The following is a 72089-nucleotide window of genomic DNA, read 5'->3' on the forward strand; positions in this document are numbered from 1 at the left end:
CTCTTTTCTTCAAGATCCCACTATAACAATTTTGAAGAATGTGGGAGTTATCTGTATTAATTTTGTGAATGTTATATATAAAACCTGTGCATTTGGTGCGTATTGTGTTGCTGTCTAACAGTAACCAAGGAGTTAAATCAGTCTGATCTAGCTTAGGGGACTAGGGTGACCAGGTAGCAGGGATGAAAAATTGTGACGGGGGTGGGGAGGGTTATAGGTGCCTACATAAGACAAAGCCCCAAATATTGGGACTGTCCCTATAAAATTGGAACATCTGGTCCCCTATGGGGGACTGAAGGAACCAGAAGCTACTGGCTGTAGACAGCCCCAATGGCGAATACTCAGACACACAATGGAGGTGATAATTCTTTTGAAAGTTACCTCCATGAATGTGGAATCAGGGTGTGGCTAGTCCTACGAGGAGGCAGGGAGGAAAGCCTCCAACTTTAAATCTCAGGAGCTTTTAGGTGGGACCTCTCAAACAAGGAATTTCAAAGCAGTTGGTGAGTCAGGAGAGACAAAGGGTCTGCATAGACACAGGCTACACTTTGGTCCCCTGGAGAACAAGGCTGGGGGGCAGTTACCAAAATTAAGTGGGATCAACTTCAACTGGCATGGAAAAGCTAAATCTATGCTTGTGTTATGTATTAGATCAAACCAGGTGATCATAACCGTCTTCTCTGGCATTAAAGAGAATATTGAAGATGAGATCTGAAAAGAAAATCCACCATGTGGATCTGAAAGGAAAATTTTATTGTATATCTTTATTTATTTTTTTCAAATGATTACTATTTTGAATATAATGTATAAAATGACACAAACTCCAGGGTCTACGTCATCTCTCACTCCAGCTATACACTGATATAATCCCATATATCGGAGGGGAATTACTCCTGCTTTATGTTTGGTACAAAGGAAGAATCAGGCCTACCAAGTTTGTATACAATTTAAAATATTCCTTTCTTTTTTAAAAAAAGTGTAAAAGAAAGAATAACTTATGCACATCACCAGAGAGCCATCAGAAGTAGACAGAACTGAATTACTGTATTACAGAGATCCAGTGGATTAAATGTATTAAATTTCTTGTAATGGTCAATATACTTATATCCTCACTGATGGTATGAAGTTAAATATAAAAGTTATTCACATAAAAACACAGAAGAGATTGATACTAATTGCTCAGACACTGATCCTAATTTGTTCCTGGAATGATAATGAAAGAAGCATGGTATGTTAACGATTTTGAGTGACATCTTTTTAGGTATGATTGTATTGGAGGATTTACAAAAAAAATAATTTCTTGCTTTAGTTATTTGTGAAAATTCACTAAAATCGACTGATTATTTGGCCATATTACATAGTCAATGGCGATAGCAAATGAGGTAGATAAAGTATAGTGAGAGTTCACTGTAGAATTTAATTCAGCACCTCGCAGAAACTTCAGTAATTTATTCAAATTTTCAGTCCTAGCCTGCAAACCCTTTGTCACATAAATACTTCTTACTTGTGCAAATTCTCAAGGAGACTACTTGTGTGAGTAAGGGCTACTCGTGTGAGTAAAGCTGTGCAGAACTCTGCTCTTAGTTGGATATCACCACTTCCCCCAGACTGAAATCTAGATTCCAAAGAGATTGTTGCTGTCCCTGCATTTACTAAACAGCTTCATTAATTATCTTCAAAAAGAACAGGAGGACTTGTGGCACCTTAGAGACTAACCAATTTATTTGAGCCTACACATTCGTGAGCTACAGCTCACTTCATCGGATGCATCCTGTATGCATAGCTGTAGCTCACGAAAGCTTATGCTCAAATAATTTGGCTAGTCTCTAAGGTGCCACAAGTACTCCTTTTCTTTTTGTGGATACAGACTAACACGGCTGCTCCTCTGAAACCCATTAATTATCTTGAAACTGAAGTAAACACCTTAGAAAATGATCAAATGAAACTAAACCCCAAGCTGTGCAGGGATATAATAAACGAAGGGATCTAGAGAGAAGAGAAAAAAATTTGCAGCAGATAAAATGAGATTCATCCCGGACAAATGCTGCAGTCTAACATATCTGGGAGTAAAGTGTTCATACCACATGTATTTTAAAGGAGGTACTTGAAAAAAAGCTAAAGAGGCAGTGACAGCCAACAGATTAGATATAAGCTTGAATGCAATATGGTACTACAACAGCTTTTGCCAAAGACTGCATAATCAGAGGTAGTACATCCAGGAGGTGTTTCTACTACGTTATGCGGCACAGGGGAGACTGCATCTATAATGCTGCATAGAATTCTACACACTTACATACCATAAATGTCGAGAAAGTTGAGGTCTTATAAGAAAAGATCAAAAGAACTAAATATGTATAGTATGTCGGGTAGCTTTCCAGCCAGTTCTGCCCAATTCTAAAATTGATGGGAGAAGTTTTGCATATGACTTTATAGAAGATTAGGGTTGGAAGAGACCTCAGGAGGTTATCTAGTTCAACCCCTGCTCAGACCAGGACCAACCCCCAACTAAATCATCCCAGCCAGGTCTTTGTCAAGCCAGGCCTTAAAAACCACAAAGGATGGAGATTCTACCACCTCCCTAGGCAACCCATTCCAGTGCTTCACCATCCTCCTAGTGAAACAGTGTTTCCTAATATCCAACCTAGATCTCCCCCACTGCAACTTGAGACCATTGCTCCTTGTTTTGTCATCTGCCACCAGTGAGAACAGCCAAGTTCCATCCTCTTTGGAACCCCCCTTCAGGTAGTGGAAGGCTGCTATCAAATCCTCCCTCACTCTTCTTTTCTGCAGACTAAATAAGCTTTGGATCCATACTCCTCCTGGATAATAAAATCAATTTGGAAAGTACTGGGTTCATTGCTCATTGATATAGCTAACCTACAGATGGGCAAATTACCACCTTTCCACAATCAAGCAAAAGATGGGACAAAGCTCAGTTGGCTGTCTTTTGATGTTGACATTCTGTCCACTTCTTACCATATTTCTGACACTTTTATTATTAGCTGTTATCTCTAACACATATGTATATATGCAAAGTACCTTGAAGACACAATCTCTGCTCCCAAGGGCTAACAGTCTTTGCCATTTGTCATTAGATTGACTAGGCTGTGGCAATGGTACAGTGGTGTCAGCTGGAAGCCTCAGATTCCTTTGTTCTCTCCTTAAATATCAGTATATTATAGAGAGTGCATTCATTGCACTGCATGATGATCTCTAAGGCAAAATTGTGAAGCCTTACTCCCACTGGTGAGAAGTTATTCACCTGCATAGTCCCACTGAATTCAAGAACAAAAGGGAACATGATAAAGGTATACAATATAAAGAATGGTACAAAGAAGGTGAAGAGTGTGCCCCTATTGATCCTCTCATAGTGCAAGAACAAGGGGATATTCACTGAATTTCAAAGGCAACAAATTTGAAGGTGATAAAATTATTTTTTTATGCAGCATATAATTATCTTGTGAAACTCATTGTCACAAGATATCATTGAGGCCAAGAACTTTGCAGCATATAATAACGGAGTATTATAATAATAGACATCATTATGAATAATGAGAACATCCACAGATATATTTGAAAGGGTAAAAAATGGTTTCCCTCTGTATTAAGATTACATTTATAAATAATTTATAAAGGGCTAATAAATAATTAACAGATGTTTTAATAAATGGTTATAATCAATTGTTAAGAGTCCAATAGGTTTCTTATAACCCACTAGAACACCTTGTACGGATGGGTTTATAACAATCTGTGATACATGCTACTGAATTCTATGGCATGCATATAACATCTATAAACTATCTGTACTTTCATCTTTAACAAAAACAAAAATAAGGGATGCTCCTCCTTCAACACATAAGGCTACCATTGACTGTTGGGGGGTTATTAAGAAGCTTCCCCTATAGGTAAGTCATTCCAAGGTTGCCTTCAGTGGGTTTTAACCTGGGCAACGCAGGAAAAAAGACATGATACAAAGGTACATAGTTAACAGAAGGATGCACATTTTATTAATCATAACCTGGTCAGAACTGGGAGGCACTGCAAAGGAGCTCTTTCTACCTCCACCCTACTCCCCACCTCTTCCCAATATCTGTCAGGGCAAATCCAAGAAGCCTGCAGCTAACCTCCTTTTCCTAAATCAACCTGGGATTGGGACAGGACAGCCCTTATTTCCCCCTTTATCTTTTCCTCATGCGAGGGATGACAGCTAGGAGGAGAGTTGCCACTTTCTGCACCAGACTTTGAAGACTTCCTCATCTTTCAGTGCATTGGCATCGACTTCCTCTCTACCCAGGGGGTGCTCGATCCCAACTCCAGCCCAGGCCCACCCTAACTCCACCCCTTCCTCCAAGCCCTCTCCCCCACCCCGCCTCTTCCCACCCCTTCCCTGAAGGCTCCACCCTTGCCCTGCATCTTCACACCCCCGCTCTACCCCCACCCAGCCCCCTCCCCTGAGCGCTCCTGTCAAGGCTGATTCCCCACTCTGGCACTTTGAGTGCAGAAGATGGGGGCCTGCAAGGATTCTAAAAATTAATACTGGCCACTCCAGGCTTGTATTAAACTCCCAAGTTTACAGCTTTTCTCTGACCTTGGATAGGTAGATGCTGCCACCACCCAAATGCAAAAACCCCTTTGAGAACCCAGGAAGGCGCACTTGGGAATTCCTCCCTGTGGGGTACCATCCAGCTCTTTCACTACCCCCTCCGGGGAAGAGCTGAGAAAGAAAACAAAGGAAATCTGCTGTTGCCATGAGCTGATTAAACAACATGTGCACAAAGCTCTTAAGACACAAAACTCCAATCCTGTTCTTAAGAAAGGTACATTTTATTTTTTAAAAAAAGAAAAAAGATACATCTGAAAACTCAGGCTATTGCTAGATTTAAAAAGAGCAAATACAAAAATTAAGAATCAAGAATAGCTTTCTTGAGGTCCAGCTTAAAGTTTACAAGCAAAACAAAAGCACCTGTGTTTAGCACAGAGGAGTCCACAAGCCCTAAAGAAATAAAAGAGAGAAACGCAATCACGTCTTCCTAGACATTTCCTGATCTACTTACATATCTGGGGTTTCAAATGAGTAGTTTCAAATGAGTATGATCTGATGATTTTTATACCTGGCCAAGCTCTTACAGCATAGTTCCAGCCCTGTCTCTGCTCTCTAGGAGAACAACACAGAGAGACAAAGGGGAAGTTTTTTTCCCAATTTTGAAAAGTTCTAGGTTCTTCTGGTCAGGTGCCCACTCCCTTCCTTTTACCTATGGACTTTTTAACCCTTTACAGGTAAAGCAAGTAGAGAACAGCTACTAACAGGGATTTTATAGTTAACTGTCTGCCTGGGTGTCCACAAAAGGGAGCTACTCCCCCTTCATTTATCACAGTGCCCCATCCACTCTCTTCCCCCTCCCGCCCAGTGCCTCCTGCATGCCATGGAACAGATGACTGCGATGGGTAGGAGGCACTGGGAGAGAGGAGCTGATCAGTGGGGCCACCAGCAGGCAGGAGGTGCTGGGGGGGAAAGGGGAAACTTGGCTGCCAGTGAGTGCTAAGCACCCACTATTTTTTTTCCATGGGTGCTCCAGGGCTGGAGCACCTATGTAGTTGGCGCCTATGCTTCAGTGCCAGGCAACACCCCCAACCAGCTGCTATCCAGCTAGTGCCTAGGACTGCAGTGCCACTCTGAACCTGCCACTCCCTCATTCAACTCACAATGGACATTTAAAAAATTGAGACAATTAATAAGCAACAAAGACTCTCCACTGTCCCCATGCCAGACTTCTTGTGTACTCCAAGGAAAGTGAACAGCCCACAATCCTCAGCATCAACTTTGTGATGAGGGAAAAATCCTTGCTAGCCATGGAAATGGGGGCAACAGACCAAAACAACAAATTGTAGACATTATCTAAGTCCCCTAAGGTGGTGGTGGTGACTCCAGCAGGTGCCAGGTGAGTATCCCATTCTCAGGAATAGCTTTTAAAGATAATCCCACCCCAAGCCCTGTGACGGAAAGGGAGTTAGCTAATAGAAAATGCTTTGGCCTTCAGGGAGGTGGGGCAAACCCAATCTCCACAGCCAAGGGGCACTACTTCCTCTTAAGCATCTCATACTGACTGTTATCAGAGACAGGGTATGGGGCTAGATGAACCAATATGGCAGTATGGCAATTACTATGTTCCAAAAGTCTTATGCCCCAGGGAATCTGATAACTATCTTTAGATATTTTAAAGGGAGACATACAGTAGGAAAGAATAAGGACTGTTCGGAGAGTTCAAAATAATTAGGATTAATGAGAAAACATAAGTAAATGAAAAGTCAGGCTGAATATCGGGGTAGGGAGTATGTCTTTACTATGAGGTTTACCAGACTGCAGAATAGTCTCCCAGCAGAAGTGGTGAAGTTCCATAATTTGAGTCAATTAAAACTAGACTGGACAAAATGCACAAGAATAGTCTATAGGGAATGATCCTATATTGCAGGTGTGGCCAACCTGAGCCTGACAAGAAGGTAGAATTTACCAATGTACATTTGCCAAAGAGCCACAGTAATACGTCAGCAACCCCTCATCAGTTCCGCCCCCACTCCCAGCGCCTCCCACCCACAGGCAGCCCCTCTGATCAGTGCCTCGCTCTCCCTCTCCATACTTCCCGATCAACTGTTTCCTGGCATGCAGGAGGCTCTGGCAGGGAGGGGGAGGAGTGAGGGCATGGTAGGCTGAGGGGAGGGGGTTGGAAGGGGGGGAGTGGGGACAGGGTCTGTGGCAGAGCCAGGGGTTGAGCAGTGAGCACCCCCCGGCACATTGGAAAGTTGGCACCTGTAGCTCCAGCCCCGATTTTGGTGCCTATGCAAGGAGCCGCATATTAACTTCTGAAGAGCTGCATGTGGCTCTGGAGCCACAAGTTAGCCTCCCCTGCTATATTGGCAGAAGGGAATAGATAAGATAACCAAATAGGTATTTTCATCTGTAATTTCTATGATTGTTTGTTTACAAATCTAGCAGAGCGTGTGGCATATTTCTTTCTTTAAATTGTGAACTCTGCATTTTGTCTTGGGATTCAGAATCAGAACGTGGATTCTCCAGTGTGAATAATTGATACGTGGCTGCAGAATGTTGCCACACACAAAAACTAGGGATGGTTCTGAAAGCAATGAAAACTATTTGTGATAAAGATCATTAGTTAAAGTTTCAATCTTATGCCATAAAAAGTTGTGTTGCAAAAAGAGTATATGAACAGGCTAGTCACATACTGGTTGACTTACTAAAACCTGTGCAAGTTATTTTATGTAACCTTCTTTAAAGTATTGTTGATTGAGTTAAAATTGGCTTTCTGCTCAGATTGATTATCTAATGTGATAGAAAAATATACAGTCCAGGAACAATTTTACATTTCTGTGGAAAATTAAACTGTTATATGGAGCTACTCACTGAAGCATTAAATACGTTCTATATATAATTGTATCTGTAGATGTCAGCTGTGATATCACTGTCACTTCAACTGCTTTCCTGGGAGGACTTACAACAAACATGTACACAAATGACTGATATTTCCTTTGAAAGCATTCAAATAGATTTGAAGAGGCTAATTGATTTCCACAATGTCCTTTTCATTAAAATCTGTTTTACATGGGATTACAGAACAAATATCTTCAATCTGAAAGCCCATAGCACTGAGTCATAGAGACACAGAACCAAATTCGCCCCTTGTAGGACTGCATTTTTAGGAAAATGGCCACACAGCACATTTAGCTGGGGGGAGGGAAGAAGGGGGAGGCACTGAATAGCTTGTTGGAGAAAGGTGTGTACCCTTTTTAAGGGGTTAGAGAGGCATGAAATGACTTTTAGGGCAGCTGCAGCTCAGGTCAGTGTGGGGATGCTGACCCATCCCTCCTGCAGGTGATTAGGAGAGAGGGAGTACTATATAGGTCTATGCAGTGCAGGAAAAGCCCTCTTTTACCTGAACCAGGCAAAGGAGCACCCACCCTCCCACTCCTGGTTGTCAGGATCCGTTGTTGGCATTGTGTTAACCACTCCTTTCCTCAGGAGCCTGGAAGGGAATTTTTCTCTCAGTGCGAGATTGGCCACGGCGAAGTGGGGGTCTTTTCACCTTCTGCACAGTGCGTTTGGAGGTGGGGTGTGGCTTAATTGGGGCAAACATAGAAAGGAAGTTAAGCTATGATATCACAACTCATTATGTAAATGTGGGCCGGATGTCCAGTGCAGGTACTCTGTAGGGACGGTATACCATGATGAAAAGGAGTACTTGTGGCACCTTAGAGACTAACCAATTTATTTGAGCATGAGCTTTCGTGAGCTACAGCTCACTTCACGAAAGCTCATGCTCAAATAAATTGGTTAGTCTCTAAGGTGCCACAAGTACTCCTTTTCTTTTTGCGAATACAGACTAACACGGCTGTTCCTCTGAAAAATATACCATGATGATGAGTGATCAGATAAAATGGATTGGGAAAGGATTTAAAGGAGGCCTCTGTTAAAGGAGTGGAAATGGGGAATTCAGGGCTCCTATGACTGGCAAGGCAGGGAACCAACCCCTCTCCCCTTTATAGCCTCCCCAAACCGGGTGCAGGGGGAGATGGTGAGGTCCCAGCAGCTGGTTGGCTGAGGTCCAGGATGATTATAGGAGAGGGCTGACAGTGCACTCTGCACTTTTACCGGCCAGTCACTTAGTTTAGAATAAAGTTGCAGCCTAATAACCCTCATCCAGTGCCTCCTGCCTTTCATCCGGCATAGCTGGACAAGGAAAAATTTACCAGACTGGTAGGAATTTGAGTACTTTAAACAGGTAGTAGGGAATCGAGCATTAAGGGATTTTTTGTTGCTGCTGTTTTAACATGCAACCCTGATAACATGAAAACGGTTTTAAAAGGATTAATTAAACTCTAAAATTTGCTTTCAAGCCAGTACCTTCTATTAACAACCAAATGTTTCTTACCATAACGATTACAAATTTGGTAATTAGCAAATTATCTGACTTATGAGAAATGGGTATTTTTAAGCAGCATGAATTATGCAGCTTGGCAACTACTGGAACAATAATATGGGTTGTTCATGCAATGATTAAGTGTGTTTTATTAGATAAAATAAGTGGTTGGACCATTTTCTGTGAAAAAAAAATTCTTTTTCAGTACAAGAAAAGTTCATGAAAAATTAGACTCTGTTTTCCATCATTTTTTAAAATAACAGCTCTACTCTGAATTTAAAAGGGGGAAGGAGAAACTTAGTAGGTGTTGAGATTTATAAAAAATTTAAAAAGCAATGTTCCATTTATAACTTCAATTGCACTTTCTAAAGAAAGGTTGTGGCCAATGACTACTTTAAACTGTAAGGGCATGGCTACACTTCCAGCTGTAGAGCGCTTTGAGTTAAACCAGCCTTCAGAGAGTGCAGTAGGGAAAGCGCTGCAGTCTGTCCACACTGACAGCTTCAAGCGCACTGGCATCAGTAGCGTAGCTAGGGGAGGAGTGGGGGGAGCGGCCGCTCCCCCACTGAGCACAAGTGGCGCCTTTTAAAATTTTTGGCTCCTTTTTAAATTTTTACTCACCTGGTGGTGCTCCGGGTCTTTGCTGGTGGGTCTGGCACTTCGCTGGTGGGGGGCCTTCACTCGCTCTGGGTCCTTGGCGGCATTTCAGCGACGGGGGCCTTAAGTGCTGCCGAGGACCCAGAGTGCCACCCAGCGAGTACAAGCGGGTGGCACCTTTCTTTTTGTCCGCTCCCCCTGGTCGCACCACCTAGCTACGCCATTGACTGGCGTGGCCACATTTGCGGCACATGCAGCAGCACTAGGAGTGGTGCATTGTGGGCAGCTATCCCAGCATGCAAGTGACTGCGATGTGATTTTTAAATGGGGGAGGGGTGGGGTGGAGTGTGACAGGGGTATGTTGTGAGTATGTAGGGGGAGGAAGAGTGGGTTTTTGGGGGGCTGAGAGCATGTCAGCATGCTGTCTTTTAAGTTCAGACAGCAGCAGACCCCCCCTTCCCCTTGCTGCTCTCTCTCATACACAGCATTCCACAGTAATGGTTACTTTGTCTCGGAGCAGATTAGCAGCCGGCTGTCAGAAACGGAGCTTTCAAAGTGCATATCCGCATTCCTGCAGTGATTCAAAAACAATGACAAGAGTGGCCGCTTGACTTAAGGGGATTATGCGATGTTTCTGGAGGGTGATCAGAGCGCAGTAATGCCACACCTCGTTCACACTGGCGCCGTGGCGCTCCAGCGGGGGCGCAGCAAACATTATTCCACTCGCTGAGGTGGCCACAGAGCTGTAGCCACAGAGCTGGTGTAGACAGATAGTGAGCTAGAGCCCCCGGGGCTTCTTTATTGCACTGGGACTCACAAGTGAAGCCAAGCCCTAAATGTAAATAGCTAGTCAGTCAAAAATATGACTGGTTTCAGAGTAACAGCCGTGTTAGTCTGTAAATATGACTGACATTTTGCTACTCACTATTCAGCATAGCTGACTAGGACCTCAACTTTTGTTACCCCAATAAGGATAAAAAAAACGTTGGAATCAGTGGGAGTTATGCACCTAAGTACCTTTGAAGTTCTGGGCCTCAGATATTATGCTGAAGAGGATCATAAAAGTACTTAAACTTTCATTGAAGTGAAATATTCTCTAATGTTGTAGTCTAAAAGTAAGGTAAAAGGAAAATCCCCAATGGAGACATCTGAACTGTTATTAAAAGTAAGAAGGATCATGATTTTGCTGGCTGTATTTTCTGAGCTTGTATTCTTCCTGCAGTAAAGGAAAATGGAAGTTATTATAATATTATATATATATATATATATAATGGAACACATCTTAACAATGGCTAGAGACTTGGTATGCTGTGACTGTCACACTGTCTGGAGTGGCTCACAACTGTGAGTGCCTGCTTTAGGGCAGACAGTCAGAAAAACAGGGCATACACCCCTAACTAGTGGTGTGTTCTATAATTAGATTTCACCAAGTCAGTGACAAATACGAACTCCTGGATCTTACCATGGAGTCACAGATAGACTGGAGAATCTGAGGGGACTATCTTGCCACCCAGACAAAATGCACTTTATGGTAAAAGGTCACTTAAACCACAAATCACACCACATCAGGTAGCTCCCAGTCCCAAGAGACCAGTCACTTATCCCTGATCAGTCTTTTCAGGGTACCCAGATTGTCTTTGGGATCTCCACTTTGCATTTGGTACACTTCCCTGTAAGAGTCCAAACAGTCTAGAGATCCAGAATCTTTCCTTCAATCCATATTTATAGCTTCTTCTCACAGAAAACAAACTGACAGTGTCACTATCCACATGAGCTTTTCCTTTGATGATGGCGAGTGAGGAATGCATTGTGAATCTTTGACCTCTGATCATCACACACAATGTCCACTTGCTTTGAAATTAGCTTTTTTCTAAGATAGTTCTTCATTTGCAAGGCTTCTTTATCATTTGATGGGTTATTTATTTTCAGTGGTATATACAACGTAAATGTTTGCTACTACATTATAATGGGATACAGAAAAGTAAAAACAATGCAAGTAACATCCCATTAGTTTTCACGAAGTTTAAACACCAAATACACTCTTATACAAATATAGGGGCTTGGGATATCCACTCACCTATGCCAAGCAGGAAGGTTTCTCAGGCATATGCTATCAAGTTCCACAGAATTTAAGCTTTAATATTTTTTTTAAATGTTTCTGGTCCATAGGGATGGGAAACCTTCCAAATCTGAACTGAATGATACAATGCTACCTTCCTAAAACTGTTATTATATATTGAAAAATTACTAGCTGTTACTTTAAATCCTATGGGATTTCCTGGTCCTGCTTGCAGATTAGAGGGCTCTGTAGGGAAGCACACAATCTGTTCAGCAGTCAGTCTACGGAAAGCCTGTCCAAAGCAAGGTGGGGTGAGCTGTACCTCTGCATTAGGGAACAGCCTACTTTGTTTCTCTCTGTTTTGAGGGCTTTGGGGGTTACTGTTCTGAATTTTAACAAATAAAGTAGTGTTACATTGCAACCTTCTAGAAAGAGTATTTCATGTTATCTAACTTTTCCGTTTATCTGCTGTGAACATAATAGCTGTATACAGACATTTACAGTGACCCTGTGGTGCTCAGAGCTTTGCCAATCTATAGATTCACTTCACCAATTCAGAACCCTTTGGGGATCTGTGAAACTGACAAGAATCAGGTTAGTTTCACTCTGCTTCTCTTTGACAATGCCCTCAGCAACAGCAGAGGCAGATACTCTAGCTCAAGGATCGGCAACATTTGGCATGGAGCCCATCAGGGAAATCTGCTGGCGGGCCGGGACAGTTTGTTTACCTGCAGCATCCACAGGTTTGGCCGATCACAGCTCCCTCTGGTTGCGGTTTGCCGTTCCAGGCCAATGGAGGCTGCGGGAAGCAGCGGCCAGCACATCCCTCATCCCACGACGCTTCTCGCAGCCCCCATTGGCCTGGAATGGTGAACCACGGCCAGTGGAAGCTGCGATCGGCCGAACCTGCAGACGCTGCAGGTAAACAAACCGTCCTGGCCCACCAGCGGATTTCCCTGATGGGCCATGTGCCAAAGGTTGCCAATCCCTGCTCTAGCTATTCACTGGAGTGGATGACTGTAAAATGGAGGCTGGTGAGTAGGACATGGAAGTTAGTGCAGGGAAAGGAGATAGAAAAGTAGAGCCCTCCCCACTCACATCTACACAACTGCAGCAGCCAAGAGGCAGGTGGAGAGGTAAAATGATCACCTCCGAAACAGCCAGGAAGCTTCATTGTGAAGGAGGACCAGAGAAACCGAATGCTCCTTTCACTGTCCTGCAGCCAGCGGGCACTTGGAGACTTCAGATTTGTCAGACAACTGCCAGCTGAGGTTGCATATGAAATGTGGAGCCCTAGAAGCAGGGTTCTTCTTCAAGTAGTGTCCCTCTGGGTGCTCCACGTTAAGTGTGCATGTGCCCCAGGCAACTTCAATTGGATATTTTAGATAACAATGCATATTCAGCCTATTCATGTGCTCTATTCCATCTTGTGCTCTGCACTGGGGCTATATGGAGCTGCATAAGTGAACCACCCTCAGTTCCTTCTCAGCCACCTCAGCCTGAGACAGAGCCTCAGCTGTGTCCGAGCTGAGCTTACCTCAACTGTAGGGTTTTCCTAGTTTTACTTAGCTTAGGTAGGGATAGTAGTTGTAAATAATAATAGTAGTAGTAAGGACTACTGTCCTTTCCATTTCTTTTGCCTGGAGGGAACTTTAGATTGCTGGGAGGGTATGCCTGGCTTTCTGGGTTTTAAAAATTACCTGTGGTGTTGGGAAGCTATCCCAGTGAGCAATAGGCACTCCCAATGTGTCCTTTGCCTTGGGAAGTCACATGTCTCCCCAAAGTGTAATTTTTGCCTGGCATTAAAATCAAGAGCCAGAAAGGACTGGTAGATTAAATTGTATCTCCTCATGATGGAGACCTTCCTCTGTCTGGTTTCTGACCCAGGCCAGGGGACCTCCTGTGTGAACACAGATCTCCGAGCAAATCGAGCATATCAAGCTTCTACAAGGAAATCTCAGTAAACCTCTCAAAAAGAATCTAGGAAATGCAGCTTAGGTTCCCCAGGAAGCAAACCTGTCTCAAAGAAACCCTGGTCACCAATCAAGGCAACTACTTTGGCACCTGCCAGTTCCTAACTCGGTACCTATGATACCACAGGTTTATCAGGTACTGTGAGCACCACTAAACCTGAAGAATCTAAAGCTTCAAGCTCTGGAAGATCATTGGTACCATCAGGGGGTTGAGGTGGCAAGGAGAAGAAGACTACTTCTTCTAAGGCTGTACCAATAGAATCAGCCAGGCTCTTTGTCCTTATCATTTTGGTATTGCAGAAGACTAGGCTATCATCTAACAGACACACCTCCAAAAGCATAAAGCCTACAGTACTGTCCATTCCCTCTGCCATAATCACTTCTGCTTAGGATGCCACCTTAATACCCACCACCACATCAATACCACAGATGTTTAGATTTTCTTGAGACCTCATGAGGACAGAGGCCTGACTCCCCTTTGTTCAGTCCTGGGACCTTTATGTCTGCAGACATTCACCCGGTACCGACAGAGTCACTATCTTTTTCTATTGGCTCTCCACCTCTACAAAGTGATGTTGATAATTGGAGTTTCTCATTGATTTCTCAAATTTCAGTTCAGGGCTCCCCTCCTCACTGTCAGAGGAGTATTTTTCCAGAAACTTCTAGGGAGATGGAACATATTGGAGAAAGACACTCTCAAGCTCCATCCTGGTGGAATGAGCACTCTTGGATGCCCCTACCTATACTTCAATGGCTGTACTGGGATCCATGGATGGCATACCACAAACAATTCTCCAGGACTCCTAGCATCCCTTGTTGCCATGACAGGGCTAGACTGTCCCCTCCCACTATCCTCTCTCTCTAAAAGGCCTGAACTGCAAGTAGAGACTTTTGAAGAAAAGGAGGTGAAAGTGGACAAAGAGATCACCCCACTAACCAACATCTCTTTTTTTATCCCCAGACGAAGCATGTATGCCTCTTCCACTATCCCCGGCAGATGACTTCAAATAGTTCCAAGACCTCATTAGAAGGATGAAGGACTCATTAGCAATACCACTTGAGGAGGTCAAGTAGTCACAACATAAACTGCTAGATATTCTGCATCATCTGCCCCAATTGTGCTACCTGTTAATGAGGCTCTGCTGAATCCTGCAAAAGTAATCTGGCATACCCCACTGACAATACTGCCCACCTGTAAAAGGGTTTATAAGAAATACATTTCTTCTAAAGATTCAGAGTTTCTCTTTTCTCATCCCTCTCCTATCTCCTAAGTTGTCAAGGATGTAAATGAACATGGAAGGCAGCACCATGCTAAATCAACACCATACAAAAAATATCAGAAGTGTATCAGTTTATTTGGTCATAAATCATATTTGTCTGCAACTCTGCAGTTTAGGATTGCCAATTATCAAGTGTTGATGGGGCGAAATATAATCACATTGGCTACTCAAAGTTCAATTTGAATATTGAGCATTTACCACCAGAACAGAGGGACCAATTTCAGGCAATCATTATAGAGGGTCAGCTTCTCACCAGGTCTCTATAGGCCTCTCTGGATGGCGCTGAAATGGTTGTTTGCTCTATTTCTATGGCTGTAGTCATGAGAATGGCCTCCTGGCTTCAGCTCTTAGGATTTCAAAGGGAGTTCCAGAATATGCCAAACATCTTCCCTTCAACAGCTTGAAATTGTTTTAGAAGAATAACAATGAGTCTGTGCATATATTAAAAGATCCCAGGCCATTCTGTGTTCACTGCACATAAAAGGAATACAGTAAGCCCCAGAAAGTGCAGAGATCTCATCCTGTTCAATTCTCTGGCTTCCAGAGACCTTAGGAACCCCAGTGAAAGAATAAGATAATCCAGTCAAACACAGTTTGAGTAAACTACTCTCATTCCTACTGTCGTGAAGAAGTCCCTCAACTGGTGGAAAGATCCTAAAATGTTCATGCAGGAGTCCTCTTTGCTCAACCATCTCCAATGGTTGTAATAATGACAGATGCATCCCTATTGGGTTTTGGAGCACATCTTGACACTCACACTGCTCAGGGCAGGTAGTCATCTCATGAGATCACTCTACACATCACCTTGCTGGAACTCAGGGCAGTCAGGAATGCCTGTCTCCATTGTATGCCATTGATTGGGGCAAGTAAATGAAGATCGTATCAGACAATATGTCATGTATGTTTTATATCAACCATCAAAAGGGAGCAAGATCACCCTTCCTCTGCTCCAAAAGTAGTGATTGGTTGACAAGCAGCCAACTGGATCAGGTAAGGAAACCATGTCCGTCTTGGCCATGTCAGAATCACCAGAATAACTCTGGACTTTTCTTTCTTTATCTTGGTCAACACCTTGGATGTTCGAGGAGTTGGGGGAAATGCATGAAACAGACCTGATGTCCAACAAAGGAGAAAGGCATCTCCCAAGGAGTAGTGTCCCAGTCCCCCCCCAGCCTAAGCAGAACTGGAAGTACTTCCTGATTCTGGCTATGGTGAACAGGTCTATATGTAGGATGCCCCAACATTAAAATATCCCTTTCTCCTTTATTGGAGATCAATTTCCAAATTAAGATTTTCTAGATGGAGATCGGGCTGCATTGCCTTTTGCTATCAGTCTAATAACATACAAACCCCTTCTAGAGTACTAACCTATTCTACAAAAAGAAAAGGAGTACTTGTGGCATCTTAGAGACTAACCAATTTGTTTGAGCATAAGCTTTCATGAGCTACAGGAAGTGAGCTGTAGCTCATGAAAGCTTATGCTCAAACAAATTGGTTAGTCTCTAAGGTGCCACAAGTACTCCTTTTCTTTTTGCGAATACAGACTAACACGGCTGTTACTCTGAAACCTATTCTACGAGACCTCTTTTACTTCAGTAGCCTTTCTTAAGAATGTTCCCATTGCTGAGATATGTGGAGCCACAGTTTGGACCTCCATACACACCTTTTCTGAACATTATGCAGTAATTCATGATTCAGCTTCTGATACTGTGTTTGGTTCCACTCTACTGTCTTCGAAGTTGGACCCAACTCCAAAGCTCCCCTCTCCTTAGAAAGTACTGCTCGGTAGTCACCAGAAGTGGAGCACCCATAGGAACTGTACTCAAAAAAAGAAAGAAAGTTCACCCTATGCCGTAACTGTAGTTCTTTGAGATGTGTGTCACAGTGGGTGCTCTGCTACCCACCCTTGTTCCCCCCTACTTTGGAGTTATCTGCTTTGGAGCTTTGTGATAGAGAAGGAACTGTGGGCGGTTTGCCCACGCAGCTCTATATAGAACACAGTGGTGAGCATGTAGCAGTACAGAGTGCATGCATGGGTCGAATGGGCACTGCTACCCAAAATCTGTGATTGAAGGTGCATGAGGTGAACATGCACCTGAAATCAAACACTCATAGGAGACATATCTCAAAGAATTTCAGTTACTGTACAGAGTAAGTAACCTCTCCTTTAGGGACTATGTCTTTGTAAATTTCAAGTCTTTTGTCTTTTCCCAGTGTTGCCCTGGATTTGTGGGGTGTGTATATCCCAGGATGTGATCAAGCTAAGTGCAATCATATTATGTGCAGTCAGTCACCATGACTTAATGAAATAGAACACCACATAGTTAAGGGTTAATTTGGAAACAGGCTTTCAGAAGCAAGGTCAAAACTAGCTACAGTTATTGCTAATCAGCATGGGAGGAGGAGACAAACAAGTAAACAATTGAGACTAAAAACCTTGGTGGTTGGAAAACCTTGAGTCTAGACACCTCTAATATTCACAGTTTATTTAAAGTTAGAAAAGTGATGATACAGTAGGGGTCATTAGGACCTATATGTTTTGTAGGAGTTCATTATAAAAGATGAGCTAACATAGTGTACTTCGAAGCAGTCCTCTGAAGGAATCTTGAGAGACATTTTCCTGACAACATTTTTCCCCAGTGGGTGAGTAACTGGCCACTGCAAACCTGCTGTTAATTACGCAGTACTGTTCCAGATGTTAGGTAAATATCTGAGATGTTATAAACCTATTGCTTATGTTTGTGTGTGCTTAAATCTAATAAACTGCAGCGTTAGACAAGAGCATGCTTACTTGCATTACTCCTTGATCAGACAGAATTGCTGAGATCCTGTTGATTTATTCCTTACACCACCTGGGCAGAAATAGTTAAGTTGCCCCTGTTGGGTGTTCTGAAAACCCAGATAACACCAGCAGCTAGAGAGAGTCAACTTCTCACCTGGGAGTTTTTCCAGGATAATGCTCCCACATATTTGGAGGGGCTATGAGGCTTGGTCCTCAGATCCCTGCCGTATTAAGCATGTTAGGGGCATGCCCACAGGGAAGGAGGTGTACCTCTTGCACTCTGATAATCCCTGGCTGCAGAATTGCCTCTTAGGGAACATTGCAACTAGACATGAGGATCTCTGTTGCTGCTTTAACTTGTGCTAACAGCAAAAAAATGGCTTGACACAGCAGGACAGAGACCATGCAGAAAGGTGATATGAAGCTAATTGTCCTCCTCTCCTCCCACCCCAAGCTGTGCAGAACACTGGAGATCAGCTGGACCAAAGACCGCTACTTATGCCCTCTGGAGGGATCACATTGTGCAATGGTAAGGAATGGGGAATACCTATATATAATAGGGAATATTATATATTATATATATAATTAGAAAAGAAAAATGCCTTTTAGTCAGTGAAAGTTTCTGCACCTGCTGCACAGATAACGGTAACATTTTACAATCTTGCATAATGACAGGTTTCAGAGGAACAGCCGTGTTAGTCTGTATTCGCACAATGTATACCTTCAGATCAGCGGCACTGCTATGGGTACCCGCATGGCCCCACAGTATGCCAACATTTTTATGGCTGATTTAGAACAACGCTTCCTCAGCTCTCGTCCCCTAAAGCCCCTACTCTACTTGCGCTATATTGATGACATCTTCATCATCTGGACCCATGGAAAAGAAGCCCTTGAGGAATTCCACCATGATTTCAACAATTTCCATCCCACCACCAACCTCAGCCTGGTCCAGTCCACACAAGAGATCCACTTCCTGGACACTACAGTGCTAATAAACAATGGCCACATAAACACCACCCTATACCGGAAACCTACTGACCGCTATTCCTACCTGCATGCCTCCAGCTTTCACCTTGACCACACCACACGATCCATCGTCTACAGCCAAGCTCTGCGATACAACCGCATTTGCTCCAACCCCTCAGACAGAGACAAACACCTACAAGATCTCTGTCAAGCTTTCTTACAACTACAATACCCACCTGCAGAAGTAAAGAAACAGATTGATAGAGCCAGAAGAGTTCCCAGAAGTTACCTACTACAGGACAGGCCTAACAAAGAAAATAACAGAACGCCACTAGCGGTCACCTTCAGCCCCCAACTAAAACCCCTCCAACGCATTATTAAGGATCTACAACCTATCCTAAAGGATGACCCAACACTCTCACAAGTCTTGGGAGACAGGCCAGTCCTTGCCTACAGACAGCCCCGCAACCTGAAGCAAATACTCACCAACAACCACATACCACACAACAGAACCACTAACCCAGGAACTTATCCTTGCAACGAAGCCCGTTGCCAATTGTGCCCACATATCTATTCAGGAGACACCATCACAGGGCCTAATAACATCAGCCACACTATCAGAGGCTCGTTCACCTGCACATCCACCAATGTGATATATGCCATCATGTGCCAGCAATGCCCCTCTGCCATGTACATTGGTCAAACTGGACAGTCTCTACGTAAAAGAATAAATGGACACAAATCAGATGTCAAGAATTATAACATTCATAAACCAGTCGGAGAACACTTCAATCTCTCTGGTCACGCAATCACAGACATGAAGGTCGCTATCTTAAAACAAAAAAACTTCAAATCCAGACTCCAGCGAGAAACTGCTGAATTGGAATTCATTTGCAAATTGGATACTATTAATTTAGGCTTAAATAGAGACTGGGAGTGGCTAAGTCATTATGCAAGGTAGCCTGTTTCCTCTTGTTTTTTCCTACCCCCCCTCCCCCCAGATGTTCTGGTTTAACTTGGATTTAAACTTGGAGAGTGGTCAGTTTAGATGAGCTATTACCAGCAGGAGAGTGAGTTTGTGTGTGTATGGGGGTGGGGGGGATGTGAGAAAACCTGGATCTATACAGGAAATAGCCCGACTTGATTATGTAAAGAGTTGTCACTTTGAATGGGCTAGCACCAGCAGGAGAGTGAATTTGTGTGGGGGGGTGGATGGTGAGAAAACCTGGATTTGTGCTGGAAATGGCCCACCTGTTGATCACTTTAGATAAGCTATTACCAGCAGGACAGTGGGGTGGGAGGAGGTATTGTTTCATATTCTCTGTGTGTATATAAAGTCTGCTGCAGTTTCCACGGTATACATCTGATGAAGTGAGCTGTAGCTCACGAAAGCTCATGCTCAAATAAATTGGTTAGTCTCTAAGGTGCCACAAGTACTCCTTTTCATTTTACAATCTATCTATGATAATATTGAGTCACAATATATGAAGCAATATGAAGGAACTGCTTTGAGAGTTTTATGTAGAAAAGAGGTTTCTTCAAAACAACCATGAATAAAACAATCACATGAATTTGAAGCTCAGATGAAAGGGAGAAGTTTAAGTTAATATGGTATTGAGATATTAAGAGCATAAATAGGAAACAGAGAGCTTGCTTCACCATCCGGCCTGTCTCTTGTATGAGCCTGAAACAGCAGATGTGTAAATGTTCTAACTGTGGAAGTTAATAGTGACAAGGAGAATGCACATTAAAATTGTCACTCCAAATTAAGATGTAGACTGGACTGTGAGAGCAGGGAGATCAGCAGGCCCACAGACCTCGACTTATGCCCTCTGGTGGGACCACATTTGCAAACCAGACATCTCCTGTAGGGGTTCTAACTAGCCAGTCACCATGGAGGAAGGTCATCTAGTAACACTGTTTGCTGAATCTGTAAATAACTCTTTTGATAAATACAAACTCTACAAAGGTTTAATATATCTTCCTAGTTTTCTTCATATTATACCAGATCAAAGAATGTAATAGGAAGCAATTTCTTTCAGATATGAATATTAACCTTCTGATGGAAGAAGTCATAAAGAAATCAGATATCACCTGGTTGCTAAGGGCCAGCACTTTCTGTCTTTACAGATTTTCAAAGACACAATCTATGCTGCACTGATACAATGTCCCATTCAGACAATCTATAAAAAATTGTGGGTGAAATGCTGGTCCCAATTAAGTCAATGGGGGTTAGCAACAGAATCTCAACCTGTGAACTCTTAAGAGTGGGGACTATTTTTCTGCACAGCCCCTAGCACATAGTCTGCGCTGTCATTATTTAAATAATTGTTTTCCCTGTGTTACCAGCTTATCACTAATTTTTGCACAGTTGTCAATCAGAGGAGTATAAATTATTCTGCTCGTGTTAGAGATTTGTGCCATAAAAGGGCAAAGAATCATGGCTGAATGAAGCTTAACTCCTTTGAAATTTCTTGATATGCCAGGTATTTTCCAGGACACATACACTGTAGCTTAATGTACTTAGGGTAACATGACATTCCATATAGAACGTCTACCAAGACCCTGGACAGCTGTGAATTGAATAAAAGCCAAAGGCTATAACTGCAAACACAAAAGTGGTCATTTCAGACTGAAATTTAACAGACAATGAAAATTGTAGCTTATTTTGCAGCAATAAATGAGAAAAAGTTGATAGCTCGTGAACTTTAATATAATGGCCCAGAATTTCAGCTGATATAAATTGGCATAGCTTCATTGAAATCAAATGGAGCTAGGTCATTTTATACCTGTTGAGGATGCCTTTCCATCAAATGCTTTACAGAATTAAGTAACACAAACCAGCAAAAAAGGGCAAGTATATAACATCAAATGCAGGAAATGGTAGTATAAAGACATAGGATGATGAATGCACAGATGAGTTCAGTCATAGAGACACAAATAAAGAGGCATAAACAAGTGAGGAGGGAATTATGTATTAGGATTTGAAAAGAGATGAAGAGTCAGGAAGGCTTCCCAAGTGACACCTAAGAGGAAGGCGTTGGGGAAGAATTTGATGTAAGGAGATTTAGTTCTGAATCATCACTATGTTAGATATGAATGAAATAAATGAATTTTCTTGTGTTTGCCTGGAGAATAAAGCTAGGATGGGGGTGTGCAGTGAAGAGATTTAGGGATTGAATCTGCTCCCTCTTGAATCAACTAGAATTCTTCTTTTGATTTCAACAGGAGCAGAATCAGGCACGTGCCCTTTTGAAGAAACAATAATAGTCTGAGCTTTTAAAAAACTAGCAAAATAGAATCAATTAGAATTTCGTCATGGAAAACATACTTGGTTATTTCAATAGAGGGTGAAATCCTGACTCCATTGAAGTCAATAGGAGTTATGTCATTGACTTCAATGGGATCAGCATTTTAACAAGAGACTATTACCACTCTTTATAAAGTTCTCCAGTTCTTTTTGGTCTGCAGTGTTGTTCCCCAATATCAATGATGTCAATGAGCCTTACCAGCCTTGCCATACTACTTCCCAGCCCCATGATCTTTCATTTACTTGACTTGATTACACCACTTATAGAAGAGTGTCTGGGCTGTTTTTAGACATTATTAAATAAGGGTCTAAATTCTTCCCCTAGGTAAGTACCCACAATCCCATTTGATTTAACTTGAGTTGTATGTGTATAATTTGGTGGGGGAAATTGACCTTTTATTTGGAGAAGAGATGTGGAAAGAATAAAGTATTCTATTGCTTTGTTTTTCAAGATGAATAGAAAATAGCTTCATGTCCTATACATATTCAAAAGTTCCCTGTTATAGGCATAAGAATGACCACAGGAATCACTTGGAATCATTTAATGTGATTATTTAGTTGCCCCATAGCATAATCTATTTTAGCACTATTAATTGATATTAAAATCCAACAACTGAAAACACAATATGCTACATTTAACTAGAGCAGAATGGCTTGAAGAAGAAAAACTAGTGCTATTCAGGGTTTCTCTGTGCCTGTTTAGAAAACTTGTCACCAGCAGGCAAAAATAACCTTTCTGAATTGCTTCCTGGTGGTTTGTCCACCTCCCATGAAAGCGAGGAGCACTTTAGGTAATCACACAGTAGCAAACAGTTCTAACTATTCAATTCACCTTAAATGCTCATATTCTACCCTTACGAGGGTGATATGTCTCAGCATTGATTGTAGTTTTCTTTCATTATGTTTTTAGCCAACTGTGTATGTCTGATATGCTGCTGTTGTCTTGTTTTTCACCCTTGGCCTTGAGTATGTATGTTACACTAGTTTTAACCTATTATTTTATGCATCTGTTGGGTGTCTTAAGTACACTGCAAAATTCTGCAAAGTGTCCAGGTAATCAAAAGCTCTGCAAAGCCTTTGGAATTGATATGCCTGTGTGTGGTGGCCTGCATCACAAAAGCAGGGGTGCTGGAAAAATTTGTATGGGGGGGTGCTGAGAGCCATTGAACCAAACTATAAACCACGTATATGATGGAAACCGCTTCAAGCCAGGGGGTGCTTCTGCACCCCATTTCCCCCACACACACCCGTAGTTCCAGCACCTATGCACTAAAGTCAATGAGAGCTGTGCCACTGACTTCAATGAATGTTGGACTGAGCCAATTTGAAGATGAGTTACGTATTGTCAGGGTTTAGGACAGGTTTAAGAAAGTTTGAAGTGCTAACGAAAGTGCTAAGGAAATAGTATGAAATTTTAAGAGCCTCGATCCTCTACAGTCACACTGAAATCAAGTGTATAAGTCAGGACAGAATTTGACTGCAGGTTGTTATGATGTACTGGCTATCTCAGTTGGCTAAATAATCCAATGGCAGTCTGTGACAGCATAAGTTCTCAACTGGCTGAGAAGGGGTCCTAGACAAGTCTAAGGTGGATCATGTGCAGCATCCATAAATGGGGAGGGGAACATTGTATCTTAGGATCATGGTATGGAAAAAGTGGTAGAGCAATATGGGAATGACATTTGGTTTAGCTTATGAGCCAGAGTGATACAACATTGGTATTAACCCTGGGTTAATTTACCAAGGTCATTGTGTATTTCCATTACTGGCAATTTTTTATGTTCAAGATTGGATTTTCTTTAAATTCAAAATATCATCTAGGAATTATTTTGGGGTAATTCTGTAGGCAGTGTTATACAGGAGATCAGACTAGATGATGACAGTGGTCCCTTATGGCCTGGGAATTTATGAATCTATGAAAAACAACCTGCATGTCTTATTTTGCTCCTGCAGTAAGGATGTACTGAAATTTGGAAAGGAAATAACATGCTATAGAATGACATACACAAATAGGGACAAATTCTACTCTGAGCTACACTGCTGATTCTTCTAACTGATTTCAACAGTTACCTGAATTTCCATCAATGTACCTGAAAACAGCATCTGACCCATAAGTATGAGCATTGGGAATTATAATAGTAATAATAATAATTAATAATTAATTAATAATATATTGCACTTCTATCCAAAGGTCTTATTGCACATTACAAAATTAAACATTACTGTTAGATACATATTATTATTCCCTGTTTTACAGAGAAAATCCATGGTATAGCGAGGAACAAAACACTTGTCGCCTGACTGCCAATCCAGTGCTTTAGCCTCAACATCATCCTTTCTCCTGAGAGCTGTGTTACATTTTTGTTAATATTGTAAATTCAAGTTGTTGCTCTTATGCATGTGTTTTGGGGCTATTGAAACTTGCTGCTGTCCCTGCTACACAATATTTTATTTTTTAAAAAGAGAGATTTGAGATTAATTTAAAGACCTATCTGGGAGCAGAACGATACTTCATGTTATACAACACGCCCCAGGGTATATTTTAGAGTGTGCTACAAAGTTATTTATCCATGTAACTCCAATTAAAAATCCGGGGTTACATATCAGCCTTCACACGGCGAATGTTCTCATACCTCTTGTAAGAATAGGTTTTAAGTTAAGAGCATGGGAGTGACAATATTCAAAGAATGTAATGTTATGCATTAAAAATGGTGTAACTATGCTAGCAGCTTTGTTAAGCCTCTAGGCATACCCAGTATGAACCAGGTATTTTCAGAAATCTGAGCAGATTCTAGTTGACCTAGTGACTTGAAAAAATGCTGTGATTTCCCTCCTGCCAAACCTAACTCCTGGCTAAGTGCTTATTAAACATTACAGGCTAGATTTGCAAGGGGGCTGTAAGCATTGCAATGCCTAAATTGTAAGTGCCCTGTTTCCTGGTGGAATTCACAACCCTGAGTTAGGCACCCAGGCTCTCCGTACGATGGGGAGAGTTAGGCACCTAAAAAGGAATACACAGAAGCCAGCTCTCTGAATAGGGAGCCAGCTAAGGCAGCCAGTAGCAAATGCAGAGGAGAAGGGTAGCAATGTCCCTCAAAGAGAGTTAGAAACTTAACTCCAGGGTGGAGGGAACTGCTTGGGATTCGCAGCCATGAATCTCTTCCTGGAGTTAGGCACCTCAACCAGGTCAGCCCTTTCTCACAGAAAAAATGAGGAGGAGGCAGGCTCTCCTTATACCAGATAGTCCAGTGGTTCCAGCACTCATCTGGAAGGTGAGAGACCCAGGTTCAGATTCCTGGTTGTCTTCAATTAGAGCAAGGATCTGAATGCAGATCTGAATGTGTACCCTAATCACTGGACTATAGAGTCATTCATAGTTTCTTTCTAGTCCAATGAATATTTAATTATTTATACAAAGTTGAACAGCTTTGAAAGGTTAGAGACCCACCTCAGAATAACCTATATCCCACTGGTTAGAGCACAGAGCTGGGAGGAGACCTGGGTTCAAGTTGCTACTGTAACTCAGGTAGAGCAGGGATTTGAATCCGGATTGCTTATTTTCCAGAGGAGCAATCAAGCCACTGAGCTATAAGGAGGCAATGGCATTGCTACCCTACCGCAGTTTAGTGTGCTCTCAGCATGTCTACTAGCTCAGGTCCTACAGGTGAGATAGTCAGGGGAATGCCTGGTTTGTGAATCCCATCAGGGCTTAGGCATGAGGTAGGCGCCAAGCTGTTCAGCAGTATCCATTTTTAGGAAGCTTTACGTATGTCCACCAACAGAAACTTAGGTGCCTTCAAGGTTAGGCAGCAACTGAGCAATGGTTTTGTGAATGCCAGTGGTGCCCTGAAGTTGAACTCAGATGTCTAAAGGAGCAGTAAGTGCCTAAGTCTCCCTTGTGAATCGTTAGCCCTAATTTTCTTGCTTATTTCAGAGGATCATGATCGTCCTGTTTAGCCAGTAGTTTCTCTCTCTCTCTTTTGGGTTATATCATGTGGAGTGGCTCATGAGCGTGAATACCAACCTCAGAGTAGACTGTTATGAAGCAGGGTACACACCCCAAACTATAACAGCCTTAACATGGACAATCCCCTTGGGAACTCCAGTCTATCTTGCCACCGAGGCAAGCTTGCCTTTATGATAGATGGTCCTGTACACCCAAAATCACAATAATATTCAGGTTACTCCCAGACTCAAAGGACCAGTCACTTACCCCAGGTATTTGCCTCCTCAGTGTTCAAGCAGCACAGAGACAACAATTTCTTCTTGACAAGGATTTTTTTCCCCTTTCCCCGGAATTCAAGCTAATGGGATGAGTGCCTGTGCATGTCTCCTCTTCATGGGTGTGGAGGGAGCAATCAACAAAGTCTTTTTCCTTTGATATTTCACAATGTCTTATTTGGTTTCAATGGGCCTTCTTGTATGCAGGACCTAACACCTTCTCTAGGAAGCCAGCCTTTACATTAATTAATGCTTCTTTCCTTTTTGGTCAGTTACAGAGGTTTACAATGCAATGCACTTAATATAACCTTATAATGTGGGATACAGATATTAAGTGAAATTAGTACATGCCACATCCTACAAGCATTTCATAAAGTCTAAACATTAAAACACATTTTTATAAACTTCAGATCTTCAACAATACTAACGCACAGGTGAACCAGACTGGTTTCCAGGTAGGCATTGGGGGCCTAGAGGCTTTGGTATGAGCCGGCACCTGGTTTGCCAGTGTCACAGATATAATTTAGAATAAGCAGCAGTCAGTTAGTTGCCTTCTGGGTTCTAGAACTACCATCATAAATACAACAACAAAAACAAACTGTATTTGTTTTGGAGAGTCTGTCTTCTAAGATCTCCATTTACTTGTGGCATAATTGAAAGATCTAGTTCTGAGTTTGCAATCCAGTACTCCTTTTCACTAACAAAAACCTGCAAATTATGCCTTTCTTTTGGACTGAATGTTTTTTTTTAATAGGTTGTGGTGATTAAGTTCTGTGAACTTAAATCAGGTTGTTGCTTTATGGACAATTTTTTGGACAAGCTTACCCCAGAAGTTGTGTTCTGCTGTGATACGCTTTTTGAATGCTGGTAAGCGAAACCTTTGGTGCTATCTAGAATGCTCAACACTTTAATTATCATTGTCCTATAGACGTTTAAATTTTGTATCCTTTTTCTAACTCTAGAATAATTTTATTTGCTTCTCATCAGTTGATGTAGACTGTCCAAACATAATACTCATTCTTCTTTGATTTTGAAAACCTTTGAGATTCTGGATGCCCAGCTAATATTTGATGACATGATTTCATTGTTCTCTTATAAATACTGTGCAGCACATAGAAGAAAAGTTAATTTAATGGTTTAGCTCTTTTCCTATTCTTTTTTACTCCATTTCTTATTCCATCTTGAAATTTTTAACTTCATCCTTCAGTGATCTCTTATTTTGCAGTGTTCAAAATCTTTTTAGAAATGTGGTTAGTATCTTTTGATACATATATCTGTTTCAATTTTCTTTTTCCATTCTAAATCCCTTTTATCTGTTTTACTAGTTTTCATCATTCTTCTCAGCTATTTCATCTCTCTCTACATTTTTAATATCCTTTTTGTCTTTTTTAGCATTTCTATATATTCTTCTCAGAGGTCTGTAATTCACAATTTTCCTTTTATTGTGAGAGCTCTGAAAGGTGGATCTAATATTGGGGAATGTTTATTCCTGTTAACTTGATATTTAGATGACATTAACTTATTCAGTATACTCATCTACTGTAAGATATTTTGAACACTTATTTTTTGTTAGCTGATTTACCAAATGCCTTCCAATAGTGCATTCCATTATTCGTAATTCAGCCCTTCAGTCTTGACCTATATGAAATCAAACTTTCATTTTGTTACTTACTGATGCTTGACTATGAGTGATCTGGTTAAATGTGAATCAAGTGACCACAATACAATTTAGTGATTCAGCTATTCTATTTTAAGTTTTTGTATTACATTCAGAGTCAGGAATACAACCTGTGAGTAGCTCTTTTCTTTTCTGATCTCCAGTTCACATTGTCTCAAACAAAACAAAAACAAAACCCACACCTAGTTTTTACTATGTCTATCATTTTATTCCATGTCTATCCCAATAAATGTTGAAGGTTCTAAAATCAGTCATAACCAAAACTGTAATATCTCTATAAACCATCAGTTCTTATCTCATAGTCTCCTTATTTTATATCATTGTATTCAATATTAATCTCCATTTATCATTTTAAAATATATCTTTTTTCTGTACCATCTTTAATATAATTTTCCCCATTTCTCTACACACTTATGGGTATTACGTCTCATTCTCTAACAGACTGGCATAGGAACTCTGAAATTTCTATTTCTACCCTTTATGTATTATCAGCTCCTTTTCTTTTTTATATTTCCATATTAAGAACATGAATTGAGACACCATAGGTGGTTACCATAATAGCTCTTTCTGAAATCTGGGTGTACAAGTTCAAACCCTCGGTACACCTCACTCTGCTTCCTTGCAGCGGTGCTGGCATTATTCTAACTTACCCTTGCATTAAGAAAGTAGGTGCAGTTTTCCCTCTCTCCCTACTGAGGTATTACAAGATTGAATGTTTTTCTAAAACCTGTGCTCTAGGAATTATTTTGGGGAAGTTCATGGCTTATGTTCTACAGGAAGTCAGAGTAGATTATCACGATGGTCTCTTCTGTGACCAGGCAGTGAGTAAGGTGGACTACAGAAAGGGATGTAGCATGAGGCATGCTCCCCTGGCTTCCTGAGGAAGAACTCCCAGTTAATTTTCATCTGTACTCATGAAATGTCAAAGGAATTGTGCAGGATGTACTTTGGAATGAGTGGATCACCCTTACTTCATAGATAGTGAACTCACGTTTTGATTTTGTTAGTAAAACAAACAGAGAAGAGAGGTTAAAATGGACACATTCATTATTTTGAGCACTGGGCAGTGGAAACTATCTTTAAACTTATGATGCATGGTATTGAGGGCCTGGCTAGGTGGAGAATGGTACACTATGTGTGACATTGCTAAGCTGCTTTAACCAAATACAAGTGAAAACTAACTAATTGTAATAAGCAATATGAAGGTCAGGGAAAATTATATTGGTACAGAAATTATTTATATGGGTTATGGAAGTTGTGCGTTAACTACCATAACCAACTCATATGGGGATATTAGCAATGAACAGTTAGCCAAATGGCACTGCTCTCAGTGTATAATAGAAGCTGCAGTGAATTGGCAATGTGTTAAATTGTGTAGACAAATCACCTTTACTACTGTTCATAACATGGGGCCATTTACTCCTCCACCTAATCAAGGCACATGTTATTTAAAACAATCTTGCTCTGTATCTGGTTCCATGTATATTCTTTTATACAATATTGGAGTCTAACAGCAACATTTGATAAATTAGCTACTGTGTAGTCAATTGGTTACCTGGAAGATGGCATCTACATGGAGCGATTGGATCGCTCTCAACTGCTGGTGTACCACTCAGCAAAATAAACCTGAAGAGCACCACACACACAGCTTGTTGTTCCATTAAGGGTTATCAATGCATGTATCAATGTGATGTTTTTGACATTGTGACTCCAGTGCATGGTCATGAAGCTCGGACCAGTATGGTGAGAGAGAATCGAGCTACTCCTGGCTCCTGCCTACTAAAGCTTGCCAAATGACAACCACCAGCAGTAAGGGTAAGAAATCATGTGGATGGGCAGTACTGTATAGTCATTAATTACAACAAATTGTAGGTATTAAGACAGGGGTTCTCAAACTGGGGATCATGACCCCTCAGGGGGTCACAAGGTTATTACATGGGGGGGGGGGGGTCGCGAGCTGTCAGTCTCCACCTGCAAATCCCGCTTTGCCTCCAGCATTTCTAAGCATTAAATACAAAAAAAGTGTGTTTAATTTATAAGCAGGGGGTCACACTCATAGGTTTGCTGTATGAAAGGGGTCACCAATACAAAAGTTTGAGAAACACTGTATTAAGACCTCATTTGTAACATCACTACTCCAAATTTTTGTTGTACTGCTCATGTATGTAGTGCTTTGGGACACTATAATAATACCAATCCCAGTTTTTCAAAATATATCCATGATCCAAAGTGAGACCCACTGTCAGGATGAAGTTGAAAAGTATCTACCGTTTTCAAAATGCATATTAACCTGCTTCCCTTAAATTTTGTACTGTGTATAAAATTCAGAATCTTGTCCTTGCTTTCAAGTCTTTCTATCATACATTTATACCTCTAATTAGGCAAGCCCCCCACCACTCCCTACTATCTCCACTCTCTTTGATACCCGTTCATAGTTCTCTGACAAATAAGTCTATGGCTTCTTCCATGCTGATAAATCCTCAGTATTCTGGGCACCACATTCCAGGAAAGATGTGGACAAATTGGAGAAAGTCCAGAGGAGAGCAACAAAAATGATTCAAGGTCTAGAAAACATGACCTATGAGGGAAGATTGAAAAAAAGTGGGTTTGTTAAGTCTGTAGAAGAGAAGACTGAGGGAGAACATAACAGTTTTCAAGTTCTTAAAATGTTGTTACAAGGAGGAGGGAGAAAAATTGTTCTTCTTAACCTCTGAGGATAGGACAAAAAGCAATAGGCTTAAATTACAGCAAGATTTAGGTGAAACATTAGGAAAGAAATCCTAACTATCAGGATAGTTAAGTTATCTATCAAAGTAGTGGAATCTCCATCATCAGAGATTTTTAAGCATAGGTTAGACAAATACCTGTCAGGAATGTTCTAGTTATTACTTAATCCTGACTTGAGTGCAGGGGACTGAACTACATGACCTATTGAGGTCCCTTCCAGTTCTACACTTCTATGACTATCAAATTGAAAAGAGAAACAATATTCAGGTTAGTTGTGACATGCACAAGGTAAAACAAGCCTTGTATGCCCTTAGTTATGATGTGAATACTGAAATACTGATTTCCCATGCTTAGGTAGAAGTTGCATTTCAAGTTTTGCTTTTATTACAAGGTGTATTCATTTTAGCTGTGTTGATTTGGAATTTGCACTTACACAGATTGTTTAGACAGTATAAATCACATATAAATGCCCTCATCACTTCATGTATTAATTTGGCCTTATAATAACAATCAGCAGAATGACAAGCTGGGAACCTTTTGACCTATATATATATATATGCTGAAGTCAGCTTTGGCGTTAGAAAATAAGAAACTTGTCACAGGCAAAATACACTAATGTTCTGCCTTGGCACAAGGTGGGGAGGTACCTTCATGGTCCATTTCCTGGAATACTAGCATCCAGAACAAAGATAAGTATAGAGCAACAAGTTAAGGAACTGTACAAACTGATAGGCTGGATCTTAGTGATGTGTAAAAAGTTTTGTAACTTGTAAAACCATCTTATAAAAACTCCTAGCTGAAATGTGTAATTTTGGAAGCACACTTTCTGTACAAGGTGAATGTGTCAATGCTGCACAAGATGGCTTCCCAGAAATTGATACTGTACTGAACATTTTTTCCTGTACTATGCCTTTATTGACTTTTGCAATAAACCTGGCTAATACTAGTTATTTAGTTTCTTGAGTATATTTAATAACAAACCAATATGTAATCAAGCAATTAACTACAAAATTGGACAACATTATTGACCAAACTCATAATGCACTTATTTTGGTTCCTCATTTACTTAAATATACATAGGATTTTCATGTTTCTGTTTGTTTTTTCTCCCTTTCCCCCAAATAAAAGGTGTTCATGCTTCCATATTCCCAAAGACTCCTGAGTGTGGAAGAACCACCTGAAAGGTGACCTATGAGATTATATGTAATTCCCCAGAGTCAGAAGTAATAGCACTGCTCAGGGTGGGATCCTGAGCCACCATTTTATTTATTTTAGAATAATGGGTTTTTAGGCAGATTGAACCTGACCCTTGTTGCAGTTGGTCCCTGGCAGAAGAGGGTTACATGATTCCTGAAAACTTTACATAATCTTTCCTGACAACACTACTTTGACATAGGTCACTATTATCTTAGTCTTAGCTAGGGAAACTGAGACAGGGAAGTAAGTGATTTGCCAAGACCATAGAGGAATATGGCCAAGGATATGGCCTTAGAGAGGTCTAATGCACCCATGCACTTCTATTCTGGGTGATGACAAATTTCAGAGTAGCAGCCGTGTTAGTCTGTATTTGCAAAAATAAAAGGAGGACTTATGGCACCTTAGAGACTAACAAATTTATTTGAGCATAAGCTTTTGTGAGCTACAGCTCACTTCATCGGATGCTTTCAGTGGAAAATACAGTGGGGAGATTTATATACACAGAGAACATGAAACAATGGGTGTTATCATACACACTGTAAGGAGAGTGATCACTTAAGATGAGCTAATACCAGCAGGAGAGCAACGGGGGGGGGGGGGAGAAAACCTTTTGTAGTGATAATCAAGGTGGGCCATTTCCAGCAGTTGACAAGAATGTCTGAGGAAGAGTGGGAGGGCGGAGGGGGAAATAAACATGGGGAAATAGTTTTACTTTGTGTAATGACCCATCCACTTCCAGTCTCTATTCAAGCCTAAATTAATTATATCCAGTTTGCAAATTAATTCCAATTCAGCAGTCTCTCATTGGAGTCTGTTTTTGAAGTCTTTTTGTTGAAGAATAGCCACTTTTAGGTTTGTAATAGAGTGACCAGAGAGATTGAAGTGTTCTCCGACTGGTTTATGAATGTTATAATTCGTGACATCTGATTTGTGTCCATTTATTCTTTTACGTAGAGACTGTCCAGTTTGACCAATGTACATGGCAAGGGGCATTGCTGGCACATGATGGCATATATCACATTGGTAGATGTGCAGGTGAACGAGCCGTACTTTACTTGCGCTATATTGATGACATCTTCATCATCTGGACCCATGGAAAAGAAGCCCTTGAGGAATTCCACCATGATTTCAACAATTTCCATCCCACCATCAACCTCAGCCTGGACCAGTCCACACAAGAGATCCATTTGCTGGACACTACGGTGCTAATAAGCGATGGTCACATAAACACCACCCTATACCGGAAACTTACTGACCGCTATTCCTATCTACATGCCTCCAGCTTTCACCCAGACCACACCACACGATCCATTGCCTACAGCCAAGCTCTACGATACAACCGCATTTGCTCCAATCCCTCAGACAGAGACAAACGCCTACAAGATCTCTATCAAGCATTCTTACAACTACAATACCCACCTGCTGAAGTGAAGAAACAGATTGACAGAGCCAGAAGAGTACCAAGAAGTCACCTACTACAGGACAGGCCCAACAAAGGAAATAACAGAACGCCACTAGCTATCACCTTCAGCCCCCAACTAAAACCTCTCCAACGCATCATCAAGGATCTACAACCTATCCTGAAGGACGACCCATCGCTCTCACAAATCTTGGGAGACAGGCCAGTCCTTGCCTACAGACAGCCCCCCCCAACCTGAAGCAAATACTCACCAGCAATCACACACCACACAACAGAACCGCTAACCTAGGAACCTATCCTTGAAACAAAGCCCCTTGCCAACTGTGTCCACATATCTATTCAGGGGACACCATCATAGGGCCTAATCACATCAGTAACACTATCAGAGACTCGTTCACTTGTGCAAAGTTCCCCTGGAGAATGTAAGGTTGGCCAAATGCTGCAGTGGTCTTTGTTCTATTGTTTTATATATTTTATAAAAACACCATAATGTTCTAGGCTAGTAATCCCAAACATTATTGGGACATTATTGTAGTACATTTTACTTTTATATGTTTTCATAGGAAATTCCTCAGCTAATACATCTTAGGATTCCTTTTAATTTATTCCCATTAATTACTCTAATGCAGTTCATTAAATGCTAGGATTGGTTTTTGTAAAACTGTGCCTACCCCTACTTGCTGTCATGACAGCAGGGATCAAATGTGCTCATAAGTCAAATGTATAAAGTTAAGCACGTGCCTCAGTGCTTTGCGGGGTCAGGTCCAGAATGCCCAGCCACCACATCACAGGATCAAGCCACTACTCATAGTCTCTATGTCTGAGAGCCTGGAAATTCGGTTGTGGTACTTTCTGTGGAGAGATCTGCATCTGGAGGCATATTCCATAGCACAATAATGGCTGACGCAGCAATATTACAACTGAATACATGTGACCTGTAAAAGCCCAGGGTAGGGATGGCTGGGGCTGTTTGACTTCTGTGCTTGATGATGCAGAAAGGATGTGGATGATCTGGACTCTGGTATGTGCTTGCTCCCTTGTTCAGACAGAGCCTGATCTTTGGGGAATGGTATAAAGGTCATTTGTTTCCTCAGGCTCTTGTGTAAGAGAGTGGTGGTAGGGTAGATTTGTGCTTACAATTCGGGGGCTGAGACTATTTATACTGTAATTATTTGATAGTTGCAAACAAGAATTTGTGGTGGGCACTATTTAAAAAAAATTAAATTAGTACCAGCATTAATTTTTATTCACCAAGCCAGGCTTCTGCATCTTCCTGAGCTGACTGGCAAAACCTCAGTAGCCTTTCCACTATAAATTCTATGTAAATAAATTTCCCTAACACAGTTACTAAAAAAGAGCCTCCATCTGCCCACATCTTCCTCATGCCTGCATGAGGAAAATTAAACTCAGAACATTCAAGGAGGAAAGAATAATCACAGCTAAATGATGGGATCCATTAAAGAGCCAAAATGAAGTATTGTGTGTCAGAAAGTGTTCATGTCCTGGGTAGAAAATAAACTGTTCATCGTGTAGGACATGTTGCAATTAATTTCCTCTCATGCACCTCACCCATTAAAACAAAAACCCAAACCCAGAATGTAAGTGAAGATTTACAATTAGATATGAATTGTGAGTATCAAAGATTCCATCTTAAAGATAAAATAGAATAATAATGGTACAATAAAATACTTATGTCTTCTCAGGATCTACTTATTATTACAGCAGCAATGTTTGTGTCACTTTAGTGTATACGCATTCTAACCCTTCAGAGAATAGCACATAGATAATAATGAACTACTCCTGTGGAATAAAATGGGAGGTTTCCTGTGCACTTCAGTGGGAGCAAGTCTGAACCCTTCGTCTATTCAAAACTCTCCAAATATCTATTACAGGGAGACCTTCTGTCAGGGTTCCCTCCCCACTCTGAACTCTAGGGTACAGATGTGGGGACCTGCATGAAAGACCCCCTAAGCTTCTTTCCACCAGCTTAGATTAAAAACTTTCCCAAGGGACAAATTCTTCCTTGCCCTTGGACGGGATTGCTGCCACCACCAAGTGAGTTAGACAAAGATTCAGGAAAAGGACCATTTGGAGTTCCTGTTTCCCAAAATATCCCCCCCCCCAAACCCCTTCACCCCCTTTCCTGGGGAGGCTTGAGAATAATATACCAACCAAATAGGTAAACAAGGTGAGCACAGACCAGAACCTTGGGTTTTTAGGACACTAAAAACCAAACAGGTTTTTAAAAACAGAACTTTATTATAAAGAAAAAGTAAAAGAAGCACCTCTGTAAAATCGGGATGGAAGATAATTTTACACAGGGTAATAAGATTTAAAACAGAGGATTCCCCTCTAGGCAAAACTTTAAAGTTACAAAAAACAGGAATAAACCTCCCTCTTAGCATAGAGAAAATTCACAAGCTAAAACAAAAGATAATCTAATGCATTTCCTTGCTTTACTTACAATTTTTGTAACCAGATTCTTATTTCAGGTAGGGGTTTTAGGAGAGGGTTTTTTTTTCCCCCCTTTCTGCCCTGGTCTCTCTGTCCTGGAGAGAACAACAAAAGACCACACAAACAAAACCTCCCCTGGTCCTTCTGAAAGGATCTTCTTCCCTTATTGGTCCTTTTGGTCATGTGCCAACCAGGTTATTTGAGCTTCTTAACCCCTTACAGATAAAGGAGGGATTTTATGCTATCCTTAGCTGTATGTTTATGACACCTTCTGAAAAAAAAAGAGAGGCTCTGATACAAGTGCAGGTTTAAGTGGCCATTTCAGTCTCTCACTGAAAACAAATGGGGGACATGTGAGCCTCTGCAAACACTATATTTTCCCATGAGTTCTTTTCTGTTTCTCAGTGGTCACACAACTCATGAAACAGCCTTCTTTTTGATTTTTGTTTTTTCTTTTCTTTTTGTGGTAGTGGTTGTGTGTGTATGCTTTGTTTTTGTACTTATGGATAATTTAGCCATTACCACTTATAGAACAAATAATAATATGAGTATATATTTCTATTTTGTTAAGGCTTTTGTTCAGATGGGGACCCCACTGGGCTCAAGTGGGTCTATTTATTTTTATTTATGCTCGTGTTGTGGAATACCACTGGACCAGTACTTATATTTGTAGTTTTAAAAAATGTAAATAAAATAAATAAATATTCAAAGGACCATAATTACATAATAGACCATTACAATTAATTTTCCTGTTCATATCTTCGTGAAACTGTTTATTTTTTAATAATCTGAAAGGGATTCTGCTGAAGCCACAAACAATACAAAATTGGGAGTTAAAGCTGAAATCAAGGAAGACACAATAGGTCAAAATCTGTTCTCCGCCATTCTGGTTTAAACCTGTAGAACCTCTGTTGGGTTCAACATAGTTATTTTGGATTTGCACGAGTGTAACTAACAATATTTGGACCTATATATTCGTGCCAAGAGCATTAGGATCTGCATGTCAATCTGAAAAGAGCCTTATTTCTGAATTATCTTCTCGATATCTGGAGATTTCCAGCTCAAATTTATCCAGTGCCTTAACTAATTAGCCTCATTAACTCCATCAAATGCCTTTGGCATCTGAAGACAGAATGCAAAGTTTGTTCCTGGAGTCAAATGGATTTTAATTATAAAGGACTCTGTACCAAGCACTTTCCAGAAATGAAGCCTGTTTGATCAGAGTGAGCCAGCCCAGGAGCAATTTATAAAGTTGGGTAGCAGATCTTAGCCCATTTTCCAAGTTAATAGTGCTTCAGGGATTCAGCAGTGTGACGTGCACAGTCTAACATCCTGAGGAGCCTTGCTGTTGTTTTTTAGAAGTACTCTAAAAGTGACTGTATTTGATGACTCAGGGGTCAGTCTTTCCAAAATGAAGCATTAAGCATTTCAAGAAGACAGACTAATCAGGTGTTTATTAACCTCTGCTCTGAAACCATCATGGCCAAGTGCCTTCCCAGATTTAAGACTAAGACTAAGTGTATTAATCTGTTGCATAGACAAAGATTAATTACATTTTTCTGCTGAATTTTCTTGGAAAGAAACAGAAATTGACTTTATCTATAAATGTATCTATATATTGTAAGTGACATGTTCTACTTACAATAAGCCTATGCTACTAGGGGGGAAAACATTTTGTCAATGTCTGAATTCACATATTTTTCATTAAGCCATTTACATATTGCTTTGATCAAAAGCTCATGCTGGATATTTGATCAAAATATAGACAAATAATATACTGTTTTGCAACATTTCTTCCATATGAAATAAATGTAGCCTAATTTACCAAAGTTTTGAAATGCTAATATTAACATGGTATTCAATTTACAAAGAAGACAGTATAATATTCACCCAATTACTCTGTTTTTCACCAACTGTGCTAATGGTGCCTGATCTGGTAAAGCGGGTAAGCAATGAAATAGCAAAGATAACTTATTTAGATTAGTGAAAATCATGGAGCAGTGTCAGCAATTTTAGAGAGACCTAACAAAGCTATGTGAATGGGCAGCATGCTAGCAGATGAAATTCAGTATTCACAAAATGTAAGGTAATGAACATTGGAAGGGAAATTTGAGTTACTCATATACATTGCTAGGTTGTAACCATACAGGAAAATGTCATGGGCATCACTGAAGAAGCTCAATGAAAACTTCTCTTCATTGTGATGTAGTGGTTAAAAAAAAAAAAAACTAAAAGATAGGATGGATAAGGAATAGGCTAAAAAAATACTGAAAATATTATAATGCCATTATATAAATCAGTTGTACATTCAGAACTTGAATAATGTATTTCTTTCACCCTATCTAAAAATATATATAGCAGAAATAGGGGGTTAATGCTGGAACAGTTTAATTTAGAGAGGCAGTGAATAAGAAGGGACAAAACAAAGATACACAGAGTAATGAATGCCATAGAGAAAGTAAATTAGGTATGTTCATCCTTTTTCTTAACAATAGCGAGGGGACATTCAACGAAAATGAAAGACAATTAATTTTAAAATGACAAAGAAAATACTTCACACAATGCACAATTAGCCTGTGTCATTGTCACAACTTATCACTGATGCCAAGACTTCAGCAAGATTGAATATTATGAGTAAAATCCTGGCCGCAAATGAAGTCAATGGCAAAACTCCTGTTGACGTCAACTGGAGACAATTTCACCCATACTGGTAACAAAATCATAGTTACAATAGGAAAGATTTTGTTGTTCTTGTTGTTTTGGTTTGCTTTTTTTAAGCAAAACTGGAAGGGGTTTAGGAAGGGATATAATCCTAGGGCTGGTTATAAATTTTCCTCTGAAATTATATATATGAATGAAAATGGATTTTTTCCACAAAAGCTCCCATTTAGTTGAAAAACCAGCACTGAAAATAGTTTTTCAACTAAATGGGAGCTTTTGTGGTGAAAAAAAAATCCATTTTCATGGAGTTTTGGGGGCTTTTCATAAAACCTAAATAACCTCAAACTGAAAATGTCTCATACAGAAAAAAAAAATTCTGACTTCCAATAAACCTTCATGCTCCAGGACACATGTCAACTTCTACATGATGTGAGGTAGGCAAAATTTTTCCTGGGGCAGATATTTCCATCATAGCTGTCCACTTCAAGGTTTCTTGCACTTACCCCTGAAAAATCTGGTATAGCCACTGTCAAAGACAGGTTCTTAATTTGCTGGGTCACTGGTCTGGTCCAGTATGGTAGTTCTTAGATTTAATGTATGGGACTACCAGTGACTTTCAGTGAAGGTTCCATACACAAAGTGCTTGTAGGATCAGATATTCATTTTTTTATCAAACATTAAAATGCATACTAAATTTAATGTGGGGGGGAGGCACCTTGATAGAATTATTTGACCAAAGAGAGGTGATCTCATCTGGATCAAAGTCTACTTTTGACTGAAGCACAAGGTTCAGCTTTGAAGCTGAATCAGAGTTAAGATCCATGTTGAAGCATTTAGCACATTATAAGGCTGAGGCCATGGAGACTCAGCATCATATAAGCAATTAGAAAAAGATCTGTCCTTGTTAAAGCAGTGTGGTGGACAGAAGTTCCATTTCACAGAGGGTTTAGAGGTTTTTTTCCAAATCAGAACAAAACCAAAAAATTTCAAAAGTCTCCAAAGGAAAATTTTTAAAAAAATCCATTTCAGGTCAATAGAAAAATTTGGGGTCCACAAAATTGAAATGTTTCATTTCAACTTCAACTTCTATTTTGTAAAATAAAAAAATAAAACCAAAAGTCATTTCAAAATAAAAAAAATCAATATGTTTAGTTCCAAAAGTGTCTAAATGGGATTTTTCAATGCTGTCAGGAGGTTTTTCCAGGGTTCTTTTAAATCAAATTCCAGCAATATCAACTGTGGCAAAATACCTTGTTTGCCTCAGGCCTTTTCAGCCTTAGAGACTCAGGTTTGGGGCAAGGCGAATCCTTATAGGTAACACAGGGTCCTGCTACTCCTCTCCTCAGTCAGTCCCTTGGGCATGTTTTCCTTCCCTTCTGGGGAGTGAGTGCAGCCTCCCTACTGGAAAGGTCTGGTATCTTGCTGCAAACTGGCAACTTCCCTGCTCCCCTCACTCTCCCCCTTTTACCACCCAGGGGAGGGTTTAAAAAGGTCCCAAGTAGTTGGAGTCAGCTGAACCTAATTGATTCCCTAGCAACCCCTTTTCCAGCTGAACCTTATTGCCCCCTGGTTCTCTCTCCTCAGTGGATAGGGAGGGGCCTTTTGATCCCAAGGGTTCTTTTCTGCTTCAAAAAAAAATCCCCGGGACTAATTACTACCCTCCCTTTGTAGCTGTTTGTCCTGAGTTTACCACACAACCCAATTTTGTGGATTCACATATTCTGAAGGAATATGGTGACATCAAAATTCCTCAGCTCTAGTCCCTATGACCTTGTAAACTGCTATAAGGTTGTGGTCTACCAAGAATCTAGTGTTGTAGCCTGTACAGTACACTGTAAAATATCTTTCATTGCTCCTTTCAATTAGTAAATTAACAGACTCTGTAATCACTACTCACTTGATGCTCTAATGGAATTCAATGGAATTACTGCATGCTTAACCATAATAGAAGAGAACAGTAGCTGACCTGAATGTAGTATTCTGAGCATCAGACTATAGGACACAGAGAAAAAAATAAATTCCATTCCCAATAGCACTCTCCTAATTGGAAGAGAATGTTTCATTCTTAGATAGTTGCTTAAGTTTTATTTCCAATTGCTGATCTTTCCTACTTCTAGATTTCTATAGCCACATGCCTTCTAAGCATTTTGTTCATGTGCCCAAAGTGCTTCCCCATCCTATTATAATATACTAAAATATCTATAAAAAAGTTTTCTATTGTTACCAATCTACGTTTTTACAGTGGTATCTGTCATTGTTGTCACAGGAATATAAATGACAGTAGGGCCCTTTATATTTAGGGACGCACCAAATTCAGGATCCATTTTGGTCAATTTCACGGTCCTACATTTTAAAAATCGTAAATTTCATTATTTCAGATATTACATTCAGATATTACAGATATTTCAGATATTACATTCAGATGTTGGATTCAGATAGTACGGTTCCTGACCCAAAGGGGGCTTTGAGGGATCACAAGGTTATTGTAAGGGGGTTGTGGTATTGCCACCACTAATTCCGTGCTGCCTTCAGATCTGGGTCCTTGACCAGCAGCTGCCACTCTCCAGCCACCCGGCTCGGAAAGTAGAAGCACAGAAGGGTGGCACGTATGGTCTTGCCACCCTTACTTCTGCAGTGCTGCTGGTGGGGCATTGACTTCAGACCTGGGCCTCCTGGCCAGAAGTCGTTGCTCTCCTACCACCCAGCGCTGAATGCAGTACAGAAGTAAGGGTGGTGACACCACAACCCCCCTACAATAACCTTGCCACCCCCACCCACTCCTGCTGCCACCTTTTGGGTCTGGACCCTCAGTTTGAGAAACACTGGTCTCCCCTGTGAAATCTCTATAGTATAAGGTAAAAGTAGACAAAAACACATTTCACGGGGGGAGACCAGATTTCACAGTCCGTGACGCATTTTTCACGGCCGTGAATTTGGTAGGGTCCTATTTATAGTCCAACAAAGAGGCAGGCTTTGAGTGGGTTTTTGTTTATCTTAATAAATATAAAGGATTGAGAGTGTTGGTGTGTAGACAAGTGCCGTTGAAAGGAAACTCGGCTGAAACAGTGAGGTTTGCCATTAGTGCTGAATGTGGTGAGGTTAATAATCTGACTTTCATTTTTTCTCAATGACTTTTCTCATCGTCCTCGCTTGCTCCATCACCAGGAACAGATGCAATGGTAGATTATTTTACAACAGAAGGCACTTCATCTGGTCAATCCAAGTTTTAAAAAGTTCAAGCCTATTTCAATGAGTATTTTGTTTGTGTAACTCACTGGAGCACCATCATTTCACTATAAACAAGAGTAATTTACAATGGTATTATGCAAGTCTAGTATAGGAATTGACTAATGATTATAAGATGACACCACTACTGTAAATATAATGAAAAGAGCATTCTTTTTTATTCCTTACTGTATATTTGTGAACCATCACTTTTTTTTAAATGTCAGTTTAAAAATCAAACTGCTGGCTGAACTCATCTTTCAATAACTTCTCCTGCTCAGTTGTGCCACCTTTTAACTTCTGCATTATGATGTATCTTGTTTAAATAGCTTTCTGAATAGAAAGTGACATTTAAAAGCCACATGTAAGCATTATTTGGAGATGCAGCTGAGTGGCTGTTTCATCTTTCAAACCAGTAGCTGGCGAGCAGAGGTGAGCACTGCAGAGCAGCTTCAGAAGAGGTCTTGGAAACCATTAAAAAGAATGAACTTCCCTGAACCTCTTGCAGAGAATGGAGTTACTATGATTTATTTGAAATAGGCTAGAAGCTGTGGCGTAGAATTTACCTGTGATTAACAAAGGTGCCAAGCAATCACTATGAAATTATTTTGAGAAAATGACCTGAGCCAGATTCTCATCAGTAGTAAACTGATGTAACTCCATAGGAAACAGTTATATTGATTTACACCAACCAACATTTGGCCCCAGGTGTCTAATACTGGCTTAGACTTTGTTGGTTAACTATATGCCATTTGTAATAGTCATATGGCTATTCTGGCCTTAAAATTCTTGTGTATGCTAAGTGGATTCTACTTTACTTCTTCTGGTGCCACGTACATTCCTTTGTAGGTAGAGAACCAGATCTTCTGCGAGTGTAAATCAGTGTAGTCCCACTGGAGTCAATGAATTAACACACTTTATATGGCCCAGCATTTTATAATATCATGACTTAGGGTTTCATCTTGCATTCAGGCAAAGCTCTCATTGAAGTCAGTGGCTAAGTAATTAGTTACTTTGACTAAGTAATTAGTTAACATTGGGTCCTAAAGGGGCAGTGCTTTGTGAAACATAAGAAGCTCTCCTGGAACAGCCTACATCAGCATGCTGTGAAATTCTGTGATACAATGCACATGACATAACTTGGAAGTTAATGTGTCACCAAAACCATAGTTTGAATCCAAAAGATTCTGACCCTTATTTTTCCAGAGCTAGGAAAATTTGAAAGGAATCAACACTTTTGACATGATAGCAATAAACCTTAGCACAAGAAAAAATACAATACAGTTCATGAAAGATACTATTTTGTAATCATTAAAATGCTGTTTGACTCAAAAGACTGCTTTCCTCCTGCTTTCCTCCCCCCCCCCCCCGCACACACACACCACACCTGATTCTGACCTCACTCTTACTGGTGTAAGTCAACAATAACTCTGATGAAATCAATGGTTTTCTTTGCCCCAATTCTGCCCCATAATAAACAACAAAACAAAAAGTAAATGGAACTTTGATGAGATGTTATTAGCAGAACTATTTACCCTGGGTCACTCACATAGTGTACTGATTTCAAAGGTTATTGGATCAGGGCCTTTGCTTGTATGTTGTCTCCCCTTCCCCTTCCTTTAATATTTTGTAAGCTCTCTGAGGAAGAGACTGTGTCTTCCTATGTATTTAGAAAATCTCTAGCCCATTCTAGGTGGAACCAAATATAACTAATAATTAATTAATAATAAACCAGTGTAAATAAGTTTAGAATGCAGCCCTTCTGCAGAGGAAATTGTGATAAATATTCTGAGAAGATAGCTTGCTTTCACTGCACTGATCTGAAATAGTTTTCACCAAATTATATGATGCAGCATTTCATTTTCAATTGAAATCAACTATACAGAGCATCATAACACAAATGCAAATGCAATAACCCTGTTTACTACTTACAACAAAGCAACACAATCCTGCACCCTGAAAATCATTGGGAGTGTTGCTATTGGTTTAAATGAAAGCAATATCAAGCCTCAGTACCTTTCTGAAGAATTAATTTTTTAAAATGAAATTGTTGCCTGGCCATATTCAGCCTTGACTCATGGTCATTTAAGGTCTGTCATTTGATGATGGTTTGATAGCCTATGTAAAATAAGTCATTGGTCTCAGATTACAGTAGAAAGAAGTCTACATGACAGAAACAACCACTACAATTGATAGATGTCAGTTTCAGCAGAAGCATCAAGTATTAGATGGGTATGTAGACTGCACTTCCCTCTCCCACCAAGAGGTGGTCTCCTGGGCAAGGTTGCAGTTCTTTGTCGGGGTTCATTGAGTAGGTCCAAATTTTACTCATATTCAAATGTTACATGTCAAAAATAAAATAGCAACAATGGCAAAGCACGGCATCATGAGGGAGAAATTGTAATGCAAATGTGACTTTTAGCACTGTCATAAAATATCTGCAGATGCTCATACAGAAATAAGCCTGACATTACTAATAGCAGGGAAATGTATTAACCAGCCATGGAACAGGTCACCCACTTTTGCATGGGGGAAGTGGGGCTGGAAGATTATTTGCTCGAAGCACATCTTGCGGCACATTCCAAGCAAAAAATGCTTGGATGTGCTATTGTATTTACATCTATTGAGTCTATTTACATCACCTTATTTCACTGAGGATTACCACATAAAATAATCCTTAAGCATGTGATCCTATTAAACTGAAAAAAGGCAACTTTGGTACCTTATTTTACCATTCACTAGACAGGAGCTGAATATATAGAACAACATTTTTATTCTAGTATCTCCCTCATGTAAATGTGTCAACAGTATATATAAAAAAATCATTATAGATCTCTGGCACAATGTTATTTAGCTACTCAGCAGGCTACCACAAAGTGTTCACAATCTACAATTGGTGCACAAATTTTAATCTGAATTCATATGTTGCATTCTCAGCTATTTTGTTTAGATGCCTTTTGGCAGAATCACTCTTTCAAAATATATTGGCTCCCATTTAAAAAGTGTCAAGGTACTGCATTATCAGGAGAAAAGCCACAATAAAAAAGTAGCTTTTCCCTCAGTCACCCAAAAATAAAATAAAAAATAAATCTCAAAAGTCAATGCACAGCATAAGCCTGACATTATTAATAACAGGGAAATACATTAACTAGCCTTGTTACAGGATGTCCAGTTCAAGGTGGTGGAAGTGGGAAGCTTTACAACAGTCACAATACAGTAGTAATTAGTTGAAATAGAAAGTATCTGTTACTGGCTGGTAAATTCTAGACCATTGCCCTGCAACTGTGTAGTCATTTATACCAGTGCCAAGTGGTTGTAAAGTTCAGCCATTCTGATGTGACATCTTACAGGCATTTTCCATTAACTTTCCTTTGGTGAAAATGCATACAGAAGGTACACAGCAATGAAGATTCTGGTCCACTGACTTTTAATGGTAACCACTGTAGGTAGTTCTGTCTTTGGTTAGTAATCTTTAGCTTTGACAGCTTTAGACTGATGCTTCAGCTTGCTTCCCTATAAAAACCCAGTGGAGCTGAAAAAAGGACCATGACTAAGTCATGACTAAGAAAATAAAAATTGTCTGTACATCAAAGATTTCTTCCCCTCACTTATCCCTGGCTCTTACCAACCCCCCTCTTTATCGTGCCACACCATGACATGTACAATCAATGTTGCATCCCTCTTTTTCAAAGCATTCGGATTGAATTTCCTACTGTTTCAAAAACATTCCATTAAAACAATCCTGCCAAATATGGATGAAACTATTCATTGACTCATAGCAAACGTCAGTATAATCTATAAAACATCAGTCACTCTACCTCACCAGTCAGGGGAGATTATATGAAGAAGGATTTATAAGGTGAAACATCCTAAGTATGTTTAAAATACTGCTTTCCAAATTTCCTAAAACAAGCCCCTACTTCAGAGCAGTGTTTGGTAACAATGAGCTTTGTCACATCAAACCATGATCCCATGACATATATCTGTGTTTAAAAGGACTCTTCCAGCATTTATTTAGTTAGATTATGTGCAGGTGTCTGTCAGGAGGAAGGTTTATTGAATTTTTAACTGTCATGTAAAAAGATATATTGAACTTCCTATTTCTGTACCCTATTCTTCCAAGGTCAATCCTGTTTTATTTTAGTCAGTCACTGAAAGCTGGCAGTGTCTTTCACTTGTCAGCATCAGCCGATATTCATAATCCAAACAATTCTTGCCTGCCAAGAGAATGGAAGAAACAAGTCACCTCTGATTCCATGATAAAAAATGAGACTCTTCACTGGAAAAGAAATTACCCTGAAAAATGTAGAATCCACTAAGATTAAAAACAGTATAAACCTGTCCTGAGTGTGTAATGAAATAAGCAATGGTTGTTATGTACGGTCATGTTAACGTAATATTTAATATATGGGGTTTTTTTTCTGGAAAAAGCCTCCATTTCATTTTGGTTAGATGAGGATTTATTAAAACACTTTTTTTTTATTTGCTTGAGCTTTCGGAGAGAGCAGGTAATTGTTACATCACATTAAAATCTGATGCAGTTAAACGCAGCCCCTGAACAATACCATAAGAGTTTTTAGAACAAGTGCAAATGACTACACAGAGTACAGGACAATGGAGAATCAAGCCCTCACACTATATAGGGTCATCAAATCTGCTAACCATAGGGTTAGAAAAAAAACCAAGGCATTCTTGTGGCACCTTAGAGACTAACAAATTTATTAAATTTGTTTATAAAATAAATTTGTTAGTCTATAAGGTGCCACAAGTCCTCCTCATTTTTTTTTTGCTGATACAGACTAACACGGCTACCACTCTGAAGCATAGGGTTAGAAAGGACTGCAAGGATCATCTAGTCTGACCACCTGTCAAGATACAGAATTTGTTGTGTCTGTATCCAAGACAGATGACTATCCAGCCTCTTTCTGAAAACCTCCAGTGAAGGAGCTTCCACAACTTCCCGAGGCAGTTTGTTCCATTGTCCTACTGTTCTCAGTTTTTCCTAAGATTTAATCTAAATCTGCTGTGCTGTAGTTTGAACCCATTGCCTCTTGTCCTGCCCTCTGTGACAAGAGAGAATAACTTTTCTCTATCTTTTTTATGGAAGACTTTCAAGTATTTGAAGACTGCTATCATGTTCCCCCTTAATCTCCTCTTTTCTAAACTAAACATAACCAGTTCCTTCAACCTTTTCTCATATGGCTGGCATTTGATCATCTTTGTCACTGACTTCAGGATTCTTTCTAGTTTCTCTACAGTCTTTCTATATGGTGGTGACCAAAATTGAACACAGTACTTCAGCTGAGGGCTAACCAACACCAAGTAGAGCGGAACTAATACTTCCCATGACTTGCATTCTATGCCTCTGTTAATGCAACCCAAAACTGTATTTGCTGATTTTGCAACAGCATCACATTGTTGACTCGTGTTGAGATTTTGATCCACCACAATTCTGAGATCCTTCTCAGCAGAGCTGCTGCCAAGCCAGTTGTCCCCCATTTTGTATTTGTGCATTTGGTTTTGCTTCCCTTAGTGCAGCACATTACATTTATCTTTGTTGAATTTCATTTTGTTGTCTTTATAGCCCAGTTCTCCAATTTATCAAGATCCCTTTGAATTTTAGCTTCGTCCTCCAAAAAGTGTTTGTAACTCCTACTAGCTTTGTGTCATCTGCAGATTTGATCAGCATGCCCTCTATCATCCAGGTCATTAATAAAGATGTTAAATAACACCAGACCTAGAACGGGTCCATGTGGATCCACACTTGAGACCTCCTTCCAATCTGACATGATTCCATGAATAATTATTCTTTGTTTGACGTTGTTTAATCAATTATGTATACACTTAATTGTAGTTCTACCGAGCCTGCATTTCTCCAGCTTACTTATGAGAATATCATGTGGGAGTGTGTCAAAAGCCTTGCTAAAACCCAAGTATATTATGTCTACTGCATTCCTCCTAGCCACCAAACCAGTTACCCTGTCAAAAAAGGAAATCAAGCTGGTTTGGCATGATTTGTTCTTAGTAAATCAAAAGAACATAAGAACGGCCATACTGGGTCAGACCAAAGGTCCATCTAGCCCAGAATCCTGTCTTCTAACCGTGGCCAATGCCAGACGCCCCAGAGGGAATGAACAGAACAGGTAATCATCAAGTGATCCATCCCCTGTCGCCCATTCCCAGCTTCTGACAAACAGAGTCAAGGGACAGCATCCCTGTCCATCCTGGCTAATAGCCATTGATGGACCTATCCTCCAGGAACTTATCTAGTTCTTTTTTGAACCCTGTTATAGTCTTAGCCTTCAAATATCCTCCAGCAAGGAGTTCCATGGACTGACTGTGCATTGTGTGAAAAAATACTTCCTTTTTTTGTTTAAAATCTGCTGCCTATTAATTTCATTGGTGACCGCTAGTTCTTGTGTTATGAGAAGGAGTAAATAACATTTCCTTATTTACTTTCTTCACACCAGTTATTATTTTATAGACCTCTATCATATCCACCCTTAGACATCTCTTTTCCAAGCTAAAAAGTCCCAGTCTTATTAATCTCTCCTCATACGGAAGCTGTTCCATACCCCTAATCATGTGTGTTGCCCTTTTCTGAACCTTTTCCAATTCCAATATATCTTTTTTGAGATGGGGCGACCACATCTGCATGTAGTATTAAAGGTGTGGGCGTACCATGGATTTATATAGAGGCAATATGATATTTTCTGTCTTATTATCTATCCCTTTTTTAATGATTTCCATCATTCTGTTTGTTTTTTTGACTGCTGCCAAACATTGAGTGGATGTTTTCAGAGAACTATCCACAATGACTCCAAGATCTCTTTCTAGAGTGGTAATAGTTAACTTAGATCCTATCATTTTATATGTATACTTGGGATTATGTTTTCCAATGTGCATCACTTTGCATTTATCAATATTAAATTTCATCTGCCATTTTGTTGCCCAGTTTTGAGAGATCCTTTTATAGCTCTTCGCAGTCTGCCTGGGAATAATTTTGTATCATCTGCAAATTTTACCACCTAACTGTTTACCCCTTTTTCCAGATCATTTATGAATATGTTGAATAGGAGTGATCCCGTTACAGACCTCTGGGGGACACCATTATTTACCTCTTTCCATTCTGACAACTGACCATTTATTCCTACCCTTTATTTCCTATCTTTTAACCAGTTACCAACCCATGAGAGGACCTTCCCTCTTAGCCCATGACAGCTTACTTTGCTTAAGAGCTTTGATGAGGGAACTTGTCAAAGGCTTTCTGAAAATCTAAGTACACTATATCCACTGGATCCCCCTTGTCCACATGCTTGTTGACCCCTCAAAGAATTCTAGGAGATTGGCGAGGCATGATTTCCCTTTACAAAAATCATGTTGATTCTTCCCCAACAAATTTTGTTCATCTATGTGTCTGGCAATCTTTTTCTTTACTATACTTTCAACCACTTTTCCCAATACTGAAGTCAGGTTTACAAGCCTGCGATTTCCAGGATCACCTCTCGAGACCTTTTTAAAAATTGGCATCACATTAACTATCCAGTCATTTGGTACAGAAGCTGATTTAAATAATAGGTTACAGTCTACAGTTAGTAGTTCTGCAATTTCACATTTGAGTTCCTTCAGAACTCTTAGGTGAATACCATCTGGTCAAGGTGACTTATTACTGTTTAGTTTATCATTTTGTTCCAAAACCTCTTCTAATGACTCCTCAGTCTGGGACAGTTCTTCAGATTTGTCAGCTAAAAAGAATGGCTCAGATTTGGAAATCTCACATCCTCAGCAGTGAAGACAGATGCAAAGAATTAATTTTGTTTCTCCGCAATGGCCTTATCATCCTTGAGTGTTCCTTTAACATCTCAATCATCCAGTGGTCCCCCTGGTTGTTTAGCAGGCTTCCTGCTTCTGATGTACTTAAAAAAAAATTGCCATTACTTTTTGAGTCTTTGGCTAGCTGTTCTTCAAATACTTTTTTGGCCTTTATAATAATATTTTTACACATCATCTGTGCTGGCTGCTAGTGATTACCTCCTTCATCTTCCAGGTATTTGCAAATTGAACGTTTTATACATTGCTTTAGTAACTTCCCAGGTATTGGGGTCAGGTTGACTGGTCCATAGTTCTCTGGCTCCTCCTTTTTCCCTTTTTAAAAATGGGTACTCTTTTAGCCCTTCTCTAGTCTTCTGGGACCTCTCCTATTATCCATGAATTTGCAAATATTATTGCCAATAGCTCCAAGATTTCTTCAGCTAATTCCTTCAGCACTTTTGGGTGAATAGCATGAGGCCCTGATGACTTGAATTCATTGAAATTAGTCAGAAGATCTCTGAAGTTTTCTTTACTTATCCTGATCTGCATCCCTTCTTATTTATTGTCTATGCTTAGAATCATAGAATCATAGAATATAAGGGTTGGAAGGGACCCCAGAAGGTCATCTAGTCCAACCCCCTGCTCGAAGCAGGACCAATTCCCAGTTAAATCATCCCAGCCAGGGCTTTGTCAAGCCTGACCTTAAAAACCTCTAAGGAAGGAAATTCTACCACCTCCCTAGGTAACACATTCCAGTGTTTCACCACCCTCTTAGTGAAAAAGTTTTTCCTAATATCCAATCTAAACCTCCCCCACTGCAGCTTGAGACCATTACTCCTCGTTCTGTCATCTGCTACCATTGAGAACAGTCTAGAGCCATCCTCTTTGGAACCCCCTTTCAGGTAGTTGAAAGCAGCTATCAAATCCCCCCTCATTCTTCTCTTCTGCAGGCTAAACAATCCCAGCTCCCTCAGCCTCTCCTCATAAGTCATGTGTTCCAGACCCCTAATCATTTTTGTTGCCCTTCGCTGGACTCTCTCCAATTTATCCACATCCTTCTTGAAGTGTGGGGCCCAAAACTGGACACAGTACTCCAGATGAGGCCTCACCAATGTCGAATAGAGGGGAACGATCACGTCCCTCGATCTGCTCGCTATTCCCCTACTTATACAACTTTGCTACTTACTTTGCTAGTCATCCGGTCACATGTTATTTTTGTGTGAAGACTGAAGCAAAGTAGGTCTTGAGCAGCTTATCATCACCCATTACCAGTTCACCTTCCCCATTAAGTAGCAGACTCATACCATTCCTGATGTTTCTTTTTTGTTTGACATATTTGTAAAAACCCTTCTTGTTGTCTCTAACATTTCTTACCAGTTGTAACTTACTCCTTGCCTTGGCTTTCCTGATTTTTTCCCTACAGGCTTGTACTATTCCTACGCATGCCCCTCAGTGACATGCCCCTCCTTCTATTCCTGCATGTATCCCTTCTGGGTTTTAGATAGCTAAAAATCTCCATATCCAACCACATTGCTCTCCTTCTTATCTTTCCTCTGCATTGAAATAGCTTGATGTTGAGCCTCTAGTATATGGGCCAAATTCTGCTCTCAGTGACCCTAATGTAAAATCTGGATTAAAGTGACGAAGTAAACAGAGTTACTCCAGATTTATACAGAAGTCACAGCAAGCAGAGTTCGTTTGGATTAAGCCAAATCACTTTTGAAGTTCACTTTGATCAAAATATTTTAAAATAAAGCTTCATTTAACGTTTTAGCATAGGAATGCTATAATAGGAAAGATGTTGCCATTAAGTCCACAGTTACCAAAATGCAAATTTAAAAGGTCCAAATGAATTCATTTCTACCAGTTCTCAAGTAAAAATAAATAGCATGTGGTTAAGCATGGAGATTGAAGTAGAAAACAAAGTTAGGAGATCAGAATTCTATATATAGTTTTGTTATAGATTTGCTATTTGAGCTTAGTCAAGGACTTTGCCTCAGTTTCCCAATCTGTAAAGTGGGCATAATAAGATCCTCCTTTGTCATAGAGTTCTGTGATGCTAAGTTAATTAATGTTTGTAGTACTCTTCTAAGTCACTGTATGGAAGGTACTATTCACATGCCATGTATTACCTTTACTGTAGATACATACTTGAACACAAATATATTTACCATCGCCTACATCTTCAAAAGTGATTAGTATGACCTAGTGGATAGAACACTGGCCAGGCACTTAGAGGACTTGGGGTCTCTTCCCTGCTCCTTTTTTGGCCTACAGGGTGATCTTAGATGAGTCACTTCCCTTTCCTGTGCCTCAGTTTCCCCATCCGTAAAATGGGGTTAATGACACTTACCTGCTTTGAGATGGCTTGATGAAAAGTGTTATATAAGAGTCAGTTATTATGAATGGTGATTTTTGTTGCCTCCATTTTTGGGTGCCCAACTTGAAACAACTGAAAGGGGCTGATTTTCAGAGGATGGCTGCTCAGCACTTTCTGAAAATCAGACCTCTTTAACTGGAGCCTCCAGTTGAATACCCAGAACCACTAAGTATTTTTTAAAACATAGGCCCATATGTTTTGTAATTAACTTTGGTATAATAATAGTGAATATACTAAGCAAGTATTAAAGGTCGTAAAGACAGCAACATGATGTGGAAAGACAATCTTGTTAAAGACGGATTATCCATCAAGTGCAGGATTTATATAGAACCAGTTACCCTATTGGTAAAAAGTAAGGATGTCTGAACAGTAATGTACTTACAACAAAGCATTTAGGAAAGGAATCATTGTACTGACAAAGCCAAGTGTTATTCTGCAATACAGGGGCTCATTCTTCTCTCACCTCATTCATGTAAACTCCTTGCTGAATCTAAGAAAAAAATGTAAAATTCATGACTAAATCTACAACTTCTACCATCGGTACTGGTGCCAGTGGTAAGCACTGTGATTCATATAATCATTTACCGTGTATATGGAGGCTGATGGCACCCACCCATTTTTGTCCTAAAGTATTAGTTTCTTGTTCCAAACCAAGACTTGTACTCCAGTCTAGTGCTGACATTGCAGGGTAATAAAAAGGTACAGCTGCTGTGATGTTAATGGTATCATCCCCCAAGTGAGATACTAAACAAAGGTTGTTACTGCCCATCTTTGCCAAGTGGAAATGTGGCTGTGAAAAAAAATCACATTTTTTTTAATGAACAGAGAACAACATCAATGCTCTTGACCACATTCCCTTTCTCAGTCAAATATGTTCTAATACCCAGTGCTCCATTTGCAGCCTGGTTTATATACAACTGGTGAAGTGATTCAGTTCTGCAATAACTTAAAACCATTTTCACATTGAACATAAGCACAACTGCCAATTTGTGTACCAGTCATCCTAGAGATGATATGGTGCAAGCTGACAAGTAAAAGAATCTGCACAAAATTCACTGTCTAGCAAAAAATTATTTGTATTACCAAACTAATATAAGTATGTACATAGTTTGTAATTCAACAGAGGAAGATGAAACATAGAATAAGATGAAACAGTTATATAACTCTAAATTCCTAGCACTTCTGCACATGAAACTGTAGATTTATTGATATTGATATTAGTGTTTTTCCTCCTTTACAGATTGTACTGCTGGGCTTCATTTTTATTTATTTAGATTTATAAAATGCATTTATCAACCATCTCTATGTACATGTACAGAAATAAAACATATATTAAGTAATAAAGTAATTCAAAAATTGAACCAATGCCAGGTAAGAGATTCAACTCAAAATGCAATTACACAAGATAGTAAAATTTCACTCAAAAGGATTTAATTCCAGCCCCGCGAGCAAAAGCCTGTTCGGATCATTCAGATTTGTATTGCAACCTGAAGAGCAACAAATTATTGGACCAACACTCTCCATATTTCCATGCTACTTGCACTGTAGTCCACATATGGTGTAGGGGAGGAAAGTGGCAGCAAAGAAGTATTTGATTAACTTTGACAATGGGCACATATAGCATTTACCACCAGCTAGAGTACATTGTAAACAATCACTTACACTCTTAACTCATGGGGGCAAGGACTGCCTCTTTATTATGTTTGTACAGGGTTGCCTAAAATGAGGCCCTGGCCTCTGGGTGCTATCACAATGCAAATAATGAGTAAGTGCTCTAAGTGAAAGCTATCTATTTGTCTCGCTTTCTTCTCATGAAATGTGGCATTAAATCAGTGTGATAATGAACTGAACAAAACAAATTATATTGCAGCTGGAATACATCTCTGTAGGAAGGTGCATTTCCCAATGCAATCCACAAATACAGTGTCTAAGCTTCTTCCTGTGGTTGGGCTTTATCAACAAAGAAACCAACAGACAATATGAAGTCCAGCTCAAATCTTCCCCCCAGGTTTGGTTGATCCTGGGATTCTTCTGTCAGTATTGCTCAGTCTACAACCTAGATCTTCCCTTCCTAGAGACCCACTCCCACCTCCCTTATCTAGAAGTGGGAGTGACCTGCCTTAGACAGTCAGCTGAATCCAAGTAGCTCTTTCCCAACAAGCTCAATGACTGCTAACAAGCATGTCTGCTAGCATGGGCTAGTTTAATGTAATTGTGTACAAAATACTGAGAACCTTATCCTCCCACTGAACACATAAAAGTGTACAGGCAAGGAAAAAAACAACTGAAAAACTTGCATAATGGGAATGTTGTTTGCATAATTACCACACCCACTGGAACACCGAAAACCAGCAGTGCCCAGGTAAAAGGGGTGGAGTCACAAGGCATTCACAATATATATAATTAGTCAAGCAGGTGGATGATGCCTGTGTGGCAAAAGCAACCTTGAATCGAGCCTCAGTTAACAGCTGTCCTGGGGGGCGGGGACAGGGACAGGGACTATCTATTGGTTTCTGTTTAGAGTTCATTGTGTTTGTATTAAGCTATAAAATAAAAAGTGATTTGGGACCTGAAAGAAACCACCTCTCTCAACTCAAGAAAAAAAACCTTGGGCTTTGTTAGGGTTTTGGTTTCAATTATTGATCAGTTTGATGTCAGATAACTTAGCTCATCACTGTTTATTAGTCAACGATAGATCAGCAAAAACAGAGAAGTACATACCAATCCCTGGCAAAACACCCTGCAGCTCAAATCTTTTCGGAGTTGATTACAATTCTGTGGGGTTTTATACCCAACTTGCTTACTTCTTTCTACATTTAGTGGTTGGCTGTATAACATTCATTTTTTCTCTTGTGGTCAATACATCCTGTACAGGTGCTATGATTCACCTCTTAAAGAATTGTGTTCCATATGCAGTACAAAGTTCATCTGCTAGTAACTTTACATTATTTCTCTGACTGTCACAGCACAAAGCTTCAAGCCTATAAAAGCAGCCAATTGGCCAACCAGCAGCACAGGAGCAGCAACATAGGAACCAGCAACTAGAGCTGAAAACAGAAGCATTTGAGTAGTAATTTGTCAGGGGACTTTGGGGGAGGGTGTTTTGAGTTGGTTTGGTTTTCATTTCCCCCCCTGCTGCACAGGAGCTTAGGATGACAGATACAGAGGCAGCAGTGGTAGTGACCCAAGGAATGGAAATAACAAGGAACATGACTGGATGTGGAAGCTGTAGGATGTATGTTATTCTGGAGAGAATAGCTAAAAGGTGCATTTTAAAAAAAAATAATGCTGCATGGTAGAGCTAATGGATGAAAAAATCTGAGGTTTGGAGATAGAGATAGAAACTGTGGTTGAGTGGATGACAGAGGGAAGACAAGAGAAGGGAAACCTCAAAACTTGAAGATGCATGCCAGACTAGGAAATTGTGAGGGTAGACTGCTAGACAAAGAAAATGGCCAGTGGAACAAGCCACTTGAGAACAAGGCAGAGGAAACAACCAGCTAGTGAAGGAGACATAGAGCTGAGGAACAGGTTACTGAGTTGGAAAATGAAGGGGAGATGCAAGCAGTAAGAGCAAGGAGGAAGAGAAAAGCAGCTAGTCCTACAAGAAAAGGGGAAGATACAATGGACATAGCCAGAGTTTGCAGCCCAAAAAAGATAAAGGATGACTTGCAGAAGATTGCAAGTGAGAATAGAAGCGAGAAAGACTTGCAGATAGTAAAAATAAAAGAAGTAAGGCCAAATAATTGCACCAATACCAGGAAGAGACAGGTCTATGTGACTGGAGACTCCCTACTAAGAAAAATAGACAAGCGCGTCACCAGAGCTGATCCAGAGAACAAAAGGGTGTGCTGTTGCTGGGAGCTAATATATAGGATGTAGACCTGGGGCTGAAGAAGATCCTAATAGCATTAGGAAACAATCCACTGATTGTCCTTCACGTGGGAACAAATGATACTGCTAGACTCACTGGGTGCATCAAGGAAGATTATGCCAGACAGAGGAAGATGCTTAAAGAAACGGAGTCTTGGGTGATCTTCAGTATATTCTACCTACCCCTAGAGAAGGAGAGTGAAAACGAAACAAGATTATGATGATCAAGAGATGGCTAAGGCAATGGTGCTATAAGGAGGGTTTGGAGAGCTTTGACCACCGAGATGCATTCAGAAAATGGACTGTCCTCATGGAATAGACTTTACCTGAGTAGGGGGGGAAATAGACTTCTGGGATGGAAGTTGGCACAACTGATTACAAAAGCTTTAAATTAGGAATTCAGGGGAGATAGTTGGGAGAGGCTCATGTAATCTCCTCACCTGATTCTAATATTGAGTAGAAGGAAAATCAATTAGAAGAGAATACAGCAATGGAGAAAGAAACCACATAGGATAGTACAGTGGTTCTCAAACTAGAGCTGCCGCTTGTTCAGGGAAAGCCCCTGGCGGGCCAGGCCAGTTTGTTTATCTGCCGCATCGGCAGGTTCGGCCGATCGTGGCTCCCACTGGCTGCGGTTCACCACTCCAGGCCAATAGAGGCTGCAGGAAGGGTGGCCAGCACATCGCTCAGTCCTCTCAGTGAACAGGCGGCGGCCCTAGGTTGAGAACCACTGGGATTGGAGAAGGGATGGTAAGAGGAAATATAATGCCAATATTAATGACAGTAACAGGCAGTAAAAAACTGAACCTAAAGGGGTGAGGAATCTAGGTGAAGCCAAAGAGAAACACCTAAGCTGTTTGTACACCAATGCGAGGAACCTGGGTAACAAAATGGAGGAACTAGAACTACTGGTACAAAAAGTGAAACCAGATATTATAGAGATAACAGAAACATGGTGGATGTTAGAGGGCTTTCCCTTCACCTTCTCCCCTGGTTCTTGCCATGCAGGCACAAAACAGAAGACCAGAAGTCTGAGGTGCAGGCAATGCGATGTTTATTGGGGTTAGTTTTCAACAAGCACGTCCATAACTCTGATGCTGCAGACCCTTGTTTCCCAGTGTCCCATTCTCCCCTGTCCTTAGCAGGCATAATTATACCTGAAATGCACACCCTCAGTCCCACTCCTTGCAATTTATGGTCATGTTCCATTTTGGGGGGTTGTGAGTCTGGGTTCTTTGTCCCACCTCTTTTGTTCCCCATGGGAGGGGTAATGAGTGAGCTTGTGCTATGGTCAGGGACAGGCATTTTTTTGGCCTTTTAGTGTTTTATACTTTCCCCCAATCCTTCCTTGCCCCTCCCAACTGGTTGCTTGATCTTGCCTTGAGATAGGAGTTGAGGCAGTCTGAAAGTATGCGCTTGTATATTATACTCCCACTATGCCCAGTAACACTTTAACTGTTCTTTACTGTTCCCATTATACTAACAAACCCATCTGGCTAGGCAGAAGCTACATACACAGTGTCTTTGTCCTTTGTTCACACATATTAGTAAGAATATAACTGTATCAAGAATCAAATGGGCAAACAAGACCCAAAATTCGATCTCAGGTGAAAATACAGGCCTGAATCCTACATTATCACTAGCAGTAGAATAATACCTATGACTGGCATACTGGTATTGAAGAGTATGCACTGTTCAGGAAAGCCAGAATTAAAGGTATAGGTGGTGGAATATCATTGTATATTAATGACTGTAACGGAATTAGAAGCACTGGAATGCATAAAATGGAATCTTTGGAAGAGAAAGGTAACAGAGATTCCACTTTGGGGTGGAATTTGGATATAGATTGATATCCCTTTAATATTTATAATGAAATAAGTACTACTGGGAATTGTGAGATTATGGGAGATTTTAATTTCCCAACTATAGATTGGAGGACAAGTGCTACTAATAATGGTAGGGCCCATATATTCCTGGATGTGAAAGCTGACAGATTTTTTCACCAAATAAGAACCAACAAGAAGTGATGCCATTTTAGATTTAGTATTGATTGATAAGTAGCGAGGACTTCATAGAAGAAATGATTGTTGAGGACAGCCTTGGTTTGAGTGATCATGAGTTAATTCAGTTTAAACTAAATGAAAGAATAAACAAAAATAGATCTGCAAGTAGGGTCTTTGATTTCAAAAGAGCAAACTTAAAAAAATTAAGAGGATTAGTTAGGGAATTGGACTGGAGTGAAAAGCTCCAAGATCTGAATTTGGATACTTGGAATTAGCTTCTGCAACTTTGACTGAAAGTATCTGAAACCTACATCCTAAACAAGGAGAAAAAAATGTAGAAAAGTGTTGAACAACTCGATGAACAAGCATCTCAAACTGTTTATTAAGAGAAAATTGAAAGCCTACAAGGAATGGAAGAAGGGATAGATCAGCAAGGAAAGCTATTTCTTGAAAGTCAGAAAGTGTACAGAAAAAGTGAGAACTGCCAAAAGCCAAGCAGAGTTGGACCTTGCAAAGGAAATTAAAACAAATAGTAAAAGGCTCTTTAACCATATACATAAAAAGAAAACAAGGAAAGGAGAAGTGGGACTGCTAAACACTGAGAACTAGGTAGAGATTAAAGATAATCTAGATAAACCTCAATGAATGTTTTGCCTCAATTTTTAATATGAATATTGAGGAACTTGTTGGCAGTAACAATGTGGCTAATGGAAACAAGAACATGGAAGTAGAAATTACCACAGCCAAGGTGGAGGCCAAACTCAAACAGTTTAATGGGACCAAATCAGGAGGTGCAGATAATCTTCATCCAAGAATATTAAAGGAACTAGCACATGAAATCAAAAGCCCAATAGCAAGGATTTTTAATGAATCCATAAACTCAGGGTGTTGCATCCTATAATGGAGAACTGCAAATAGAGTACATATATTTAAGAAAGGAAAGAAAGTGATCCAGGAAACTATAAATCCACTAGTTTGACCTGAATTGTATGCAATGTCTTAGGTCAAATTTTAAAAGAGAGGATAGTTAAAACATAGAGGTAAATGGTAATTAGAATAAAATACAACATGGTTTTACAAAAGGTAGATTGTGCCAGACCAAAGTTATTTCTTTCTTTGAGATGATACCCAATTTTATAGACAAAGGAAATGCAATAGATCTAATCTACCTGGATTTCAGTAAAGCATTTGATACAGTTTCATATAGGAAATTATTAAATTGGAGATGAGGATTAATACAAGAATTAAAATGTGGGTGAGGAACTGTTTAAAAGGGAGACTACAATGGGTCATATTGAAAGGTGAACTGTCAGGCTGGAGGAAAATTACTAGTGGATTTCCTCAAGGATTTGTCTTGAGACCAATCTTGTTTAACATTTTCATTAATAAGCTGGGCAAAAAAATTGGCAGAGTGCGAATAAAATTTGTGGATGACACAAAATTGGGAGATATTGCCAATACAGAGGACTGGAATATTATACAAGAAGATATGAACAACCTGAAGTAATAAAAATGGGATGAAATTTAATAGCACAAAGTCATGCATTTAGGGACTAACATCAAAAATTTTTGCTTTCAGCTGGGGACATATCAATCAGACGCAACAGAGGAGGAGAAAGACCTGGTCATGTTGGTCAATCACAGGATGATGATGAGCTGCCAGCGTGATATGGCTGTGAAAAAAATCTAATGCAATCATAGGATGAATCAGGCAAGGTATTTCCAATAGAGATAGGAAAGTGTTATTACCATTACACAAGGCATTGGTGAGACCTCATCTGGAATACTATGCACAACTCTTGTCTCCCATGTTTAAGAAAGATTAATTCAAACTGAAACAGGTGCAGAGAAGGTCTACTAGGATGATCAGAGGAATGGAGAACCTACCTTATGAGAGGAGACTTAAGGAGCTTGGCTTGTTTAGCCTAACAAAAGAAAGGTTAAGGGGAGATATAATGCTCTCTACAAATGCATCCAAGGGATAAACACCAGGGAAGGAGAAGAGTTATTTATGTTAAGGGCCAATGTTGGCACAAGAACTAATGTATATATACTGGACATCAATAAGTTTAGGCTTGAAATAAGACCAAGGTTTCTCACCATCATAGGAGGACTGGAACAGCCTTCCAAGGAGACTAATGGGGGCAAAAAAACTTAATTTGTTTTAAGACTGAGCTTGATGAATTTATGGAGGGGAGGGTATGATGTGATTGTCTACTCTGGCACATGGAACATGGCTGCTATTAGCAAATATATCCAGTGGCCAGATATGGGACACTGGAGGAGGAGGGCTCTGAGTTACTTCTTTCCCAGGTGTCTGGTGGGTCTCACCCACACGCCAAGGGCCTAACTGATTGCCATATTTCATCAAATCATAGAATATCAGGGTTGGAAGGGACCTCAGGAGATCATCTAGTCCAACCCCCTGCTCAAAGCAGGACCAATTCCCAACTAAAACATCCCAGCCGGGGCTTTGTCAAGCCTGACCTTAAAAACTTCTAAGGAAGGAGATTCTACTACCTCCCTAGGTAACGCATTCCATTGTTTCACAACCCTCCAAGTGAAAAAGTTTTTCCTAATATCCAACCTAAACCTCCAACATATTTATGGCCAGGAAGGAATTTTCCCCCAGGTCAGATTGGCAGAGATCCTTGTTGGTGGGGGTGGGGAATGTTAATCTTCCTCTGCTACATGGGGAACAGGTCACTTGCTGGTTTAAACTAGAGTAAATGGTGGATTCTCCATAACTTAAAATCTTGAAAGTAAGATTTGAGAACTTCAGTAACTCAGACAGAGGTTATGGGCCTACTACAGGAGTAGGTGGGTGAGGTTCTGTTTCCTGCATTGTGCAGGAGGTCAGACTAGATATGGTCCCTCTGTGCTTAATGTCTGTGAGTCTTTGTAGAGAGCTCAGTGGAGATCTTTGTTAAATCGCAACTGCAGGAAAAAAAGCAAACGTGAGGATAGGTTGCATGAGGAATGGGTTGAAGAATAATACACAGAGTATTATAATGACTTTATAAATAAATATTGCTACCTCACTTAGGATATTCTGTGCAGTACTCATTACACCATCTCATAAAGAATACTGCAGAACTTGAGGGAGCTCTGAGAAGCTCAAGAAGAATGACCAAGAGCTTGGAAAACTCTGATGAGAAGAATGATTGAACAGACTGGGATTGTTTACTTTAGAAAGGAAATGGACAAGAGAAGTCATGGTGAAAGTTTATAAAATAATGAAGTATCTAGAATTGGTAGATTGGGAGCTTTTGTTCTCTCTGTCACATAACACAAGAACAAGAGGGCATTCAATGAAATTACAATGGGGGAGATTCAAAACTGATAAACACAAATAATTTTTCACAAAATGGGAATTAAAGTGTGGAACTCATTGCCACATTAAGTTATTAGGCCAAGAATTTAGCAAGATTCAAAAAGGGATTGGATATTTATATGGATATCAAATATCCAGAATTACAACAAAAATGTCTGCAAGTGATATTAAGCATCATACTTCAGGGTTTAAGGCAATCTCTAACTACTAAACAACAGGATGAGGCTTAATGTGGATGGCAGATTACTCCACATCTGCCGTATGTGAGATTCTTACTCCTTCCTTTGTAGAATCTGGTGCTGACCACTATCAGAAACAGGATGCTGAACTACATAGACCAGGGGACTGATCCAGAATGGTAATTCCTGTGCTCCTCTCCCCACATGATACTGACTCCAGTTGCAATTAGCTGATATACTTGAGATATGACTCTTTGGTTTTAAATAAGAGGTCACCAATGGCAGGATAATTTTTTCCTTGAAAGGTCTTTGTCTTTTTCCTTTATTTCCCTGCTCCCTCTACCAGAGCCCACATTTATTAACCTTCCTGACACCAAACTTGTATCCTGAGCATCTGCCTAAGAAGTGGGTAGAAGAGGATGAGGATTTGGGAAGAGGGTGAAATGCCCTTTGTCTATAGGATATTTTGAATGTTTACAATGTGTTACTGGGGTTCTGTAAAAAGGCCCAGTGTAATGGATGAGCGTGAGAATTAAATCAAAAGAAATAGTCATTATTAATCTTGTCGGTGCTAAACAGGCCTCAGAGGTCCTGACCCCAATATAAAAGCCAAGGAGAACGCAAGGAGCATAGTCACACTTCCTTATCAAACTGACATAGACACAGGCATTTTCACACACAAATGCACGCACTGGGCTGTAATGCAAGGACAACAGAGATGGATAAGGCAATGTCAGAATATTGCTGTGATGCAGGATGATTGTATCATCCTACATATAACACACAGGGCCCAGTAAGACACAGATATCTGTCCCTTGAACTGATATTGTAGGCAAAAAAGTAGCTGGCAACCAGTTTTGCCTGTCACCTCTTTTGCGGGTCTTCTGGTCATACACGTTCTCCAATTAAAGGTTAGGTGAGAAAACAATACAGATAGGAATGCAAGTTATAGCAAAGTCGCAATGCCCAGGATCCCCTGGCATTAATCAGCCATTTGAAATTGCTATGTGTCTGATTGCCCAGATCTGCTCCTATGGACCAGGCACCTTGGTCAGGGCTTCTTGTAGGCTTGTGCTTCACTTCCCATCTAAACAACTCTGTGTCTAGGGTAACCCATTCCTCCTGAAAAGGGATTTAACATCTTCTGTTGGTACTGTTAACTCTGTACCAGCCTCTGTCTGCTTTAACATATGCTCCTCTTTCACACTTGCTCTGCATATGTGCTTATGGGAAATATACGGAGCAGTGCTGCTGGCCGAGGTAACACCCTCTTTCTTGATGCCACTCATGACCAAGGCTGTGTAGACACTTCTGTGCTGAGGAACAGTAAATCAGTGTTCTGGCTTTGGAGTAGGCTGCACCATTTTATCAGGAATTTAGCAACTTTCTGGTCCAGTGAATGGCACGTACTAAATGAAAAGTTGGAGTCCTTGATTAATGGGGAAAAGTTTCCTTTCAATACATCCAATGCAGTTATATCTTTTGTCCCTGTCTCAGTGTGGGACCTACGCAGTACAGTTATAATAGGCTGTTCACCCCGTCATAATAAATAGAGTGTCTCTCTGTTACTGTGTAGTTAACATCTGTCACTGAATTAATGTATATGTTATGTAAAACAATACTGTTATCTTTATACATCATACATGCCTAGGGCCTTATGTATCAAGACTTGTTCAAACATGATTTTCCAATCCTTTATTTACAAAAATTATGAAGAATGTCTCTTCCTTGCAAATAGCACACATATATTATTGAACTGCTGTGTTTCCTCTGCCAGTAATGGAAAACTCCTTTAATATGTAATGTGGGGGGAATTAGTATATCTGGAAAGTAATAAGACAGTGGAGACTGGGTTGGAGTTGTGCCCATTAGATTCACCCAGAACTGGGACAGATCCCTGTGGAAAGCCACTTGATATGCCCTTCCAGCTTGATTGTGACTGTCTTAGTATGCTTTTCCAACCGGTTGTGCATTCACCTTATAGTAGGTTCGTCTAGGCTATATTTCTCTAGTTTGTTTATGAGAAGGTCATATGAGACAGTAACAAAAGCCTTACTATAGTAGTATATATCACACCTTACTTCCTCCTATGCACAAGTCTTCTTATCCTGTCAAAGAAAGACATGAGTTTGGTTTGACGTGATTTCTTCTTGACAAATCCACGTTGAGTGTTATTTATCACCTTATTTTCTTTTAGGTGCTAACAAATTGATTGTTTCATTATTTCCTCTATTATCTTTCCAGGTACCAAAATTAAGCTGCCTAGTCTATAATTCCCTGTGTTGTCCTTATTCCAGGTACAAGATTTTCCCTTTTCCAGTCCTCAGGTACTTCTCCTGTCCTCCACAAGTTCTCAGAGACAATCACTAATGACTCAGAGATCTCTTCAGCCAGTTCCTTAACTATGCTAATATATATTTCTTCAGTCCCTGCCAACTTGTCTAAGTAATTCTTAATTGATTCTTTTCCTATTTTAGCCTCAGATCCTACCCCATTAAAACTGATGTTCACTATGTTAGTTATCCAAACACTAACGTTTTAGTTGAAAACTGAAACCAAAAAGGTATTTAACACTTCACCCACTGCTGCATTTTCTGTTATTGTCTTTCCTTCCTCATTTTCTTGTTACCCTTTTTGTCCCTAGCTAGTAAAATCTACTTTTTTTGCCTTGTCCTTTCTAATTTTGTACCTACATTCTTGTGTTGTTGTTTTTTATATTTATTCTTCATAATTTGACCTAGTTTTCACTTTTTGTATGAGTATCAGGTCACTGAAGATCTGGTTAACCTAGAGTGGTGTCTTACCATACCTCCTATCTTTCCTAAGCATTAGGATAGTTCGCACCTGTGCCCTTAATTATGTTTCCTGAAAAAAATGCCAACTCTCCTTAATCCATTTTTTTCCCTTAGACTTGCTTCCCAAGGGGGATCTTACCTACCAGGGAACTTACCTACCCGTTCTCTGAGTTTGCTAAAGTCTGCCTTCTTGAAGTCCACTGTCTTTATTCTCAAAAAGAAAAGGAGTACTTGTGGCACCTTAGAGACTAACCAATTTATTTGAGCATGAGCTTTCGTGAGCTACAGCTCACTTCATCGGATGCATACCGTGGAAACTGCAGCAGACTTTATATACACCCAGAGAATATGAAACAATACCTCCTCCCACCCCACTGTCCTGCTGGTAATAGCTTATCTAAAGTGATCATCAAGTTTAGATAAGCTATTACCAGCAGGACAGTGGGGTGGGAGGAGGTATTGTTTCATATTCTCTGGGTGTATATAAAGTCTGCTGCAGTTTCCACGGTATGCATCCGATGAAGTGAGCTGTAGCTCATGAAAGCTCATGCTCAAATAAATTGGTTAGTCTCTAAGGTGCCACAAGTACTCCTTTTCTTTTTGCAAATACAGACTAACACGGCTGTTACTCTGAAACCTGTCTTTATTTTGCTGTTTCCCCTCCTACCATTCTTTAGAATATCATGGTCACTTTCATCTAAGCTGCCTTCTAGCTTCAAGTTCTCAAATAGTTCCTCCCTGTCATAATCAAATGTAAAATAGCCTCTCCCTGGTCACTTTCTCCACTTTCTGTAATAAATGTCTCCAATGCATTCCAAGAACTTGTTGGGTAATACGTGCCCTGCTGTATTATTTTCCCAACAAATTTATGGGTAATTGAAGGACCCCATCACTACCATGTCCTGTGTTTTGGATCAGTCTTCCTCAACCAGGGGTACACATACCACGGGGGCTACACAGAGGTCGTCCAGGGGGTACATCAACTCATCTAGAAATTTGCCTATTTTTACAACAGGCTACATAAAAAGCACTAGTGAAGGCAGTACACACTAACATTTCATACAGACAATGACTTACTTATACTCTATATACACTGAAATGTAAGTACAATATTTATATTCCAATTGATTTATTTTATAATTATATTGTAAAAATGAGAAAGTAAGCAATTTTTCAGAAATAGTGTGCTGTGACACTTTTGTGTTTTTATGCCTGATTTTGTAAGCAGGTAGTTTTCAAGTAAGGTTTAACTTGGGGATATGCAAGTCAAATCAGACTCCTGAAAGGGGTACACTAGTGTGCAAAGGTTGAGAGCCACTGTTTTGGATAATTTTGCAAGTTGTTTTAAAAAAGCTTCATTTACCTTATCTTTCTGGTTAGGTCATCTATAATAGACACCTATCATGATGCCACCCATTTGTAACCCCTTTTTCCTTTACTCAGAGATTTTCAACAGGTCTGCCTCCCGCTTTTATCTCAACCTAAGTGCATGTGTGTATCTCTTTGATATACAAGGCAACATTTCCTCCCTTTTTCCCCTGTTTGTCATTCCTGAACAAACCATTCCCTTTTATAGCAATGTTGCAGTCATGTCAATTATCCCACCAAGTTTCTGTGATCCCAATTAGGTTGTAATTGTGATTATTCACTAATACGTCTAGTTTTTCCTGTTTATTCCCCATACTTCTTGCATAAGTATACAGACATCTAAAATGTTCATTAGATTTCCCCTCTATATTCCCTCTTGTCTCTCTTTTGTCCCTGCTGTGATTTCTCATGTTCCCCCCAGATTCTGAGCCTTCATCCAGGTCTCCATGTTTTGGAATTAACCTGTGGGCATTTGTCTCCTGCTGCCATTGAATCTAGTTTAAAGACTGCCTCCCTAGGTTAGACAGCCTGTATGTGAAGATACACTTCCCCTTCTTTGAACAGCAGTCCTTCTCGGAACAAGATCCCATGGTCAAAGAAGCTGAAGCTCTCCTGTTGACACCTTTTGGAAAGCCATGCATTTACCTCCAGGATGTGTCTGTCTGTGCCTGGGCCCCTATGCTTGACTGGAAGGATCAGTGATAACATTACCTGCCCCCTCCCCAACTTCTCATTCTCACTCCCAAAGCTCTGTAGTCACTTCTAACTGCTCAGGGTCATACTTTGCAGTATCATTAGTGCCCACATGGATGCGTATCATGGGGTAGTAGTGAGGAGGCTGGATGATCCTCAGCAATCTTCCACAATCTCTTGATAGGAACCCCTGGCAGGTAGCATACCTCCCAAAATACCAGGTCAGGCCAGCCGATGGATGCATCTATCTCACTTCGAAGGGTTTCAATGACCACCAGCATCCTTTGTTTCCTGTTGGGAATGGTGGCCATAATGCTCCCAGCCTTGAGAGTATACATGGCTTCTCCTCCTCCACTTTTGGGGGAGATTCCTCATCCCTCGTTGCCAGAGTAGCATGCCATTTTTTTTTATCTCTATGGATGGTGGGTTGGGAGCAGGGGTGGAGCACTTCCTGCTGCCACAAGTAACCAGCAGCCAAGTTCCTCCCTGTGAAGGAGCCATTTCTTCCTCTCCTCATGGTGCTACTGCAGCTGGATTGCATCATCAACCTTAGAGGTCTTCATATGCATGTTTTCAATGAATTCCTCACGCACCAAGGTGTTCTTCAGCCTAGCCACCTCCTCCTGGAACTCTCCCTCCTGCTTCCTGAGAGATTTTACCAGTTGACACCTCTCACACTGGATTGTCTCCCCAGCCTGATTTTCTATGTCAGCAAATGCAGGCCACAGTCTCTGCAAATCCGATGCGGGCAGAGGCATCCATGGTTGACTTCTCTGTCTGGACGTAGGGGCAGGTGGTGGAGCAAGGAGCAGTGCTGGCATTGGCAATGCAGCCTTTCCAGCCCATACTGGATTTATTCTTTCTCCCTCCAACAAAGTCCCTCTCAAGCTCCCCTCTTTGAAGACACCTCTTCATTAAAAACATTTATATATATTTTAATCCAGGTGCTCAGATTAGATGAGTTCCTTGGGCAGGGCTAATGAATGACACTGACACATTTACCCTGTATCAGAGAGAATGGACGAGGGAAGAGAAATAAAATGAGAATTAAAATGTCCTTAGAATAAACCTACACATGCACATAATTCATGATCTCTTGTTATGATTTATCCATGTTGTTTGATCTCAGAGAAAATAAGTTTAGAGAGATTCAATATTTTCTTTTTTCTTCAGCTTTAATTAAGCTCATCTGAAGCCTGGGAAACTAGTGCTTGTAGCAAACTGCTTGCTCTTTTTTTAATGAGGTTTCTGACACCCAGAGGGAATTTTCCAAGTTTTCTCAGCTATCTCTGTCACAGAATAACGTGCTACTCTCATTTGAATCAATGTTGTCAAGCTGTTTACACTAAGCTATCCTGAGCCACCCCTTAATAGAGAGAATAGGATAAATTCATTACTTGTATAAATGGTGCTAGTCTATTGATTTAACTTGAATTATGCCCTCTTACACCTGAAGTGAATTTGGTCTAGTGATTTATCTCTGGGCAGAATTAGTGACTTGGAAGGCAGACTGAGTAGTTGGAAATGAAAACATGCTTCTACATAACCGTGGACCTACAAAATACTTACAGCTGGGCATATTGCTTACTCATATTGCTGTAAGAACCCTGTGCTGAGCTGCACTGCTCCAGGGGAGGTCAACATAAGGAGAGTTGGCTCACTGAGGATTTCTGAAATCATAGGTGTGCCGGCTGATTGTTTGGGTTACACCATCTACTGTGCAAGCTGGTGCAAAATGGGATGTGGGCTGTGGTGCTGTCTCTTTCCTGACCCCTTTAGAGCAGTGAACTCCCACAAGGCACACAGAAGAAAGAGTTTAGATATTATTCCAAGTACAAGGATAGCAAATGTCCATGATCCTTTCCAAGAGTGCACAAGGCTGGAGAAACACTCCTTACATCTTCCATGCTGTCTGTGCATCAATGCAAGATCCAGGAATAATTTGGCCCACAATGGAAATGGACCAAAAATGCCCATTATGGGCCATATACCAGTTGTTCTCACAGAAGACACATGTTAATATATTCTGGGTGAAGGCTTTGCTTGAAGTAGAAGCCAAGTAGAAGATTCATGAGTAAACTACAGGGTGTAATTTTTAGCTCCTGGGGCTCATGCTATAGTTTTGACACCATACTCTATGTGTGGTACATTGATCACATATTCCTCATCTGGACCCATGGGAAGGAGGCCCTTGAGGAATTCCACCAGGATTTCAACAATTTCCACCCCACCATCAACCTCAGCCTGGACCACTCCACACAAGAGATCCACTTCCTAGAACACAACATTGCTAATAAGCGATGGTCACATAAACACCACCTTAAACCGGAAACCTACTGACCGCTATTCCTACCTACATGTCTCCAGCTTTCATCCAGACCACACCACATGATCCATTGTCTACAGCCAAGCTCTACGATACAACCGCATTTGCTCCAATCCCTCAGACAGATACAAACACCTACAAGATCTCTATCAAGCGTTCTTAAAACTACAATACCCACCTGCTGAAGTGAAGAAACAGATTGACAGAGCCAGAAGGGTACCCAGAAGTCACCTGCTGCATGACAGGCCCAACAAAGAAAGTGACAGAATGCCAGTAGCCGTCACCTACAGCCCCCAACTAAAACCTCTCCAGCACATCATCAAGGATCTACAACCTGTCCTGAAGGACGATCCCACACTCTCACAGACCTTAGGAGACAGGCCAGTCCTCACTTACAGACAGCCCCCCAGCCTGAAGCAAATACTCACCAGCAACTACACTCCACACAACAAAAACGCTAACCCAGGAACCAAACTCTGCAACAAACCCAGGTGCTAACTCTGTCGGCATATCTATTCAAGGGACACCATCATAGGACCTAACCACATCAGACACACCAACAAGGGCTCGTTCACCTGCACATCTACCAATGTGATCTATGCTATCGTGTGCTAGCAATACCCCTCTGCCATGTACATTGGCCAAACCAGACAGTCTCTATGCAAAAGAATAAATGACACAAATCTGACATCAGGAATTATAACATTCAAAAAACAGTAGGAGAACACGTCAATCTCCCTGGTCACTCAATAACAGACTTAAAAGTGACTATTCTTCAACAAAAAAAACTTCAAAAACAGACTCCAGCGAGAAACTGCAGAACTGGAATTAATTTGCAAACTAGACACCATCAAATTAGGCCTTAATAAAGAATGGCAGTGGTTGGGTCACTATAAAAACTAATTTCCTCATTCTAATTTCCCCCTACTGTTACTCACACCTTCTTGTCAACTGTCTGAAATGGGCCACCCTCATTACTACTACAAAAGTGATTTTTCCTCCCTTGGTATTCTACTGTTGAGAACAGCCTACTTCCACTTTAATTGAATTGTCTCGTCAGCACTGGTAACTGGTAACCTCCACTTAGTAAGGCAACTCCCATCTTTTCATGTACCTGCTACTGTATTTTCCACTCCATGCATCTGATGAAGTGGGTTTTAGCCCACAAAAGCTTATGCTCAAATAAATTTGTTAGTCTCTAAGGTACCACAAGGACTCCTTGTTTAGACTCTATAAACCAATTTGATCTTTAGATCTTTCTCCCCTTCTGCACCTCTTTGGAAATTGCTTTAAAGTACTTAAAGTATTTAAAGTACAAGATGTGGGGAATAGAATTTAACATGACAGACCTAGTGATTTGGTTCAGAAAACTTTTTTTTTACCCTCCATTGAAAAGATCCACCAAACTGCACTATGAGTCCTGATGCTCAGTTAGGGTTTAGAAGTTGTCATAGTCCTGCCTTGCTCTCTTTTGACCAGAACAAATCGTAGAATGATTGACAGATACATGGGATAGGTTTAAATGGCAGGCCACAGCTTTGTTAATTATACCTTGGGGAGGTTACTACATTGCCATTCTTCAGCTCTCATGCAACAAGGTCTTAATTGGTTCCAGTGTGAGTTACAGAGCTTCAGCCATGAACCAAACAACAACTCGGGTAGACCTTCCCCAGATTCATTTCAGTTGTGCAACCTTTCCTCCCCACCCCCCTGCATGGGAAGTGTGGAGTGATAGAGATCACAAGGCTGAGCTGTGGGACCCTCAGTCCATAAAGACTTAAAGCTCCCCAACCCATGAGTGCAATGCCCAAATGCACAAGCTGGGTCTCATTTACCTCTGGGAGCTGGCCCTGTTAGCCTTTACCTGCACTGGACACCAGCTGCAAGTTGTGAAAATTCCTGGCTTCCTCTTTTTAGCCAAAAATAATGAGCAAGACAATTGGGCTTTAAGAGAGGGAGAAGGGATGGCATTTGTTTTTAATTAACAGAGTAGTCACAGTATAGTTGGATTCACTCTGAATGACGTCAGCGTGTCAGCAGCAGAATACTATTTTGCTTTTAGCGGACTGCAGACTGACTCTCCATGAAATAAGCAATCTGCCCCCTGCATGGCATCATGAATACACTTGTTCCTGAAAGGCCATTGTGACAGTGTCAGATTGATATCAGCTAGAATGCCTACAATGGCTAATGCAGCAGCAGTAATGGACACTCCCTAATACTACATGAAATTTACAAAAGTAGAAGTGAAAAGAAATGCTTCAGGTAGGCAGCAAAAATGGCAGCATTTGGGTCTCTCCGTCTTTTTCTTTCTTTCTTTCTTTCTTTCTTTCTTTCTTTCTTTCTTTCTTTCTTTCTTTTCTCTCATTTGGAAAGTTTAACTGATGCTTGTGCAACCTCTGTGGACCAGCTGACCATGATTTGGACACAAAATAACTAATCATGTAGTCCTTACACAAGCCAAATTCCCAATGGGAGACATAATACGGGCTGCTTAGCAAAATGAACCACCCTAGTAATATTCAGGCATAGACTCCAAATACCATAGAAATTCATATTTGAGCTACATTTTGGCTCTCGACCTGTGCTGAACACTGAGCTGGAACTGGCCAAAAAGTCCACTTTTTGGCTTTCATATGCCAACTTTTGAAATGTCTAACCCTCAGTCAATTTAGATTAATGGAAAAACACAACTTGCTGTAAAATGGCAGAATCTGACCTGGGAGGCTGAAAACTTTACCTTTTATAAAACATAATATTTATGATATAGCAGTTTTCCTCTTCAAAATATTGCACAGTCATTGCCTAATCTATCTTCACAACAATGCCTTGAAATGGGTGGACTCTACAGATGGGATGATTGAGACAGACACCCTGTTTAGACTAGGAAATAAATGTTTAAAATATGTTAGTGCATTTTTAAACATTAGCATAGATAGATTTTAACACTTTTTAAAATGTGTTAGCTGGTCCTGGTCAAGTCTATGCTACCCGTAATGGCAAACTATGATCAAATAACCTGTTCTAAAAAGTGGTAATCCTTCTCAATGCTAATATTTTAAAACATGGTAGTTACAACTAGAGCTCTGTGAATAATGGATTTTTCTGTTCTCTGGCAGTTCTGAAAAATGTTTTGGATCAAATCTTAATCTCATTTTTTCAAAATTTTCATTGAATCGAAATGTTTAAAAAAATAAATTTGGGTCGAACAAAATAAATTTAGTCTGAACCAAAATGAAACATTTCATTCTGACTTATAAAAAAATTCATTACTTTTAATAAATGTGAAGGAAATGTCTAACAAAAATGTGATTTAAAACCCAAAAAGAAAAGGGAGGTAGGGTTCATTTAGAAAATGTGAGAAAGTCTAAACATTTCATTTTTTGGAATTTTTAGGTGCGAAGGCATTTTGACATGAACAATCTGGTGAAACTGACATGAATTTGTAAAATGTTTTGGTGTTTTCAGATCCATATTTTTCCTCTGAAAAAGTTTTGACTGAAAAATTTCACCCAGCTCTTGTTAAAATGTGTTAGCTTTTTTTTTTTAAAAAAAACCTGACCTATTTCTCTAACAGGAACATAGTCAGAGAGATTAAGTTATTGGCCCAATACCACTAAGTAAAGCTGTGCTAAATCCAGAACTCAGGAATTCCTTACTATCACTCTTTTTCTGCTCCTGCACAAGATTACACCTCTTTCTGTCTAGCTGTTAATTTACATCTCTGAAAAAAGAAAAGGAGGACTTGTGGCACCTTAGAGACTCACAAATTTATTTGAGCATAAACCTTCATGAGCTACAGCTCACTTCATCGGATGCATGCAGTGGAAAATACAGTGGGGAGAT

Source organism: Caretta caretta, chromosome 1, assembly GCF_965140235.1.
Source record: "Caretta caretta isolate rCarCar2 chromosome 1, rCarCar1.hap1, whole genome shotgun sequence".
NCBI lineage: Eukaryota > Metazoa > Chordata > Testudines > Cheloniidae > Caretta > Caretta caretta.